This window comes from Galeopterus variegatus, unplaced genomic scaffold (genome assembly GCF_000696425.1).
Source record: "Galeopterus variegatus unplaced genomic scaffold, G_variegatus-3.0.2 Scaffold1427, whole genome shotgun sequence".
Taxonomy (NCBI): domain Eukaryota; kingdom Metazoa; phylum Chordata; class Mammalia; order Dermoptera; family Cynocephalidae; genus Galeopterus; species Galeopterus variegatus.
Window position 1 is genome coordinate 329,361 of NW_007727538.1, and position 65,382 is coordinate 394,742.

Genomic DNA, 65,382 nt, shown 5'->3' on the forward strand with positions numbered 1-65,382 from the left:
CACACACGCCATGTAGAAAACAAGCTCCTGGTGTGCACACCGGTGTGACCTACCAGCTAGGAGTCCTAGACTCCTTTACTAACACTGCCTTCTTTATCAACCAAAAGGCAAGGATCAGTGGTCATTGCCACCACTGGAAAATCAGAGAACCTTTCCTGAAACAAACAGGCAGCTGCTGGGAAAATCCCAGAACTCCCAGCCACCGGCTGGCCTGCTTCAGGCCGTGGGCACCCACAGGTGGGCCCAGCTCGCTCCCACAGCATGAATGCTGAGCCCTAGCTGCTGCTGTGGCCTCTTGTTCCACCCTTGGAAATGGGGGGTTGCCTAGGCCACCCAGGACACTCAGCCCCTGGCTGGCTTGACAGAATCTGTTACCACACCCATCACTGAACCCAAGTCCAGCTGCCTGTGACCAAGCAGAAACAATCTGCTCGAAAGTCAAATGTTGGGGAAAGGGGCGGCAGCTTTGTCCAGGACAGCCAGCCACCTGGGGAGGTGGTTTAGCCTCCGGTTTCTCTGCTGATTGTCCTGGACAAAGCTGCTTCCCCTTTTCACAGCATTTGACTTTTGAGCCACTTGTTTCTCTCTGGTGGTGGGCAGCTGGACTTGGGCTCAGTAATGACAGTAGGAAACGTGGCTTGTCCTTCCATGAGCTTCAGCTGATCTTGAGTTTTCCATTGCTGTAGAGCAAATTGCCGTGAACTTAAAGCAGCACCCATCTGTCAGCTCAGTTCTGTAGATCAGAGACCCGCACAGGGCAGGGCTGGCTCTCTGCTCAGCATCTCAAAGTCTGAAATCGAGCTGTTGGCTGAACTGAGTCCCCACATGAAGCTTGCGTCCCCTCCAGACTAATTCCAGCTGTTGGCAGGATCCAGATCCTTGCGGCTGTGACACTGAGGTCCCTTCCAGGCCAGCTGTTAGCTGGGGACCACTCTCAGCCCCTTGAGGCCCCACGCATTCCTTGCCGAGCGGTCCTCTCCATCTCTGAAGCCAGCAGTGGACAATGTCTCACATGCCAAATTCCTCTCGCTTCACACCTCTCCGACTTCTTTTCTCTGATTGACTGGAGAAAAGCTCTGCTTTTAGTGGGCTTACCTGACCTGGTTGAGCCCACCTGGAGTCATCTTCCTTCCACCATATAATGTAATGTAGTCACGGGGCAATTGATGTTATAGTCACAGGTTCTGCCCATACTCAAGGGGGTTATGCAGGGTGTGTACATGGTGACGGGGGTAGAAATCTGGGGCTCTCTTAGGACCCTGCCCACCACTGGACTCAGCCACCCCTGGGAAGCTAGAGTTATGAAAGGGGCCTCTCCCACCCACTGTTTTCCAGGGGACGCCCTGCTGGACAGCGGCATCAGAATCTCCTCTGTCTTCGCCTCCCCAGCCCTCCGCTGCGTGCAGACAGCCAAACACATCCTGGAAGGTTGGTGGGAACTTCGGTGTGCTTCTCAAGCTGCCTTGGCCACGTGGCTGTTCTCCAAGGGGAGAAGGCAGGGAAGTGGAGGGGGACCAGATGATCAACAGTGAATGGCCCCATCAGAGCCATAAGGCTGTTACGAGTCAGCCTTCCGAGAACTGCTAGCAAGCACGCTGATTTGGGGAACTGATTTTATTTCCAGCATTTGAGTTGAATGACATTTTCTCCATTTCAAATAAAACCAAAAGGGCTTCCCCCCTCCCGACTCAAAAAGAGATGGCCTTACTTTATAGGTCTTCTTTTAGTCAAGATATAACATGCTTGGGAAGGGTGAGTTGTGAGGAACGTTCTGGAATGTTCCACCCCTCGCCTATTGCCCAGTCCGGTGCAAGTGTTATAGGATGGTGCTTTGTCAGACTAGCATTCTCCGTGATTGGCCACATCCTCATTTGGCAAGCTCTCAGCCATGACCAGAGGATGAGGCATGTGGGACTGGTTTAGCTGTAGGGTTGTGTCAGGTGACGAGGTTGAGCTCCCAGTTTGGGCCTGCTGCCCATGGTGCCTCCCCAGCTCCTGGGAGACTCTGTCCCTTCCTGATGGACAGAAGGAGGTTCTCACTCCCCTGATACCTTCCAACTGCCCAGCACTTTTGGTCTCAGACATAGCATGGCCATGCTTAATCATAGAACAATATTTGCCAAGAAAAAAAAAAATCACATTTTTGAAAGGTTTTATTTAGATTCGTGTGCAGGAATCTAAGACCTAGGAGGAGACTTATTTTATTTATGTAAAGCCAACATGGACATTGAGGATGATAAATGCTTGTATTCCATTGAATCCAGAACTCAAATTGGAGGAAAAAATTAAGATAAGAGTGGAACCTGGAATCTTTGAATGGACAAAATGGGAGAACAGCAAAACCACCCCGACCCTCATGACCTTGGAAGAGCTGAAAGAGGCAAACTTCAATGTCGACACTGATTACAGGTGTGTCACTCTCAAGTTTTCTGCTGCTGGAGTTTTTCTAGATCTTGTCAAAGAAAAAATTGTGTAACACTTGTTAAAAATGGTAAAGAAAACTTCATTCAAGAGGGACCTCTGCAATGGAGTTTTGAGATTGGGCTCAACTTTGAATACAAGGAAAAGTGGGGATTTAATACAAGGAGCAGGGTGGGGTCAGTGTATGGGGATTGTGAATACTGTCACCTATCTCATATAGTTTCATTCAATACAGGGACATCTATTCAGTATATCTGACAAATTGTCATCTAATCCCTGAGTTTTGTAGCTGTAAATTCTTATTTCCAGTAAATGATTCCTATTTATAGTAACCCAAAGCAATCTTCTGGTAACTTTCACCTTTGATTCCTACTTCTGCCCTTTGCAGCAATAAATTCATTCTTCTGTGTGACATCCTTTCAAGAATTTGAAGATAACCTTTATGCTCAGCTCCATCCTGCATCATTTTATTTTTCCAGTCTGAGTATCATCTCGTTCCTCAACCATTCTATCTATACCTAGGGCCCCTATCTTTCACTATCTTACTCAATTTTCTCTGTATACCAATATCGAGGGTGATCAGATATCTCGGGGTGGGGGAGAGGGGATTCTTGCTAAAACTGACTCTGCAAGGAAAAATACAGAAGCCAAAGGCTGGGTTAGTCAGGAAGAGGGTTTGGAGGAGCCTGACTAGAGTCAAGGAGAGAGTCTGTCACATTCCTGCCACATCTGACTTTGCCACCACAGAACCTTGCCACTATTTGGTAAGAATGCATGCTGGGGACTGAGCGTCAGCCCTCTACCAGTTTTGAGCCCAAAACTGGAACCTCCCTGTTGCACATGAGCCCTGCCTTGAGGCAGAGCTGTCGTGGAAGAGCACTCCCCCTCCCCAGCTGACCACAGCCACAGATTCTCACCCCACCCAACAGGCCAGGGCGGCAGCCACCCTTCTCCTCCTTCCAGGCCTGTGTTTCCCCTCTCCTCGCTTGTGCTGGCCGAGAGCTACGATGAATACGTGGACAGGTGTGCAGTGAGCATGGGACAGATCGTCAGCACCAGCCCACAGGACAGTAAGTGCTGCTGTCCTTGGTGCAAACGGTCCCTGGGTTTGGGGTCTTACCTCTGAGATGGAAATTGGCCAATTTTCTGAACCTATTAGTGCCCAGCCTCCCCCACCCTCATTCTCCTGCCAACGGAGTGTTGTATCTACCCCGGGGCACAGACACACACTCCACCACTGCCCAGGCCCCAGGCCCCTCGATTCCGGGGCTGAGTGCCGATGGGACCCAGGGCAGCAGGGTTAACACGAATCACGCATGTCCAAATGACTCAGGTCGGCTTCCTAGGGAGAAAAGGAGACTAAGGACCGAGCAACCTAGGTAGTCATTGGGCCTGGCCACAGGCCACCTTCCTCTAACTCTGCCAGCTTTGCTCTGTCCTGGATGAAGCCCAGACAGAGGTGTTGGCTTCCATACCTTCCCCTGAGCTGGCTGGGGCACGTTATGTCACTTGAGGGACACTCACCCAGCCTGTGGACTCCAGATGCCTTATCTACAGCAGGCAAATCAGATCAGAAATCTGGGAACCCCCAGTCAAATAAGAGGCATTCTCTGTGGCTGCTTTGACCTTTGGTGTTCTCTCTTTCCACAGCAGGTACCATCCTGATCGTGAGCCACGGCTCGGCACTGGACTCCTGCACACGGCCGCTACTTGGGCTACCGCCCCGGGACTGCGGGGACTTTGCCCAGCTGGTGAGAAAGGTACATGCCCACTCTGGTCTCTTTGGGCCACAGCATCAAGCACCCCAAAGATGCAGGATCAACTCACTGTCTTCTCAGAGTGAAAGCAAGTGTCTGGCCAGCCCAGGGCTGCAGGGACCCACAACCCCCCAGGAGTGTGCTCACCTGCTCTTGTGCAAGGGGCGAGTTCAGGCCGGGGCTGATGGGAGAGGTTTGTCATCTTCATCATTAAGGAGACTTTGGTTGTTGACTGTGACTCAGGGTAAACAAAAGGCAGGGTTTTTGAAAAGTCAGCTCGCATCATAAGTCTGTGCCACTCCGGTCATAAGACAAATGGACCAGAAGAAGCAAGTGACATGGGTGAGGAGAGAACAGACAACTGCTGGCTGACTTCAGGCTTCCTCTAGGGACCTGGCGGGGTGGGGACTGATGGATGGAAAGGACCTCCGACCCTCTTGCCTTTGCAGTCACCTGGCCGTGGAAGAAACCTGAGCTGGTGCAGCTGCCAGCCCAGGTGCTGGGCCAGGGCATGCAAATACCTGATGAAAACAGATGGTAAATGGGTGCTTTGGAGACCTTGTCGACCCTCACCCAGCAAAGCAGGGTGAGGCCAGTTGCTGGATGAATGGAGACGGGCACACGCAGGAGCTCACATGGCCCCTTCCCCTCCCGGAGGCTCTGCTCAGGGCTGCGCTTGCCCACAGTCCTTATCTTTTTTATCAAATTCATCAATGAGTTGACCAGTGTCCACAGCTGGCCTGAGGTAGTCTAGACAATACCCATGATAACAGGAGCGTCCTTGACCTGTGTCCTTCACACAAAATTGCCACCAGACCATGCTGGCCACAGCTTATTTGCCACAGTTATGGGCAGGAGGGGGTCCCTGAGCCCCCTGAGGGGACTGGGGGCTGCAGAGGAGCCAGACCCTCAGGTTCAGCCCAGCTATTGCCAGCAATGCACCTGCACAAAGTGCTCGGCTTTCTGAGCCCACTTCCTGCCAGAGAAAGTGCGTGCCTTCCTCCCACGGGGTGAGAGTCAATGACTTGAGCACATGGAAGCTCTCCCAGCTGCAGGATATAATCCTTCAGCAGCATCTCAGCATCAGACACCTGAACATCTCTTTTCTTGTCCCATTTTCTTCCAGACTTGGGTAGAAATATGCATCCCCTCCAAAGTGTCTCCCACCTGGGCTTTCCCAATCACAGCCCACACATTCCCAAGCCATCTGGTTGACCACAGTCCAGATACAATGGCTTGGGTCCCCAGGCCATACACAGAGACATCCACATAGCTTTTCCTGGGCAATTCTTCCAGCAGTCCCCTCACTGCCTGCTCCCTAAATGTCACTCTTGTTCCTGCAAACATCACTGTGTCTCCTGCCCATGCACCCTGTCCTGTTTCTGCACCTCTTCCCACAGCCCTTTACCCACATGCAAAGCCCCCCAACCCCAGGCTCTCCTGGGGCCCGTGTAATCCACAAGGGTGGTAGCTCTGCACCTGCCAGATGCTGACTTAAACTTGCATGTTGATGCTGTTCCAAGATCCCATAAGTCCCCAGCCACTCCAGGGACCCTTCCCCCACCCCCAGATGCCAGCCTTGAATTTGCAAACTACTGGGACTTTCTTATGCTGACCATTTGGCATCCACTCCATCCCCATCCCAGAATAAGCTGGACTTGTTCGTGCATATTAGAAATTCATCAAGGGGCTCTGCTGAAAGAGGGTCCTCAAACCTGGAGCAGCTGAAAAAGGAATGTTCACAACCTTCCCCTTGCCCACCCCCCAACACCCACCTCCCACAGTCCTACAAGCAGAAGGAGAGAATCATGCCTGAGTCAACACCAGCCTCCACTTGGATGCAACCTGCACGATGGAAATTTTGCAAATTTCATCTGACCAAGGAATTCCTAGATATTTTTAAAAGGGGAGGAAAAAAGGAAAAGCAAAATGTGTAAACAAACAAAAAAAAGCCTTAAAACAAAGCTCTATTCCAACACATTCACTTTATAGAGAAAGGAATTGAGGGCTGAGGTCTCACTTATTACTTTTCATTGGGTCTGAAAACTCAGTGCCTCTGTCTGTTAGTGGTCCTGAGTGCTGAGTGCGAGAGCCTAAGCCACTCTTTCGGCGGTAGACCGGGGTTCTCACCCTCAGCTCTGTGGACATCTGGGCCGGGTAATTCTTTGTGGTGGGACTGTCCTGTGTGTTGCAGGATGTTTAGTGGCACCCCTGGCCTTTACCAGATGGCTGTCAGTAGCACCTCTATTCCCCGTTGTGACAAACAGAAATGTGTCCAGACATCACCTAATGTCCCATGATTGAGGGGAGACATTGTCTGCAGTTGACAACCTCTGTGGTAGATGTCGGTGTGGTTTCCAAGGCAGCTACACCAGCTTGGGGACATCATGGCATAGAAATGCCTCTCGGTTGGCTTTAGAACTAGTCTAAAATTGATTGACTTGTTATAAAATATTAATAGGTGATTTAAAACTCTGTTCTAGATCCCATCTCTGGGTATGTGCTTCTGTGAAGAAAATAAAGAGGAAGGGAAGTGGGAGCTGGCAAACCCGCCCGTGAAGACGCTGACTCACGGGTCAAACTCGGCGTTTAACTGGAGGAACTGGATCCCAGGCAGCTAAGAGCCACCTCTGCATTTTTCATAACTTCATAAGGAAGAGTGAAAACTGTTTGCAAAGGCTGTAAGATACTCTTAGTTACAAGGTATCTTAGTCTCTCCTCACCTGATTCATAGAAGCACAAAACACACTTTTATATCCCAGTATATTTGCCACCTGCTTTTACCTTTGAACTCCCATCTGCTGCTCCGTTACCCTGCAGGCGGGGCTGTGAGAGCGCAGGCAGATGGCTGGCTGAGGACGCCACCTCTCAGGCCATGTGCTAAGTGTCTGCAGCACGGGGCCTGGGGGACATGACACCTGGGACTCTCGTCTCCAGGAAGTAAAGGCTCAGCACCCGCACACAGAAGGAAGACATACACTTCATTCTACGTGTTCTCATAGTCAAGGTCCCACTCATGTTTCCTTTCTGTTTCTGTCACCCTTCAGCTATGTCCACACAGGCTAAGACAGGTGCAATATGCAGTAAGACGGTGCAAGAAAACATCTACTAGATCAAAACCAGGGACCTGCTCCTGGGTGTCAGCACCCCAGGTTAACAGTTTCCTTTTGCTGCTGTGACCAGTTCCCACTAACTTAGTGATAAATGCGAACAACACAAAATTTTTAACAGACACACACACACACTTATTCTCTTACAGTTCTGGAAGTTAGAATTTCTAAAACAGTCAGCAAGTTGTGTTCCTTCTGGAAGCTCCAGGGGAGCATCCTTGTCCTGCATTTCCCATCCTCTAGAGGTGCCTGCGTCCCTTGTCTCGTGGCCCTGCTCCATCTTCAAGGCCAGCAGTGCAGCATCCTCCAGTCTCTCTCTCTGTCCTCTGCTTTTACTGTCACGTCACCTCCCGCCTCTAACCCTCCTGCCTCCTCTTACAAGGTCCCTTGTGATGACATCAGGCCCACCCAATAATCCAGAACCATTTCTCATCTCAAGATCCTTACCCTAACCACACCAGCAATGTCGCTTGTGCCGTGTAAAGTCACACATTCACGAGTCCCAGGGATTAGGACATAGACAACTTTGGGGCCATTCTTCAGCCTACCAAACCCGTGTCCTTCCAAGCACATCAGGGCCACTTATACATGGGCCCAGGCATAAGGATTTGGGATACACCCCTGGTGCAGGTCTGTTTTGGATTTTCCTTTTCTTGCTTCTGATTGAGTGGAGGGGGAAAGGTGACTTTGCAAATAGGAGGAGTGGGATCCCCTGACTTAACAGGGAAGCAGGAGAAGGTCTACCAGCAAACTGAAGTCTGCCCTGTGATGGTGTTTACCCAGTGGTGGGCTGGCCGGTTAGCTGAGTTGGTTAAAACTGAGTGTTATAATACCAAGGTGCAGGGTTTGGATCCCCATACTGGGCAGCCGCCAAAAAAATAAAAGCTATTAAAACAACAACAACAAAAAAAACCACATGGTGGCTCTGACCTTTAAGAAGTTGACCCAGCAGTAGATGGGGGGTCTCCCCAGTGGCATCCTTCCCCCAGGTCACACCTGTTCCCAGGACCCATGCACACGGTGCCTTAAACTGCAGGCAAAACCCCACCTGGCACGGTAGAGATGGACCAGCCTTTCTTCTTTTCCTCCCCCAATCCAGTTCAGATGTTACTTCACTGTGCAGTTTGGGGCTGTGGCCTTTTATAGGACAAATGCAGAGACGGGTGGGAAGTGCCGACCATGACGTCCCCTGTCACCACCTGGCAAACTGGGGAACAAAAAGCAGAGGGAGGTCTTGTAGCAGTAAGGCCAGTGAGCTCGGGCTGCGGGAGCCTCGGTGGAGCCCTGGAGCCAGCCCCGACCCCCGACTGTGGGCTCTGCCGTTTCAGTCGCACTGTCTCCTGAGAGAAGACAGGTGTGTTTGTCCCTCGTTTTATCTTACAAGCGATGTACTGTTTCTGTGCCTGAACGGGAGGGAGTGTGGAGCAGACACAGTAGTGAGTGAGGGTGCAGCCTACCAGCAGGCCCGTGCCCACGCCACCCTGGGTCTCTTGGAAGTTCCCCGGGAAGGCCGCCTGGGGCACCAACAGGGACGATGGGCTTGCTGGGGCAGCGGCGCCTCCCATGAGGACCACATCCTGCTCCGAGCATGGGCGGCTTTCCTTCCTCTTCAGCGTGGGTATGGTTGGGCGGAAGCCTTCCCCTGCCTTCTCCCCTGGGTGTCCCTGAACCACACTTACCGCTCACGACAATGAACAAAAATGTTGCAGGTCAATGGAGGGAGTGCAGACGGCGGTCACCCATCCGGTTGCAGTCTCCAGTGCCTCTCTAGACTCCCTCCTCAGGGTAATGCCAGGGCAGGTGATACCCTCCCCTCATGTCTTGCTGGAATGAGATGGGTTTGGATCTCATATCTCAAGGTCGACTGTGCAAAGAAACACCATTTTCTTTATATTCTGTAATTCTGGTTGTGACTAGACCTCACTCAGCTGCGACCGTTCATAACAAAGACTGAGTCCTGGGGACACCAGCTGCACTGGAGAAGTGCAGAGATGGAAATGTCTTGTGGGGGTTACCATTATTTGGTGTAAGTTTGCAACTGTATGAGCTAATAAGAAACCCAAAAAAAGAAAGACAAAAAAAAAAAACATACTCCTTAGCTCATCCTTCTTTCTCCTCCTTTCCTTCCCCTGTGCCCTTTGGTGTTTACAAGCCTAATCTGACCTCTGCTGACACCATCTGGAAATGGACATCCTGTTCTATGGACGTCCCAACCCCTTGCTCCACCCTCACTGTCTTTTTGACTTCACCACATGCTTGAAAAACAGGTAGGGAGGAGCCGCCTCAGGCTGGCCAGCAAAGGCATTAACGAGCCTGGGCCAGCACCTGGTCTCAAGGCTGCAGCCTGTGATGGTGGGGAGCTTGGGGACAGGTCTGGGGCCACTAGCCAGGCCACCGACCTGGCAAACACTCTGCTGCACTCATCCAAAAGGAAAGAGCCACCATAATTTTCCACCGAAGCAAGTCTTATTTAGAATCAAATTTGAGATATTTTAGACATGATTCATGTTGCTGCATGTTATAGACTGAATTTTGTCCTCTTTCCCAAATATTCAACGAGCAGACAGTCTTGCAGAGATCAGGAAAACAGCAGTATCAGTAGGCAGCCAAAAAAGCCCAAAATGCTAGGGAGGAATTTAGGGGCTGATTGCCCACAGGACCTGGTGAGACACACTGTTATGGGTTAAACGTGTCCCCTAAAACTCATAAGTCGAAGCTCTGGCCCCCAGTCCCTCAGAATGTGACCATATTTGGAGACAGGGTCTTTAAAGGTATAATTAAGGTAAAATGGGGTGATTAGTATGGACCTCAATCCATTTTGGCTATTGTCCTTATAAGAACAGGGGATCAGGACATGGACACACAGAGGGACAACCATGTGAGGACACAGGGAGAAGGTGCCATCTACAAGACAAGGAGATACCCCAAGTGTCGTCTACAAGTTCAGAACCATGAAACAATAAATGCCTGTGGTTGACGCCCCAGTCTGTGTACTTTTTTACAACAGCCCCAGGGAACTAGTACAGAACATAAAAAAGACGGCTATAAACATCAAAAATTCTATACTTCAGAGAGGCTGGATATGAAACAGGTTGTGCCATTCAGTGCCAGGCATGTTATATAATTCACCATCGGCTCAACCTGCTAAAGGTGCCCAGATCCAGTCTTTGTGAGGAGAAAAGGCAGTGACATGGGGAACCCAAATGCTCCCACCCCCAGCCTCAGGGAGGACGGAGATCCTAAACATCTGCTGCCAAGGGTACCCAGCGCCTCTTCTCAGCCCCGGGTGTTTCCGGGAGTCCCCGGAGAGCCTCCAGAAGCAGCCCGTCCTCGCAGGCACCAGGCTTCCCCCACAGCCCACGGCCCGCTCAGCCCCCTCTACTCAAGAGGCCTTGGGGGCTTTGCTGAGCTGCGCAGCGAGAGGAAGCCCAGGCCCTGCCATGGTGTCACTGCCCTGTGCTCCCAGAGCCTCCAGTCCTCACTAGCAGAGCCATGCCAAGGTCTCTGCACATGGAGCCCCACTGTGGCACCCATACTCATGGCTCGTGAAGTCCTGCAAATAGGCCTGACTGCTCCCTCCCACTCCTTCAGGCCTCGAATCAGCCCGAGGAACCATGGAGTATGGATGTAGGTGGGGGGTATCAGAGGCCATCCCACCCCACCCATGGTCAAAGCACCCTCTCCCTCCAGCTCAAGCATCAAAAGCCAGTTGGCAGCATTTGCAGGTGCCAGGGCCACCTATCTGGAGCCCCAGAAAAATCCTCTGAAGCACTAGCACTGCAAGAAGAGAATTCAGCAGAGCCAAGCACAAGTTTAAAATTCAGACATCAATAGCTGTCAGTTATAGGAACATCTTTGGGAGAGACAACGACAGAAAATATCCCATTTCCAGGCAATGACAACAAAACAAAATGCCTGGCTGCACACTCACAAGAACCGAAGAAAACCTTCAGATAGCACTGAGGGACGCTCAAGAAGACTGCGTAGCCTGGAAGGCACTCCATGTCCTCGCATAGAAAGACTCAGCATCATAAAGATGCAAGCCCCTAAATTAATCCACGAAATGATCACAATCTAAACAAAATCATGAAAAGGATTTTTCAGGGAGGTTTGAGCTGTAATCCCAAAAGCCATAATCCCCAAGGCCGTAATCCAGAATGCTGAAATCCTTAAAGATCAAAACTCCTAAGGACTGGGCCAGCCCGGTGGCGCACTGGAGAGTGCGCTGCATGGCGGCGCTCCTGCCAGGGTTCGGATCCCATGTGGAGACCGGTTCCCGCTCACTGGCTGAGCGTGGTGCGGGCGCAACACCGAGGGTTGCGATCCCGTTACTGGTCAGTAAAAAAGACAAAAAGGAAAAAGAAAACAAAACTCCAAAGGACTAAAATCATGAAAATTACAATCCCAAAAGATCAAAATCCCAAACATATAATTCTGGAAAAGTTAATTTAAAAAAATTCTTTAGAAGGTTGTTACTTGTGTGCACCCAGTTTTATAACTGCGGTTGTCTGAATGCCTTGACGGACAACCTGTCTTTTGCTGAGATCAGTCAAAAACCGCAGTGGGTCAGCACCACACGGGCGGCCACCCAAAAAGCGGAAATCTCAAGAGGTTTTTACCTTTCACAGATGCAGATGTACAAGAAGGATGTCTTTTCTTCAATGGGGAAGTTTTGAAGTTTTTTTTTTATATACACCATGCTTAAACACAAAGTCAATGTTGTGAAAATGCACTTCCATCTAATTAAATTTGCAAAAAATACATAGAATGAGTTAGAACTCTCAGAAAGTCCTTATATGATTTATACTTCCAGTGTTGGAAATGAGGCAAAGATTAAAAATATCACATAGCGAATTGTTAAAAAATAATGCTGATAATGTAAAATACTGGGAAAAAACTAAAAAGAAAAAAACTAAGAAGAAAAGCTTACATATGAAAAGGTACATTACAGGGACAGACTGCAGCTACTGCTCAGAGGCAGCCCCTGAGAGCTGCTGACTTTCACTGTATCTTGAAGTCTTGGGTTGCCATGAGTAGCTGCTGTTTAATTTCAGGGCCTGGCTCTCCTCGGAGAGTTTGTTCACGTTTGTTTTCTACCTGGTGCTGCTCTTTTTGAAATTCTTCTGCGATTTGATATGCGAGGGGTCTTTAAAAAGTTCATGGAAAGATTCGAATTACCTTTCGGTTTCCTTTTTCCACACATTCTGTGAATTACCCACACACACCGACAAGAGTAATCCCTACTACGTTTCCCGTCTCCACGCCACACCGCTGGGCGGCGACAATGCATATCCTGCCGACACCCAGAAACGCACTAACCCCTCCCCAGAGTTCGGCTCTGAGGGTTTCAACATTCGAAATTTTGATCTTTTGGGATTTAAGACATTAGGGATTTTATACTTTAAGGATTTTGATCTTTCAGGATTTCAACATTTGAGATTATGGCTTTTGGGACTCTGCCTTTCGGGATTATGAGCCACACTATTTGGGTGGAGAAATGAGTGGATTCTGAAATGAATATCTAGGAATAATTAGGAAAACCCAGGAAGAGTCACAGGAGAAAGGGGGAACTAACCCCAATAGATATTAAGCATATTATAAAGCTATAACTTTTTAAAATGGGGTAGTAGTGGTTGATTTTAGACAGGGAGATCAAGGTATACATGGGAAGACCAGGAATAGTGCCTTAGACGTATGGTGCTTACGTATGGAGAAGTGGGCGATCGAATCAGTGGGAAAGTCAGATGACTAAAGAAACGATGCTGAGATATCTGGGCCACGATCAGGGGAAACGAGGATTGGATCATCCCTCACTCCTTATACCACCCCCCAAAAAAGGGACTTAAACATGAAAAATGAAATTATGAAACTGCTAGAAGACACCATGTGAGAATTTCAAAAAATTTCTCAGCAGAGGAAGGCCTTTCTAAGCATGACACAAAATCCAAAACTATAAAAGGAAAACTAAATTCAACTAACAAAAATTTTGTCTGCTTTTCAAAAAAGTTCCATAAACAAAGTTAAAAAGTAAAAGATAAGCTGGAAAAGCTGTGTGCCACTCCTGCACCCAGCTCCAGCCCACCCCATCCTGACACCTACCCACCTTACTGGCCCCCTGAGCTCCCAGCATGGGCACCGTCTGCACGACTCAGGAGCCGCTAACCGTGTCTGCCTCGTTCTGCTGTCTGCGTTTCCTTGTCTGTTTAGACCTTGCTTCTTCCTATGGGCAGCAGGAGTGACTATGTGCCAGACTTCAAAGCCACCCCCAGGACCGTGACTGGGCACTGGAGGGCTAATGAACTGGACTGGGTAACTTGTACTCCTGCTGAAGAGACATGCGTTTATAGAGATGAATGTCAGGAAAAAGTCTGTCTATATCTGGAGCAGAGCAGTCTATGGGTGCTGTAGAGGGCAGTTCTGTGAATAGGGGTGGAGGAAGGCCGGGTGTGGACTGGCCTTTGGACATGTACGTGAGCCTGGGCAGGGGGGCCCACTGAGGCGTAACCAAGACCAGCACATGCCCTGGTGGCTCTAGTAGCCCTGTGAGCTGGGCCATTCCATCATAGCTGTGTTGTGACTATAGCCAAGCCTTGTTTCTAGTCTTTTAGTCTCTCTGGCTGAGCACCCACTCAAGTTCTAGAACATTTAAATGTGCCATGAACACCAAAAAGTGAACACTGTTGAACACAAGTCCTTTGACCAGGGTGTGCATGACCAGCATAGTATCATACTTCAACAGAGGGATCTTCTCCTCAACCCCACTCCACACACTCCTCCCCACACCCTCCAAGTGCCGGCAGACAGAGGATGCACACAAATTCATGGAATCACAGGAAATTATTTTCAGTAGCAAAAGAGACATTAATTTTTCAGCACATATGAACATCAGCAACAGCATTTAATTCAAGGAAATTAAATTGGGATCCAGGAGCTCTGGGTGGGAGCCCCAGCTCCGGCCTTGATTCATTGTGACCCTGGACACAGTCTCTGTGTGCCTCAGGTTCACAGCTGTGCAATGGTCATCTCCATTCTGAATTGTCTCTGTGGAGCATCTGTTGGGAACAACATTATGACCAGGTTCCCACCATGAGGGAAGCAGATTTTGAAGTGGCATCAGAGTCCAGGGCGACAATTGCATGGGCTCCAGGGCTGGTTATTCTACCCTCAACAACCCCTTGGGCATCAACCACCCCATCCTCTCCGACCCCTTTTCCACACACCTGCCTTCATCCAGTGCTTTACTGTTATTTTTGATCACAGTCTCTGTTCCATAAGTCGTAGTCATGTAAAAAGCAAACAATCCCCTGAGTATAAGTGCTTACCATTTTATCTCAGTAGTTGTGTTTATTGTGGTGATAAAACTAACAAAGCCGTTATAACACACTTTATGGTATTAATATATCCTGAAATTTGTCAAAGCTCATAACTTCATGGCATTCATGAAAAAAAAATTATATTGCAAAAGGCAATAAAATCCTATCATTTAGTGTAATCTGTTTTATATACTCTTAAAAACCCAAATTCTAGAAAATTGTTTTCAAGTAAATCTATTTTATTCAGCAGGTGTGCTCTGGATCGCAAGTGTATAAAATAAATTTGAGTGGATTTAATCATACAGCACCACCAGTAACTACCATATAAGGGCTTCCTACATGGAGGTGTTGTAATGACTACATTACCTGCATTATCTCATGCAATCCTCAAAGCAGCTTCTGAGATTTACAAAGAAGAAATGATATGACATGAAGCAATCACAAAGCTAGCCAGCTATAAATCTGGTGCCTGAACCTGGCAACTGGAATGTGCCAGCCTTTGGTCTTGGACACTTTTACACTGAGCCATGCAAACCAGCAGTTCCAAAAGCATAACCCCTAGACCAGCTGCATCTGTACACCCTGGGAACTTGCTACAAATGCACACTCTCAGGCCCCATCTCAACAATCAGAAGCTCTGGAGGTGGAGCTCAGCCATCTGTTTTTGAACAAGCTCTCCAGGTGATTCTGGGGCAGCTCAAGGTTGAGAACTGATGCTTTAAGGGAACTTGGCTTTGTAAAGGAATGCCATTGCAATGCCAGTACAAAGTTCAACAACCAGTTCAATGGCCTTGAAGCTGGTTATCAGGTGTTCGCAAAGGTTGCTCACAGGCAAGACCCCCATATTGAGATAGGAGGTGTTCAGTCCCTCTGGGATTGGGTTTCAGGCCACTCCCCTTGGTCTCAAACCACTCCTCTGGGATTCAAGTCCTGCCTCTGAGTCCTAAGCTATTGCTTTAGTCCATCTCTGTTGCTCTAACAGAATACCTGAGACTGGGTAATTTATAAAGAACAGAGGTTTATTTGGCTTATGATTCTGAAACAGCTGCATCTGGCACTAGCCTCAGGCTGCTTCTACTCATGGTGGAAAGCGGCAGGCAGCAGCGGGTACAAGCAGATCACATGGCAAGAGGAAGTGAGAGAGTGAGAGAAGAGGTGTCGGGGCCCTTTTAAACAACCAGCTCTTGCGGAAACTAATAGAGCGAGAACTCACTCACTACCCCCTCCCCCAGGGAGAGCATTAATCCATTCATGAGGGATCCACTCCCATGACTCCAACAGATCCTGACACTGCCACATTGGGGATCAGATTTTCCCATGAGTTTTGTGGGAACAACATATCCAAACTCTACCAGCTATGGTGGCCTGTAGGACCTATTTTTGGTACTAGCACATGGAGATTGAGACCACAAGAGGCAGACTTGTATAATCTCCGTGGCTGAGCATGCTCAGTAAAAAGGAGTTTATCCCTTGAATGACCTTCCACTGGAGGTACTAGAGAGCACCTAGAATATTCTAAGGAATTTGACCAATGAGCATGCTCTAAAAGAGACCAACTGAGCTTGGATGAGGCTATGTTACATAAGCTTGTACATAACTGGGAACCACTCCCTTAGTTGGATATTCATTAGGTAGCATGAATATGTATGTAATAGCCACGTTATAAAAGTTGAATCCAGAAGAAGTTACGGCTACTGCTCTCTCTGGAGCCAGCGCACTTTGCCTGTGAGGTGTGTATATCTTTCTTTTTGTATTAAACTTACTTTCAGCAAGTGGCTGCTCACTCTCTTGAGCCAGCTTGTACTAGGTACTAAATTTTATGTGTTTTGTTCTTTCTTTTGTATTAAACTTGTTGCGGCCTATGCTCAGTCTCTGGAGCTAGGCTGCACTCTCTCTGTGAAGTCTAGATCTCTTATCTGTTACATTAAACCTGTTCTCACTTTCTACTAAGACTCTGCCCTCGAATTCTTTCCTGTGGTGGAGTTAAGAACCCGGTAGAAAATGGGACGGACTGAGGCTGGCCATTAGGTCCCTAGACCCTCTCCTCTGGCACCAATATGACAAGAAGATGATGTCATGACTTTACAACTATGTATATATTTGTTATTTGTATGTGTGTATTTTTTCATCCTACAATTTGGTGAAGCAATAGCAGGGTCATTACCCCACAGAAATCCCTATTGCAGCCTGAGGCTCTGCAGAGCAGGCCTGGTCTTCACTTTCCTCCCAGGACCCTCCACACACTCCCGTCATGGCTCCCGAGAGTTACGGGTTTTGCGCAGGAGCTCAGCAGGAGCTCTGAGCAGCAAGTTCTCACTACAAAAGCTCAGCCGTGGGAGGAAGCCCCGTCATGCCCCCACAGGGAAAGTGGGGGTGCTGCGAGCAGTGCCCCGTGCCCCCCACCCCCGCTCACAGGGAAGCTGCAGAGACCATTGCCAGCTTTCGCATGACTGCCCCGGGAAGGTGTTTGAGATCTTGGAAGCAGGCCCCGAGGGGACTGCACGTGTTGAGGAAGGGGCCGTCTCCTCAGGCTTTCCTCTGCCACCCCCAGGGGTGCTGTACAGTGGAAGCAAGGCTGCCTGGGGATCCTGAGAAAACCACCTCACTCCTTTTGTTTGTTTGTTTTCTTTTTTTTCCCTCATGTTGTTTATTTGTCTTCCCACCTCACTTCTTTTTGTTTAGCTCCCATCGTTGGGCTCTGGATGACCCACATATGCAGATGACCTCCATGCTGGTGGAGATGGGTGTTGGTCACCACGCAGGCAGTAGAGTCGCTACTGCTCAAATTGTCCTTGGTGACGGCAAAGGATGAGTTTTGGGTAGAGGGCGTGGGCACCCACAGAAGGGCACCTGACCATCACCTGGCTGCTGCAGGGCCCTAGCAAGCAGGCACTGGGGAAATGGAGAAATTAAAGACGATGCACATACAGCCAGGAAGAAGTGAGGAGAGTCTGCAGCCTTCCCAGGCAGATCTGAATGAGTCTCTCATCTCCTCTGGTCTCAGGGCAGACGTGCTAAGGGCCAAGAATGGGGTCTGATGGTAAAGGGGGCGGAGTTGAGGCGCCAGTTAAATGCTCAGCCCTGCTAGGTCTCTCACAAGGAAGGGCACCCATGGAGAAGAAGATACACAGTGGAGACATTGGGGCAGAAATGGATAAGAGGCTGAAAACTTGGAGCTGCAAATTCTCCTGAACCCCTGTGGTCTACAGAGGTGGTGGCATGCCCCTCCCCCTTCACTTCCTTACTCCCCCTCCCCCTCCCCTTTCCCTCCCCTCTCCTAAGGAAACCAAACTTCCTCTGTTACAAAAGCCTTTCTTCGCTGACTGCATCTGGGGAGGTTGTCTCTTGATCTGATGCTGATTCTCTTCAGGACCCACCCCACTGCCTCTCATTGCCTTCAGTCTTAGGGTACAACGAAGCCAGGGTCTCGAAGAGCCACAGGGCCCCCAGGAGGAGGTGGCACATGTGGAGAGCTGCAGGTCCACTCCAGCATGCATCAGCGCACCCCTGGGTACCTGAGAGCAAGTGTTGGGTAGATTCTAAGAGCAGCAGCCCAGAGGGATGGAGTCGGGCTGGGCTAGGCTGGAATTCTGACATGGGTGTCCCCTCCTGGGATCCAGGATTTACTATGTGGGTGCAAACCCTGTGTGGTAATTATCTTCCAGGTTGGCTAATTGAAGCCTGAGCAAGGATAGTTCAGAATTAATGAGGCCGAAATGCTTGAATTCCCTGGCACGCTGCAGAGGACACAGGTCAAAGGCCCAGAGAAACAGAAAAGTAGAAGCGGATCGACGAGAATTATTTGCAATGGACGCAGCCACTCCCTGATGCACCGCTCCCCGAGGACAGTGAGAAGTGCGCCAGAGCGTCCTGAGAGCCTGGAGGGGCTGTCTCCGCAGGCGGGAGGCAAAAGTGGGACAGCGCTGGGACTGAGTTCCCCATCTCAGCAGGGATGATGGATTCCCAGCATGGTGCTGACATTAAACCATAGGGACAAGATGTGTCTAAAAGCCTCAGGAAGCAAGGGATGGCAGGCAACAGAGTATTTTGGCAACAGGTATCCGTGGTGATAGCCACTTGGTCACAGGGTCTCCAGTCATGAAAGAGATGCCTACTAAGTGCTGCTTGACATATTAGATGGGAAAACCCCAGGTCCGCTAAGAACAAACCTGGCTCGCGGCTGCTTTCCAAGTCCCAGAAGTGGGGCAGTTTGCTACTTCCAGTCCACCCCGGCCTATGTTGTTCCACACTTAGGGCCCTGCAGTGTCCCGTCTGGAGAGGTCCTCTGTCTCCTGCTGGGATCCTTACTGCACCTTTGCTCAGTGCGGGTGACGGTCATCACAGATATAAGTGTAGAGATTACTATAGCAGGAAGTCCTCCCTACCAGAAGATAAGTAGTACGAAGTTACATAAAGCCCACCCAGCTGGAACAGAAACCAAAATCCAAAGGAAACTGGAAAACAGGGTTTAGTTGAACTCCTATCTTGAAAATTAAGGTTTATTAATGAAGGCGAAAGCTTAGTTTTATACCTTGCATTTAACAAAAAGTAAATGAAGCAAAATTGCTCGAATTCTGCAATAAGAAACTATGCTCAAATTCTTAGAATAAGAAAGAATAAACCAGTGTTAATGGTGATAGTAGAGTTATAATTTTTCTGACAAAGTTTTACGAGAGCCTAATGTGGCATCTTTGACTTCACGTTTGACTTACACGGTGTGTTCATCAGGAGGGTCATTTTCACAAAGTATTTATGGCCTTTAATTCTACCAAGAGCTCTTCATCATCTTTTGAATTAAATTGTTCTGTTCTGAAGGCCAAGTTGTGGCTCATTTGTTGACTTTCTCATACCCTATCATTTAGTCTAATTTTTCCAGAACCTTCTTTGTTGGTAGCTTCGTGTATGATTTGAGCAGTCCTCCAAGATAACTTTAATCGATTCCATGAAATCCTGCAACTTTTGCGAGATTCAGAATTTCCCTTCGTCATCTGTTGATGTCATGCTTGTATCTTAACATGGAAAATTTGACAATCAGAAAGGCTGATTGCCAAGAATGTGGACGAGATGGTCAGAAGAGAAGGATGCTAGCCCCAGCAGGAGCGGTGCTGTGTGAGGACTCCGTCTATAGCTGGCCAGTTCATCAGCAAGTGCTTTCAAGGCTGTCTGGCCACTTCTGCTTCACCAGTGATCTACAATGTGGTTTTTGGGTAGTAAGTACTTAGAGGGCTCCCGCTCTAACCCCACCCTGCACACGGTGCCAGCCTCGCAGTTGGCTTTCAGGACACATTTGTTGAATGAATGAACTGCAAATTATGGTAGATGGCATGAAGAAAAACAAAAGAGCCATAGGAGATGGGATCCCAAGGAGGGACCTCACAGAGTCTGTGGTCAAGGAAGGCCTTTGTGAAGATGGGAAATGGCAGGAAGTAGCTGGATGGATGAGCATGTGGGGCAGGTAGTCAGGGGTCAAGGTTCAGGCTGAGGGTTCAGCATGTGCGAGGCTGAAGCATAATGAGGGGAACAGAGGAAGGCGCAGGATCCGGTCTGCGGGTGCCGCACAGCGCTTGTCTCTGCAAGTGCACAGCAGAGGCAGCAGGCGGGGAGCGTGGGGACCAACACGTTGCCTTCTCCCCTCCCCACCCCAGGACCTGCTGATGCTTACAGACCACTAGAAAAGAGACTGTGCAGGAGAGTGGTGGGCCAGATCCTGCAGGGCCGCGGGCCTGCTTGAGGGTCTCTAGAACCACGTGTTGCAGGCCACTTTCAGGCACAGAAACAGAAGTGTCACTGCTCACCTTCATGCCTTTCTTTCCCCAGCCCTTTCCTCCCTCCTTCCTTTTCCTGCCTCCCAGCCATTCACAATACCTCTACTACAGGCCGCCCCTCCTCCCATATCCCAGAACCACAACCACAACCCCACAAAGCAATGTGGGGTGTGGACCTGGCAGGAGGGCCCTCTGAAGCACGGATCCCACAGCTGGAAGGGGAGGACTTACCCAGAGCCAGGGCCATCTCTCAGGCTTGGCAGGGACAAGAGTGGACAGAGCAGAGGAGCTTCTCCAAGGCAGAGGTCCCCAACCCCTCATCAGGAAGGCCATTAGGCAGTGAGGTGCCAAGGTCCCCAAGGCAGGCTCCAGCAGAGGGAGAGTGCCAAGGAGGCTGAGGACAAGGCGCTGGCGGAACAGCCCAGGCAGCTGGAAACTGCTGACATGGGAATCACATGCACCTTGAGACCAAGACGAGTGTCCTAATAATTGAGTTTATGATAAAGACATGTGGCAAACAAAACTTTTCTCTACATACAGTGGTACGCTGTAGGGTCTGTACTTGATCAGCTCCTGCCAGGCCCCACCTCCCACAGGTAACCACCAGCTCTGGGGAAATTACCCAATGCCAATGCCATTGGAGGGTGAGCAAAGAGCGGGCAGATGTGGGAGGAGAGCCGGCACGTGGGGGGACAGGACAGAAAGGGCGTGTTTACATTGTCACAGTTGTGGCCTGTGGCAGTGGCAGCTCTGCAGAATGACTGAAACACCAACAGAAAACTGTGACCTGTCTGGTCTGAAAAGCCAGAGGACTGGGCTCCCGGTGGCCACAGCTGCTAGACAGAGAACGGAGAAACCAGGGGCAGAAAAGGGCAAAAGGGGGGGGCTTCAGATTCTGAGGATAAAGTCTGCCCAAATTAGATTTATCAAAATTTCAAATGTCTTCTCATTAAGGACTCTGTCAAGAAAACAAATAGGCAGCCCACAGACTGGAAGAAAACCAGTGTATGATGAAGGACGGAATAGATAAAGAACTTCTACAGTTCAGAGCACAAAAGACAATCCATTGAAAACTGGAGAAATACATGAACAGACATTTCACAAAGGATGATTTGCAAATATCTGAGAACGTGAATCAATGCCCAATGCCATTAATATCAGTTAAAAAGGACATTATAGGGACAGTTGATGCAATTTGAGTATGCAGTATCGATTAGGAAAATTATATTAAATTATATCAATGTGAACTTTATTAGTTTTGATCTGTGTGTGTGTGTGTGTGTGTGTGTGTGTGTGTGTGTGTGTGTGTGTGTGTGTGTGTGTGTGTGTGGCTGGTGGTGGGAACCAAATTAATTTTGATAATTATACAGTGGTTATGTAAGAGAATGTCCTTATTCTTACAAAACATACACTGAAATACATAGGCATCTCTTCCATTCAGATGATTGTAAGAAAAAAGTATATGTATATTATATACAGTCGTCCCTTGGTATCCACACAACCCCCATGGATAGCAAAATCTGACGATGCTCAAGTCTCCGATATAAAATGACTCAATATTTGCGTATAGCCTACACACAATCTCCCGTATACTTTAAATCATCTCTAGATTATGTATACTACCTAATACAATGTAAATGCTATGCAAATAGCTGTTATACTGTATTTTTATTTGTATTATTTATTAATGATGTATTGCTATTTTTTATTGTTGGGGATATTTTTGATCTGCAGTTGGTTGAATCTGTGGATACAGAGGACCAACTGTGTGTGTATTTTATATATGTTTGTATATGTATGTATATGCCCTCTCTATATGTATGAGGGGTCTTCAAAAAGTACATGGAAAGATTTGTATGATCTTTTAATTCCATTTTCCGCAAACTTTTTAAGCACCCTCATACTATTCTGTCCCTCAGAGAGTGATAAAGCGAACAGGGAGATGCAAATAGTTGCTGAGTCTGGGGAAGGAGAACACAGGAGTTTCGTTCTCTGTTCCTGCAACTTGTCTTTGCTTGAAATTACATAAAAATAAGTTACAAAACTGAAAACATGTAATGATGTTTTCAAGGACGAATGGGGTCATGTCAAAAGGACAGAAGCCGTGGGAAGAAGCCACCTCTGGCCAAAGTGGTGTGGGTTTGAGTGTGGTGAGGAATGAGGGGTGTGGTGGACTGGACCACAGGGGCTCAGTGAAAATCCACGAGGCCAGGATGACCACTCAGAACAGAGACATCTAGAACAAAGGAATGAGTGACCATCCGAAGCATCTATTAGACTAACACCTCACTTATAAACTTGGTGATTCAGGGGGAAGAAGTAAGCATCTATCCTGTCTTTCTAAGAGGAATTGTATTTCATGAGAATAAAATAAATCCATACTTTACAACTGAATAAGTGTAGGAGCAATGGTAGAGTTAGAAAAACACCATTTCTCACACCATAATTGTAGAGGGCTGGATGACGGCCCCAAAGATATCAGGCCCTGATTGCTGCCAGGGCTTAACTGCTACCAGTGGATCAACCAGATAAACGCTTTCTTCCGCCATCATGAAACCAGAGGTGTTCAGCACCACAAATGGTGACTTCTAGCTAAAACCATGAATCTGCCAAACCTTTAGCTGTTAGAAATGTGCAGGAGATAGAAGCAGCAGTCAAGAGAACCCAGACAAATCCAGAAGGTGAGAAATTCCTCCGGGCAGCCTGCTCAGCTTTTTCAAGTCAGTGATGTAAAAGGGACTGCACAGAATAAATGTGGGTGAAGAGCGGAGGGGAGGGCTAGGAAGCCCCCCGGCCTCAGGCTTCAGAGCCTGCACTTGTCCAGGGCCCTCCCACGGGGCCTTTTCAATCAGACACATGTCCTCTCATATCGAGTGGCATTAAATAGTCACAGCATTTTTAGAATCTCTTTCAAGGAGCACTGATTAAATTGAATTAGGGATAGATTTAGTGGTTTGGGTTTGGTAGAATATTCATATATGCTACTGGTTTGCAGTAACTTCCATGTGCCGTTTAGTTTCTGCTAGCTGTTCTTAAGAATAGCTTCCAAAATCAGGTAGGAACAGCTCCTACCATACATTTGCTAACTTACCCAGCACTGTGAAATATAGGTGCAGGGTCAAAGGTCAAATCCCAATACAAACCATCCCGCAGAAGGATCCAGCACCATCATATGTGGGAATGGAAAAGGAACGAGGTTTGAAGCAGAGTCAGAAGTGAGCCTCACATGTGGGATTATAAGACAGGATTCTCACTGGTGCCTAATCAAAACAGAGTATCTCTGCTCAGGGGTGTAATGATGCAGCATTTAGTTTTTTGATGGGAATCACAGGCAATTACCTGTTTGTAATATATAATCCTGTAGCAGTTTTGTGGACACTGATATGTTTGCATGTGAAAATACATGTTTATGCCTCTCAACTATCAATAACTAATAAACTACACTGAAGGAACACTGTAATTATCTTGCTAATATCCCTAGAGAAAATATTACAAAATTATTGTTATAAGAAAAGGCAATCAAAGAGTATGCTGGCAAAAAATGTAGGAAAAGAAACATTAGAGAGTCATATTCAGCAATGAATTAATGACAATACGTGATAGCTTCTATATTTTGTGCTGTTTGTCATCTTTTCAGTTCACCATTTTATTGAAATTTATTCTTATTCTTAATATTTGCTTTTGCATAATTTTATATCATAATGCTGTATGCTTCTTCTTAAAGAGGCCCCAATATTGTATTCCTTTTTTTTTTTCCTTTTTGTCTTTTTCCGTGTCCGGCAACGGATCGCAACCCTCAGTGTCGCCCCCATACCGGACCAGGACCAGCAACGGGGTCGCAACCCTTGGTGTGAGCGGGAACCGGTCTGTATGTGGGATCCGAACCCTCGGTGGGAGCGCCGCTGCGCTTCCCAAGCAGCGCACTGTAGCAGCGCGCCACCGGGCCGGCCCTCCAATATTGTGTTCTTAATGTTTTGTCCTCAAAGAGGCTCGTGTTTAAGAACATAACCACCAGATGCTATGCATGACCTTGGATCAGGCAGACCAACCCTCAAGGTCATTCGGGGTGAACTGAAGACACTTGCCATCCATCTGTAGCGCAGGGGAAGAGGAGGACGGCAAGGTGCAGCAGCGTGAGGTGAAAAATGGGGGCTCCTCCCAGAGGTCGTGGCTTTACCCCCAGGAACAACAGGGGCTGCACTGGTGCCAGGAGACAAAGGGGGTCCACGTGAGCCAATACTCAAGAAGTTGAACATGGCCTAGGCTTGCCTCCAGCCTATGAAGAAACCAGAGACATGTGCAGAAGTCTTGCAGAAGCCAAGCCAGAGTCTTGCCGGTGGGTGGCCCTGCCCCTCAGCCAACTGCAGGGACCCCCGTCAGGGAGCCCCAAGATCCCCCCTGAGAAGGTGAAGGTGTGGAACAATGTGGGCCCCAGCCTCCAGCAGCAGCTGGTGGTTCCTACCTGAGCCTGCAGTGTGTAAGGACACTTCAAAAAGTTCGTAGAAAAGTAGAATTAAAAGACAACACAACTCTTTCCATGAACACTTTGAAGTACGTTTGTATTTATTATATTGCGTTTTGTGAGAGTTGCACACATAATCCCTTTCTAGGTGTTTCCCTAGCTTTCTCAAGAGAAATTTGAGAGAGAAGTTTTATTATATACAGTCATCCCTCATATTCCCAGGGGATTGGTTCCAGGACCCGCCCACCACGCAGGGTACCCAAATCTGAGGAGACTCTGGTCCCCAATCAGCCCCTCGGGCCCCACCAATGTGGCAGGCTGACTGTGACTGTCCTTCTGGCTTGGCTGGAATTCTATTCCCATGAGCCGTCTTCTGCAGTCACAGCTTTCTTGTTCCCAGGAGAAAACTCTACAACCTGATAACCTGTGGTTTAAAGAACTTGAAGCAGAGGCTATTTCAGAAACAGGATCGTGAACAGATTTATTTGCGATCGTAAACCTTAAGAACATAACCACCAGATGCTATGCATGACCTTGGATCAGGCAGACCAACCCTCAAGGTCATTCGGGGTGAACTGAAGACACTTGCCATCCATCTGTAACGCAGGGGAAGAGGAGGACGGCAAGGTGCAGCAGCGTGAGGTGAAAAATGGGGGCTCCTCCCAGAGGTCGTGGCTTTACCCCCAGGAACAACAGGGGCTGCACTGGTGCCAGGAGACAAAGGGGGTCCACGTGAGCCAATACTCAAGAAGTTGAACATGGCCTAGGCTTGCCTCCAGCCTATGAAGAAACCAGAGATGTGCAGAAGTCTTGCAGAAGCCAAGCCAGAGTCTTGCCGGTGGGTGGCCCTGCCCCTCAGCCAACTGCAGGGACCCCCGTCAGGGAGCCCCAAGATCCCCCCTGAGAAGGTGAAGGTGTGGAACAATGCGGGCCCCAGCCTCCAGCAGCAGCTGGTGGTTCCTACCTGAGCCTGCAGTGTGTAAGGATACTTCAAAAAGTTCGTAGAAAAGTAGAATTAAAAGACAACACAACTCTTTCCATGAACACTTTGAAGTACGTTTGTATTTATTATATTGCCTTTTGTGAGAGTTGCACACATAATCCCTTTCTAGGTGTTTCCCTAGCTTTCTCAAGAGAAATTTGAGAGAGAAGTTTTATTATATACAGTCATCCCTCATATTCCCAGGGGATTGGTTCCAGGACCCGCCCACCACGCAGGGTACCCAAATCTGAGGAGACTCTGGTCCCCAATCAGCCCCTCGGGCCCCACCAATGTGGCAGGCTGACTGTGACTGTCCTTCTGGCTTGGCTGGAATTCTATTCCCATGAGCCGTCTTCTGCAGTCACAGCTTTCTTGTTCCCAGGAGAAAACTCTACAACCTGATAACCTGTGGTTTAAAGAACTTGAAGCAGAGGCTATTTCAGAAACAGGATCGTGAACAGATTTATTTGCGATCGTAAACCGACACGAGGAACGACTGGGAGAGAGATGAATGACCGATTCGCGTGAGCTGCCCGCCGGCAGAGCGCCCACGACACGGCCTCCCCGCCTCGCCCCTCGCTCCGCGTTACTCCGGCCCATCCGATTGTCTGGTCTCTTCTTCCTCAAAACTAACATTTCCTGAGAAGAAAAGAGAAACATAAGCGTGTTTCATATTTACTTTAAAACATAAGCATATTTTATATTTGAAACATAAGAATATTTCATATTTCTACTTTAAAATTCTTTGTTCACTAACAGAAATTTTGCAACAAAAAATATTACAATTGCCAAGCACTTAGGCAAAAACACACTGTCATTTTATACAGATTTTTACAGTTTTTCCTTTGGTACCAGTAATAAAATAAGCAAAAGACACACTCAAAGTAAATGCTAAGAAAGGAATATTCATGTAATATGAATAATTATCTTATGCCTGCATGCACTGTCCAAAGCAACCATCTTTGTGGATAAAACATGTAACTGTTTGGTTCTTATATTAATTAAAAGAAAAGCAGGAATTTGTCACATTCTTATAAGGTGCTATATTTAAATGTTTCATGAAATTTAGAATCACTACTTATTGTTAAGTAAACTCTATGACTCTCGCTGTTGGCCATGTTAAAGAAGAAATCAGTAGGGTAAAATCTCAGATGTAATGTGGGAATCATAATAAATAGATCTTGAATTTTTATTATTTTGATAAAGTGTTTTGCCTACCGAGCCCAGTTTTTTTTAGTTCATTTTTCATTTAAGGCACTATGGACATTTTAAACTGAGTATGACTTTGTTGTGGGGCCGCCCTGTGCGTTGGAGCATTTAGCAGCACCCTTGGCCTCTACCCAGGAAGATGCCAGTAGCACCTCCCTTACTGGCCCCCAAGTCTCCAGACATTGCCAAATGTCCCCTGGGGGCCGAAACCACTGAGTTCGGGTGGCGTCCTTTTGTCCAGGGCTGATCCACAAGTCACTGTCTCAGACGCCAGCTCGTAGTGGGCGCTACCAGCTCGCCCAGTCTCTCCCAGCCCAGTTCCAGGGATTCCTCACCCTCCTCTCTGCCCCTTCCTTTCTCTCCCCCACCAGCTTCTGGGTGGGGAAAATCCCACCTCCTGAGTGACCCCAGCCTCCTGCCTTGCCCAGCCCCAGGGCTCTACCCCCCATCAGCCCCAGAGGAGTGCAAAGGGCAAACCTGATGAGGCACTCCCTGCAGGTCCCTTGGTGCCCCGACCCCACCACACTCAGGGCCATGTGATGTCAAGAAAGGGCCAAGGGAAGGTACTGGCCCCCCATGCCCCACCCTCTCCTGGCCATCAGACTCTGCTCTCTGCCAGGAATTTCCTTCCTGGTCTCACCTATCCCTTGCCACCTCTCGGCCCACTCAACTCACCTGGAGCTACCCCCTCCTGGAAGTGTTTCCTGGTCTTGCCCTGGGTGAGCCATCCCCTCTCCTGTTAGCGCGGCCTGCCCGGCTCTGGAGAATGAGTGCCCTCTCTCTCCATCCCACACCCCTGCCAAGCCCAGCGTCTACACCTGGCAGTCCCAGCAGTTGCTGAGGACCCATCTCTGTGGAGCACCGCCAGGCACAGTTCTAAATCAGCCACTCAGTCCTCACACAACCCCGTGGGCATTGTACCTGTGAGGGACCACTGCTCTGCACCTCACGCAAATGGGAGAAGCAGGGCAGATGAGCCGGCACGCAGCTGCTAACCCGCAGAGCTGGGCTTCCACCTGACCCCACCTCAGTCACAACTCCACACAGCCAGACACTGCTTCTATGGTTCGTCATCATAGTACTTAGGTACTGCTGGCCCATGACTGCTAATCAAAGTCTAATCATGTGTGTCTAAAGCACTGAAATAGAAAACAATTTTACATGATCTAATTATTCCAGATATTATTTTCAAACGAATGGGAAATATATTTCCTCTTAACTGACAACAGAAACAAACTAAACTGAATGGGGCCCCAGGCCCAGCAACCTCAGCCCGGAGCCAGGCAGGAGCAGGTGGCTGCCTGTGCCCAGGCTGCTCCCAGACCGCCCTTTCCCATACAAACAAGTATCCACTTTGAATCAGACATAAGAAACTGGGCTACGAGAAGAGAATCCTCTCTGAGCTTCCCGGTAGTGTGCACAAGCACTTGGGAAAAGATTTTTAGAGACTTCAGAAACCTAAGCCTAAGTCAGACTTGGAGTCAAATCCCTGCCCTATGACCTGGCCGAGGTGGAAGCTTCTAGATTAATTGCACATCCAAGCCCCCTTAAAAAGAGCTAGCTGCCAGCACGGTTAACCCTTAGCCATGCGCCTGTGGCTCAGCTGCGGAAACAGCAGTGATAAAGAGAGCCACGTTCCACAGTTCTAATGGACTCCCTGCATCCTACCAGGCCCTCCCCTGCCGCCCTTGGGCTTGCAGCAGCACCTCGGCAGAGCTCACAGTGGCATTTCTGAAACCTCCCCTTAGTCCCTGGGGCCTGGCCCAAGGATGTCCTTGTGGCAGTAAGGAGAATCCCACCGCCAATCCCATGTATGGGGCCCGGGCTTCACTCTCGCTATCCATGCTCTGTAAGGGACCTGTCCTCACCCAGGGCCATGTCATAGCGGAACTCGTCCCAGCGGTCCTCCTGGATGGCGTCTGCATCTTCATCTCCAGGTCTCATCAAATCTGTGTCTTCCTCGGAAACGTCCATCAGAGTCTGAACATCCTCCACGGGCTCTCCCACACCTGAAACACAAAAGGACAAAGACACTGTGGGCGGCAGAATGAGGGAGACTGAAGACCTGCACGGTGGGCAGCCATCCCTGGGCTGTCAGCACCCCTTTCCTCCTCCTGACAGCCGCACCTCGCTTTTTCTCTAGGGAACCTTCACACATACTTTAAGTCCACCCAGCTCCAGCCCAGGCCCTGCTGCATAAAATGGTTCAGGGTGGGCAGCCATCCCTGGGCTGTCAGCACCCCTTTCCTCCTCCTGACAGCCGCACCTCGCTTTTTCTCTAGGGGACCCTCACACATACTTTAAGTCCACCCAGCTCCAGCCCAGGCCCTGCTGCATAAAATGGTTCAGGGATGGGTGCAGTTGGTCTGATAACTCTAATTCCTAGGCGTTTTTGATGACAAATGTGAGAAAGAGAAACCCCCTGTCCTCTGGGGGTTTTGAGTTGAGTGGATGACAATTTGGTAAAGCTGATGACCCTTAGTCTCCATAGGGAAGAGAATGCCGGCCCCGTATCTGTTTCCCAGGGTGTGGACATGGGATGTCCACAGCTGCGACCACCAGGGGGCGCTCCATACCCTCAGCACCTGGTGCCTCTTCCTGGACTGCCTCCTCCATACGTGGCGGCTCCTCACGGAGGGTCGGTGTCCACAGGGCCAATTCTGTGATTTTGATAGCTTTCCATTTTGGAATGACAGCTGCTAACATCTCCTCCTCCTCTTCCTCTTCTCGTTCCTATTTCAAGAGGAAATCTGTAAATTTACCAACATTTGTGTAATCTTGGTCTGGAATATTAAAAGTGAGAGAAGAAAGAACTGGTTTTGAATTATGTTTGAGCCTTTTTATAACACTATTCAATTGCCACCTATCCGTAGTGCACCTGAGGGCAGTAAGGGATCTGAAAGAGCTGGATGAGAGGTGACCGCAGAGCAGGGCCACACCTGCGCTTTCCAGTGGGGGCCACAAAAGGCCTTCAGACTCAGCACAGCCCGGCTGTCCCCAACAGTTACAGAGTGGACAAGCCAAATGGGCTTTCCAGTTGCTCAGCCAGACTTTCTAGCTCTAAGATTATTTATACAAACAATAAAAGTAGTATCGGTACAAGAAAAGGCCTAAGAAGTTCCTAAGATGTTCATGTAATGACATCGAGGTGCATGAACATGAATGCTCTACTCTTGAGTCAAGGATTATGGTGAAAAATAAAACCCAATGAAAGCAGAATGAGAGTTCATTATTTCTAAACGTGGAACATTTCATAATAATGTATAATTCCTACACTGGTGAGCAGCCAATGTATGTTGATTCTGCCAAGTACACTGGTCTACTTCTTGGGTCCAGGACCACCCTCTGAGAGCCCCCCAGGAGCAGGTTTTCTGCCAGGCTTGATGGACATCCCTCCTGCTGCTGGGAGTGCCGACAGCTGATTGCTCAGAACTGGGCCCCTCTGTCCCAAGGAACTTCCCCCACCAAGGGGCACTGCATAGCTCCAGGTTTCACATCCCATCCGTCCGTGGGCAGCCTACACCCACTGCCTGGTCCACTCAGGGGTCAAAGGCCCTTGCCTCTGTTCAGGAAACTTTGAAGGGCCATCCTAGTTTCAGACCTCCCCATGGGGTCACATCACAGTACAACTTCCACTTCTGCCCAGTCTTGTTTCCCTCACTGCCTTACAGCAACTGATCCCAAGGGACTCCCCAGTAAACCTCACGTGTATATCTCAGGGTCTTGGGGTCTGTTTCCTCCAAGCTATGGGTTGAATTCTGTCCTCCACCCCTCTAAAAAAGGATGTTGGAGTTTTAAGCTCCACTACCTCCGAATGTGACCTTATTTGGAAATAGGGTCTTTACCATATCTCAGGGTCTTGGGGTCTGTTTCCTCCATGCTATGGGTTGAATTCTGTCCTCCACCCCTCTAAAAAAAATGTTGGAGTTTTAAGCTCCACTACCTCCGAATGTGACCTTATTTGGAAATAGGGTCTTTACAAAGATAATCAAGTTAAAATGAAGCCATCAGGGAGGGCCCTAATCAAATATGACTGGTGTCTTTATAAAAAATAAAAAGAAATTTGGACACAGAGACAGACAGGCATGGAGGGAAGAGATGTGAAGACAGGGAGAAGACGGCCGTCTGCAAACCAAGGAGAGAGGCTTGAGGCAGATCCTCCCACACAGCCTCGGATGGAACCAGACCTGCTGACACCTTGATTTTGGACTTCTGGCCACCAGAACTGTGAGACAGTAAATAGCTATTGTTTAAGCCCCTACTTTGTGGTACTTACTACAGCAGCCCAAGGAAACGAATACACTGAGGAACCCAGCCTAAGGCATATTATTTCATGTAAAAGAAAAAAGAATTAATATTATTCAGAAAGGACCACTCAAACGCAGGGATCTCTTATTGTCTTTTTTTGTAAAGTAGTTAACAATAAAGTGGAATAAAACTTAAAAGAACATCACCTTTCTCCCCAAGAGGGCCACACAGGAAATGTTGACAAATCTGCATTGAACGAGCCCCAGGTGGCCCAAAGGTGGTGCCTGGAGCAGCAGGTCCAAACACTGCAGCCCACAGAGGAGATGCAGCTTACACGGTGGCCCAGAGCCCACGAAACACATGCAAACATGAAACAAGGTCCACGTTTGTCTCTACTACCAAAATTCACTTGAGATTTTCTATTCTATTCCATTTCATTTTTTGAAATGTTGCTCACAATCTACTAAATTGACTTTAGGGCGTGTTAGCACGCACTATGAAAAACATTGCTCTAGCACAGGGGTCAGCAAACTTTTCTGTCAACTGTTTAAGGCTTGGCTGGCCACATATGTGTGCCAACTACTAATTCTGCCACTGTAGTATGAAAACAGCATAGACAACACTTAAATGAATCAGCGTGGCTGTGTTCCAATAAAACTTTATTTACAAAACCAAGCGGTGAAACCCTCTTACATTGCTGGTGGGACTGTAAGATGATGCAGCTACCATAGAAAACATTTGGCAGCTCCTTAAAAAGTTAAATCCAAAATAATTGAAAACAGAGACTAAAACAGATGCTTGCACACCAATGTGCATTGAAGCATTACTCATAACAGCTAAAGGTGGAAGCTACCCAAGTGTCCATCAACAGATAAACAGATAAGCAAAATGTAGCACGTCCATACATTGGATTATCATTCAGCCATTAAAAGGCAATTTCAACACATGCTACAACACTGATGAACTTTGAAGACATTATGCGAAGTGAAAGAAAACAGACACAAAAGACAAAAGGACAAACAGAACATCACATAACGACATCGAGGTGCATGAACATGAACACTCTAGTCTCAAGTCAAGGAATTGCTGGACTTAGTATTCCAAATGTTCGGGAATAGAACAGATACAAGATTTGGGGTTTACATCAATGTTTTCTACCTTAGATGTTACTGAGGTTCTTTCTCATCATCCTGAAATACTGACTTCTACTAACGTTTGCTGGGAGAGTCTAAAACTGCAAAACACTTTGGGCTTTGTTTTTATCACTACCCAAATTAAAATAACTGCTCAGTCACTAGTAAGCCTTTTATAAAGGCTAGATTTATTACCAGTGGTGTCAGTATAATCAATTTTGCCAAAAGGTTCCTTTGAGAGACATATGAGAGGTGTCCAGTCCCACGGAGAAGCCCAGCAAAGGCAATAAACATGTCACCATCACAACAGAACAATAAAGCCAATAGCTTTTCAAAATTCTGACTGTGTGTGCAGGTGGTTACACACACAAAGAAAAATGCACTTAGTTGTAGAACCGCATGGTCTGAGAGTCCATTGGCTGTGGGAAGTTAAGGGGGAAAGATTCAAAGATTCCTTTCGATTTTAGAATCTGAGAGACTGTAGGAAGAGAAATGAGAAAGTCGGGTTTAAGAAAGTATCTGGAGAGCACTGAATAGAAAATCTGGTATTGAGGTTAGCCTTAGGATTCAAGGCCAGAGCCTGCAGGAGGTGGAGGATGAAGCGTTCAGTACAGATACGGTGGACAGGTGGCTGCCGAGCAGGTGCTGGGCAGCCCTCATTGAACTTCATCTCATTCCATCTTCACAACTTTCCCAGAGTATGGCTTCTATCTCTGGTGACCAAGGGCAGCTTTCCTGCATCCTCTCACAGCTGACCCAAAGGTGGTGGAGAAGGGTCGCATTAAAGTAGCCCCTCAGGATAATGTGAGAGGACTGGCAAGAGCGACAGCAACAACAAGCAAATCAAGGAGAGAGAGGCCTCGGCCGAGGCTGAGTGAGAATGCGTTTGGTGGCAGACCCAGACACTGGGGTTCTCTGGCTTTCTTCAGAAAAGAAAATGTGTAGGTGTGGGAAGGCTGGCCTACGATTCATTTTTAACTTGTTAGGAAAACGTACCTAAGGAACTTCAGAGACCAAAAAGAAAATAAAAGTACCATCTGACACTTTTTTGCCAGGCCAAGGTCCTCATTAAAGTTCAAAACTCCTTATGAAGAGGATGACATCAGGTAAATAAGTGAGTTGAAAGCCTCAAAACCAGTACCAAGACCAGGAAATTTTACTAAATTGCCAATTATCTATAGGCATGAGTCAGACATTAATGATGACGGGAATACAAAGACAGACATCCCTCTCCCCAACACACACACACACACGTACAAGGTACTTCAAAAAGTTTGTGGAAAAATAGAATTGAAAGATAATATGGATCTTTCCATGAACTTTTTGAAGTACCTTCATATCTGGGGTAGCTGGCTAATTTTAATATTAATGAGAAAATATTGATTTAGTATTAATACTAATGTTAAATATTGAAAAGAAAAAGAAAATTATTAACCAATGAGGCTTTAAGAGGTGCAAATCACACACCTGACATGCTGACAGTCATTGGACAAATTGTGATGACACCAGTTGTAGATTTCACTTGTCATTTCTAGGACCTAATAGTGTCCAGAACTCTCTGACTCAGGATTAGCTTGTCCCTGTTGATAAAAACTAGGTCTAGACTTCCACAATAAGTGTGAAACGATATTGTTTACTTCTAGCAATTTAGTTGTATACTAATGCATGCAAATAAAGGAGGAAGAGGAAAATGTGAAAGTTCCCAAGAGTTGTCATCACGTTTTAGGCAAATCACCTCTAATCTTGTAGGATCTATATTGTGGAGCAGCTCCTTTGCTGCGAACATAGAAAATGATGTATGTTCTGCAACTCTGCAACTTACCATGTCCGTTAAGCGATATTCACCATGCTGCTCACATCCAATGTCAAACACGTACTTTCCAGGGCCAACAGGCTATAAGCAAAGGGAAGTCAAAAGGCACTTCACTCTTAAACGTCAACACCCAACAGAAAACACAAAATGCGTCATAAATGTTGTCAGCATATAACCCACCCAAAAACCATATAATTGGGTAAAGTCCCATACAGATTAGAGAATGCTTTTATGAAGTAATGGCTAATGGAATTGCAAAGTATATGTCCTGTTTTGCTTAGTTTTTCAAAGTTTAGCCACATTTTACTTCTTTATAGAAGTGATGTTTTGGTACAAAAAAAAACTTTAATATGTCAACACCCACAGGTAAACTAGCTAGAAATAGAACCACTACTAACATTTTGATGTATTCTTTGCAAATTTTGTTTCTAGTACATAGGGGGGATTATAATATAAAAATTTGATCATAATTGCAAATACTAACTTATACTCTATTTTTACTTAGAAATACGGCATGAACTATATCCCATATTTACAGATATTCTTCCAAAACACCAGTAATCAACCTGATACTAAACGTCAACACCCAACAGAAAACACAAAATGCGTCATAAATATTGTCAGCATATAACCGACCCAAAAACCATATAATTGGGTAAAGTCCCATACAGATTAGAGAATGCTTTTATGAAGTAATGGCTAATGGAATTGCAAAGTATATGTCCTGTTTTGCTTAGTTTTTCAAAGTTTAGCCACATTTTACTTCTTTATAGAAGTGATGTTTTGGTACAAAAAAAAACTTTAATATGTCAACACCCACAGGTAAACTAGCTAGAAATAGAACCACTACTAACATTTTAATGTATTCTTTGCAAATTTTGTTTCTAGTACATAGGGGGGGTTATAATATAAAAATTTGATCATAATTGCAAATACTAACTTATACTCTATTTTTACTTAGAAATACAGCATGAACTATATCCCATATTTACAGATATTCTTCCAAAACACCAGTAATCAACCTGATACTTTATTTCATCCCTGAATTATAATCTATTTTAATCATTGGCTACTGTTGATATTTGGTATGCTGATATTTTCCTTTGACAAAGAATGTTATAGAAAACATATTCTGAGTTAAAACTTTATGAAACCCTGATATCTTCATCTTCCTTAGGGTAAATTATCAGAATTTCTGGACAAAAGCCTATATGTTTTTTTAACTATAATGAAGCTCTAATAATCTTCATTCCCACATCACTAGTTACGAATCCCCATATTGTCAAACACTTGTTTTCTGGGCACTAACATCTTGTTATACTTTCACATGTTTTTTTATATTTAAAAAATGGGATCTCGCCATTTAACTTACATATTTTATTAGTGAGGTTAAACTCTTTTTCAAGATTTTCGGCCATTTAAATCACATTGATGTAAGTTGACAAATGTTGCAAATTTCCTACCCCCATTATCATTAATCTGTTAAATGTTCTTTATAGTGTTTTCTAATCTTTAAGAGCTAAATCTTTTTAAAAGCTAAATTTAAAAGCTAAATCTATTGGTTTTTCCTTTATGTTTCTGTTTAGAAAGTTTTCTTTCCTCATTTCAAAGTTAATAAATATTCGCCTATATTATTTTCTATATGTGATTTTCTTGGTTACATTTAAATCTTTATTTCTTCTAGAAAGTACCTTCATCTACATGCTGAAGGACAAACTCTAATTTTATTTTTCTCCCAAATGGTTATCAAGCTGTCCCAGCACCATTTCTTGGCTCTTTACCATTATTTCTTTATTAATTTGAAATGACAACCGTATCAAGTGTTACATTATTTTACCACATGGATCTGTCTCTAGACTTTCTAATCTCCTTCATTGGTCTATGTATCTCTATACCAGTATCACACTGTTTTAACTATTGAAGCTTTGTAGTATGTTTTGACAACTTGTCAACAAGGACTTGAACAGGCAATTTTGAGGAAGAAACGCAAACAACAACAACAAAAGTGTGACAAGGTGCTCGACCTCACTAGTAATCAGGGAAATACGCATTAAAACAATGAGACAACAGTGTTTGTTTACCCATCAGGTTTAAAAAAAAAAAAAGTTAAAGACTAACAATACCCAGTGTTGGTGAGAATAGGTGATAAAGTGACTCTCATATTCTGTTGGCAAGAGTATAAATTGGCACAGCTTTTTAGGACAACTGGCAGTGCAGGTCATGATTTAAAATGTCAATTCTTATAGGTTCAGTAAGTCCAGCGATTCCATTATCTAACCTACATAAATACTCCCAAGTGTGCAAAATGATAAAAGATGTATCTTTGTGTATATTTTTGTGTCCTGATATAGGGCAACCCTACCTATGCAGTTAAAACCCCCAAACTATAATTCTGTATGTATAAGCGTGTATGTACATGAGGCACAGAAATGGTGCAGAAGGACAAGATGTATCTTTGTGTATATTTTTGTGTCCTGATATAGGGCAACCCTACCTATGCAGTTAAAACCCCAAAACTATAATTCTGTATGTATAAGCGTGTATGTACATGAGGCACAGAAATGGTGCAGAAGGCACATGCTCGAGGGAGAAGCAGGGAGAGGAGGGAGGGCTGGAAAGCAGGGAGGGCAGGGTGCCAGTGTCTGAATGTTTTGCAATCAGAACGTACTCATGTGTTATTTAAAGTTGCTTTAAATAACTTTAAAGTTGCATACTGACTAGCAGAACAAAACCCCCATTTTTACTCTTATTTTCCAGACTGGTCTGGGTTGTTCAAGCTTATTGATCCTTCCAGATTAATCTTTGTCAAGATCTCTTCGCCCCTACATACCTCCCACCCCAAAAACACCCATGGGAATTTTGCTGGGAATTACATAAACAATGCAGAGATTTGAGGAGAATGTACTGTTTTGAAAAATAATAAAAGTAAAATCTGCAGTTAGGGCATAAATTATAAAAGGTTCCTTAAAAAGCTGGTGGAAAATCGAATTAAAAGATGATACCTCCTTGTTTGCATAGTGGTGAGGAAAAAAGATAATACAAATCCTTCCATGAACTTTTTGAAGACCCCTCATATATAAATGAAAACAGAGTTTTAAGAGAGTCTGAGGAGGTGTTGCTAAGCCAGTTAAATGTTCCCCATGTCCACTTCTAACACCGTTCATTTGCTCAACAGATTCCCGCTGTGGGGAAGGTTTCTGCTCAGCTCCCGACCAGAGCTACCATGAAAGCAAGAGTCCTCCGAACGGAAATGATCCATGTGAGTGCTGGGAAATGGGAACTGGGAACTGGAGCCTCCAGACCTGGGCTGCGGAGGGAACACCAGCACTGCCCTCCCAGGAAACAGATTCCAAACACTCCACGTAGAAGTGCAAGAAACAAATATTTTGTGTCCGATTTGCCAATGAGAAGGAACAGGTACAATGGGAAGTTCAGATGCCCCCTCATGTTACAGCAATGCAACAGACCACTGCTGAAAGACGATGGCATCTCTACTGAGATGCAGAGAAACAGGTACAGAGAGGCTCAGGGAGAGGCACAGCTGTCCTGTTCCCCACATTTGAAGGGGATGGGAGGGTCTCCCTGAGTTTTTAGTACTTTCCATTCACACATTTTCATAGGCTGGGGGAGGGGGGTTGATAAGAGTCTGGATGTTGTCACCCAAAATGCATGTGGAAATCTGCTCCCCAATGTGCAGTGTTGGGAGCTTTTTGAGTCATGGGGCAGATCCCTCATGTATGGATTAATGCTCTCCCTAAAGGCTGGAGGGGTAATGAGTGAATTCTCACTCTATTAGTTCCCAGGACAGCTGGTTGTTTAAAAGACCCTGGCACCTCCCCTCTCTCTTTCTCTTGCTTCCTCTTGCCATGTGATCTGCTTGTACCCGCTGCTGCCTGCCGCTTTCCACCATGAGTCTAAGCAGCCTGAGGCCAGTGCCAGATGCAGCTGTCCCAGAATCATAAGCCAAATAAACCTCTGTTCTTTATAAATTACCCAGTCTCAGGTATTCTGTTATAGCAACACAAAATGGATTAATACAGGGTTTTTGCATATTTCATTGACAAATGTCACTTCCCATTGACTTACGTTTTTGTTCAAGAATTTGCCCTGGTACCTGTGGTTCAGGTGAATGAGCTCAGCTGCACCCTCCTGCTGTCCGTTCACCCAGGTCCCGACGTACTTACTGCCCGTCTCTGCATAGAAATAGGTGCCTTGCCCATGCCTGGTTAAGACAAGGGGCACATTGCATTTTGTTCCAGCAAAGAGGAAAACCTTCCAGGTTTATACACAAACATTGAAACTGGGGGTGGCTTAGATTGATGCAGGCTCACAAACAACTTGGCTTCTATATATGTGTCCATTCAAAAGATGTCTCCTGCTCAGCGTGCCCCATGCATGAGACATTAACAGATGCATAGACGACAGGCATCACCTGCTGGACAGAGGCAGGCTTCCAGTGCATCAGCTGGTTTCCCTAGGAAGAGGCACAGCTACTAGGAGCTGTTGCTCAGTCCCCTAGCTGATTCTTCTGTGCCCTCCACACCTTGGGGCCCTTTGGCAAAGGACTCTAGTGTCCCGCCCCCTCTGAGGGGAAGACATCAGTCATGATGTGAGTGTGCACCTGCTTAGTAACACATCATCCAGCAGCTTGCCTTAAAGCCATGGAAAGATTTGAACTACCTGTCAGACTTGGTAAGTGGGCTTTTGTCACAATTCTGTTTCTCAGCAAGAGTGAGCAATCTAAAGACATCATCATGTTCTTATTACCTTTGGTGAGCAAACCACTCTCCAGTGTAGGTGTCATTGTTGATGTAGTAGTACACACCATGGCCATGCCTCTGGTTATCCACCCACTCCCCTAGAAGGAATGACACAGAAAGAAGCCTGGGTGAGCAGAAGGGAGCGATGCCCTTTACCTTGTCTTCAGACTATCAGCAATGGCAGAGGTGGGTTTGCCATGAAGCAAAAGGAGCTACAGCTTCAGGGCCCCATGCTCACGTGCCTCCTTCCGAGGCCACAGGAAGGACTCTGACAACATGTGTGATCCTGCTTCCTCTTGCACTGCATGGCATGCAGTGGTGAGCCATTTTGGCTGGCCAAGAGAGGGCTGAGGCAGGGTTTCACTGGCTTCAGGCAGGATGAGGTATATGCAGGTGGCCACCATCACCTGCATGTACTGACAAACGGATTTTCCAGGTTGGCCAGGGGCTCAGTGAGGATTTAAACCAAGGTTTATCTGATCCCATTACCAGTGATCCTAACCCCACACCCCATTTACATTGTCAGTGCTTAGTGATCCAGCAACAACTTCAGGGCTTGATAGTCTATGCTCAGCCACTTGCCAGCCTTTCACTCTATTTCCCACCTAGCACTGTGGCTACAATGCACCACCCCAGACAGCTTCCCATGGCTGCCCACTAGCTGGATGCTGCACCTTGGCTGGCCCAGATCTCTGCCTGGAGTCTTCCCTCACCTGGGTGTCCTTGCCTACCCACTGCCAGGCAAGTTTGTGCTCATTTCTCATAGACTTGATGGGAAATACTGAAACTGGTCAAGACATCATAAAATTCATAAAACATCTCTACAATAAGGGCAACAGCAAACTAGTGTCATCAATTAAAGTGATCTACAACCTGGAACCCAGGCAGAAGCCCCAGGCAACCTGGCCCCTGCCCAAACACAAGGCAGGAGTCTGCCACAAACACCCCTTCCACACAGGTGGTCCACCACAGCTATTGCCACTGCAAGATGGCTCACTACCACAACAGCAGCCAGGACCGCCCTACAGGCAGTCTGCTATATACTCAACCACAGTGACACAAGTAGAGTCACCAGCAGAGCCTGCAAAAAGAGGAGAAAGTCTTTCTCCTCTAAGTCCACTCCAGAGAAACAGATGAAGCAACTGCTATACCAGATGACTAGACATCAACACAAAGATACTAGAAATACAAATAAATAGGAAAATATGACACCACCAAAGGAATACAGTAATTCTCAAGTACCAGACCCCATAAAGCAGGAAACCCTTGAAATGACTGAAAAGGAATTCCAAGCAACAATCTTAAGAAAACTCAAAGAGATAAGAGAAGACAACACAATTAAATGAGAAAAAATATCCAGGATATGAAGGAGGAAATGTACAAAGAGATTAATACTTTTAAAAAGAATGTAGCAGATCTCCTGGAATTGAAGGATTCATTCAGTGAAATAAAAAACACAGCCAAGAGCTTAAACATCAGGTTAGAGACAGCAGAAGAAAGAACTTCAGATCTTGAAGATGATCTTTTCAAAATAACGTAGGCAGAAAAAAAAAAAGAAATTTTAAAAATGAAGAAAATCTGGGCCGGCCCGGTGGTGTACTGCTACAGTGCACCACTTGGGAGTGTGGCGGCGCTCCCGCTGAGGGTTTGGATCCCACATACAGACCGGTTCCTGCTCGCTGGCTGAGCGAGGTGCGGGTGCAGCACCGAGGTTTGCGATCCCGTTGCCGGTCCCGGTCCGGTACGGGCGCGACACTGAGGGTTGCGATCCGTTGCCGGACACGAAAAAAGACAAAAAGCAAAAAAAAAAAAAAAAAGAAATTTTAAAAATGAAGAAAATTGCCGGTCCCGGTCCAGTACGGGTGCGACACTGAGGGTTGCGATCCGTTGCCGGACACGAAAAAAGACAAAAAGCAAAAAAAAAAAAAAAGAAGAAGAAAATCTAAGAGAGCTAGCAGACAACCTTAAGTTCATGAACATCCAAATCATGAGTGTTCCAAAAGGTGAAGAGAAAAGAAAATGCATTGAAAACCTATTCAATGAAATAATAATAGAAAACTTCCCTGGTATAGGGAGAGACACAGACTTTCAGATTCAGAAAACTCAAAGATCCCCAAACAGATTTCACCCAAAAAGATCCTCTCTGAGACACATTGTAGTCAAACTGGCAAATAGCAAAGACAAAGAGAGAATTCTAAAAGCAGCAAGAGAAAAGCATCAAATCACTTATAAGAGAGCCCCCATCAGACTAACAGCAGGCTTTTCAACCGAACTCTACAGGCCAAGAGAAAATGGGATGATATATTCAAAATACTAAAAGAAAAAAATTGCCAGCCAAGAATACTATACCCAGCAAGGCTATCCTTCAAAAATGAGGGAGAAATAGTATATTTTCCAGACAAACAAAACTGAAAGAGTTCACCACCACATGACCAGTGCTGCAAGAAACTCTCAAGGGAGTCCTGCAACTGGAATCTGAAAAACAATAATCACTATCATGAATACACAAGAAAGAACAAAACCCACTAGTAAAACAAAAATGTGAAAGAGAAAGAAACTAAATCTTACCACCTCAAAAACCCAACAAATGTTGAAGACAAATAATAAAAGGGGAAGAAAGGAAAAAAATATATTTATAACATCTAAACAGAAAGTGATAAAATGCCAGGAGTAAGACAATACCTTTCAATAACACCCTGAATGTAAATGGATTAAACTCCCCACTCAAAAGACATAGATTGACTGGATTAAAAGGCTAGACCCAACTATATGCTGTCTTAAAGAGACTCACCTCACTTGTAAAGATACACACAAACTAATAATGAAGGGATGGAAAAAGATATACCATGCAAATGGAAACCAAAAACGAGCAGAAGCAGCTATTTTTATAATGGATAAAAGAGACTTTCATCCAACAATTACAACTATTTCATCCAACAATTACAGAATATACATTCTTCTCATCAGTACATGGAACATACTCCAGAATAGACTACATGTTAGGTCACAAGTCAAGTCTCAGCAAATTTTAAAAAATCAAAATTATCTCAAGTATATTTTCAGACCACAACAGATTAAAACTGGAAATCAGTAACAAGTAAAACTCTGGAAACTTTACAAATACATGGAAATTAAACAATAGGCTCTTGAATGACCTATGGATCCAAGAAGAAGCTAAACAGGAATTCAAACAATTTCTTGAAACTAATGAAAATAAAGACACATCATACCAAAACCTCTGGGATACTGCAAAAGCAGTTTTAAGAGGGAAGTTTCTTACAATAAATGCTTACATCAAAAGAATAGAAAGACTTCAAATAAACAACCTAACGTTATGCCTGAAAGAACTAGAAAAACAAGAACAATCCAATCCCAAAAGTAGTAGAAAGAAAGAAATAAGATCAGAGCAGAACTAAATGAAACAGAGTTCCAAAAACTGATACAAAAGATGGATGAAATAAAAAGTTGTGTTTTTGAGACGATAAACAAAATGGACAAGCTATTAGCTAGGTTAACCAAAAAAAAAAAAAAAAAAAAAAAAAAAAAAAAAAAAAAAAAGAAGAGAAAAGACACAAATAACAAAATCAGAAATGGAAAAGGAGACATTACAACCAATACCACAGAAATACAACGAATCATTAGAGACCATTAGAAACAACTATACATCCATACATTTGAAAACGTGGAGGACATGAATAAATTTCTGGACATTTACAAACTACCAAGACTGAACCAATAAGAAACAGAAAACCTGAACAGACCAATAACAAGCAATGAGATTGAAACAGTAATCAGCAGTCTCCCAACAAAGAAATGCCCTGGACTGGATGGCTTTACTCTGAATTCTACCAAACCTTTAAAGAGGAATTAATACCAATTCTCTTCAAACTGTTCCAAAAACTTAAAACATAGGCCATTCTCCTGAACTCATTCTATGAGGTCAGCATCACTCTGATACTAAAATCAGACAAAGATACAACAAAATGAAAGCAACAGGCCAATATCTCTGACCAACATAGATGCAAACATCCTCAACAAAATATTAGCAATCATAATACAGCAACACATCTAAAAAATTATATACTGTGATCAAGTGGGATTCACCTCAGGGAAGTAAGGGTGGTGCAACACATGCAAGTAAATAAATGTGATATACCACATCAACAAAATCAAGGACAAAATTTATATGATTATCTCAATAGATACAGTAAAAGCATCTGACAAAATTCAATATCCCTTCATGATAAAGGCTCTCAGCAAATTAGGTATAGAAGAAAGTATCTCAAAACAATGAAAGCCATATATGACAAACCTACCACCAATATCATCCTGAATGAAAAACTTTCAGTTTTTCCCTTAAGAACAGGAACAAGACAAAGATGCCTACTCTCGCCACTGCTACTTAACATAATATTAGAAGTACTAGCCAGAGCAATCAGGCATGAGAAAGAATTAAAGGGCATCCAGATTGGAAAAGATGAAGTCATATTCTCCCTGTTTGCAGATGACATGATCCTATGTATATAAAAGCCTAAAGACTCTACAAAACAAACAAACAAACAAACAAAAAAACCTCTCAGAGTTGATAAATGATTTCAATAAAGTTGCAAGATACAAAATCAACGCATAAAAATCAGTAGCATTTTAATACTCCCATAATGAACTAGCAGAAAAAGAAATAAAGAAAGCTAGCCCATTTACAATAGTCACCAAAAAAAAAAAATACCTAGGAATAAATTTAACCAAGGAGGTAAGAGATCTCTACAAGGAGAACTACATATCACTGTTGAAAGAAATTAAAGAGGGCACAGAAAGATGTAAATACATTCCATGCTCTTGCATTGGAAGAATTAATATTGCGAAAATGTCCATACTATCTGAAGTGATCTACTGATTCAATGCAATCCCCACCAAAATACCAATAACATTGCTCACGGAAATAGAAAAAACAATCCTAACATTCATATGGAACAACAAAAGACAGAACAAAAGAATAGGCAAAGCAATCCTGAGCAAAAAAAATAAAGCCAGAGACACTATACTACCTGACTTCAAATTATACTACAAAGCTATAATAACCAAAACAACATGGTACTGGCATAAAAACAGACACACTGCCTTACACAAAACCATTCTGGCCCCTCGTGATGACAGTCAGCTAAAATAGGCTGCTATGAATTTTCAGCCATGCATTAACTTACTCTGTGATTGGAAGAATATTGACTTACTGAGCTAAAATTAATATCGTAACTTTTGATCTTCATTTCTATTGCTGCCCTAGTGAAATAAGACTCTTATTTAAGCTTTAGTCAGAGAAGAAACTTGCACCCTTTAAGATACAAAACCATCTGGAGAAACAAAAAATCCCAAATGTTTCCAAATGAGTTTTATATGTTGGTGTGGTATATTATGAAATATATTTGGTCTTTATTCAAGGTTCCAGGCACAGAGCTACTAAAACCCTTGAAATTTCCTGAGTGATAGGAGTGTCTTTTGTTATGCAGAATGAGTCTCTTTTGATCACACCTGAGTTTCTGCTAACAAGGTGACTTAGGGCAGGGCCCCTAGATATCCTCAAGAGGAGGATGGTCACCAGAGGTTAGGGTTAGGGTTAGAGTTAGGTTAGAGGGTTGAAACTTTCAGCCCCACCCACCAACCTCCCAGAAGGAAAGGGAAGTGAAGGGGGATGGGGGGTGGAGATTTAAGTCTATAAAACTCTTGAACAGGAGATTTGCTGTGTTTATGGGTTAGTAAATGCATCACGTGCCAGGAGGGCAGTGCACCCCAACTCCTGTGCTCCAGAACCTTCTGGACCTTGCCCTATGTACTTCTTTATCTGGATATTCATCTGTAGTCTTTATAATATCTTTTATAATAAACTGGTAAACATAAGTGAAGTGTTTCCCTGAGTTCTGTGAGCCATTACAGCAAATGATCAAACCTGAGGAGGGAGTTGTAGGAACCCCTGATTTGCAGCCAAGTCAGACAGAAGTGTGAGTAACCTGGGACCCAGCACTTGTGATTGACATCTGAAGTGGGGGCAGTCTTGTGGGACTGAGCCCTCAACCTGTTGGGTGTTAAATCAAACAAAAAATTTTGGCCTGAGAAAGCCTCCATACTTCCATACCTGAGCTCTTGCTCACAAACCACAATCTAACTCAGTACTTAAGTAAATTGAAAACCTGACTTAGAAGTGTGCTTCTGTGATGGTAGCTGAATCTCAGCCAGTCGCAGGCAGTCAGCTTCTGTATTCCTTTTCCTGTACCTTTCCTACCCTTTCTGTCTGTAAATCTCACCTGACCATGCGGCTTCTGCAGAGTTCCCCTGAATCTGTTTCAACTCCAGGGACGGCCCAATTCAAGAAATGTTCTTTTATATATTTTTTTCTTTTCTTGCTCAATTAAACTTTGCTAAATTTAATTTGCCTAAATTTATTCTTCTAACAGGGGTCAGCACTAACTCTGGGTAGTAAGTGTCAGAATTGAGTCGAATCATTGGAAACCCAGGTAGTATCCACAGGCCAGTGGATTGCTTGGTACGGAAAATCTACACATTTGGTGTCAGAGACGGGAGAAGAGAAAAAGTTTTCCCTGTAGTTAACCTTCATATTCAAAATTCTTTAAGTCCCTTATTCTGAGTGTCTTTTCTTACATATATGCTGTTCAAATTGTATCAACATCTACACTAAAATCAAAAGTGATAACAATGAGATTAGGCTCATAAGAATTTGAAAATTATTAAATCAAGCCCCAAATTAAATTCTTTAAAGTCGATTCAAAAAGTAGATGGTGCTTCTTCTGGAGCAAGACTTCTAAGATTTATGAAACAAAACAAAACAAATTCCATCTCTAACAGGGACGGCATTCATACTCTCCATCCTGGTCTCAGAATCAGACAGAATCCCCTTTCCGTAATTCTTTGACATCTACTACTACCGGTTCTCATTTTATCTAGGAGTAAGGCAAGTAACCACAGCTTGCACTTTAACAATATGTCATCCTCGTTAGGAAGTGACAGTAATACGTGGTACATAATGGTCCTAGCCATGGACGCTCACTGAGCTCTTGCCATGAATCGGGCATGGCTCTAAGTGTTTCATGTGAATTAATCCATTTACTCTTCATACTGCAGATGAGAAAGCTGAGGCAAGGAGAGATGAAGTCGCCCATGCAAAGCCACACTTATTGTCACAAGAGTTCAGGGTTGGGGGTCACAGATCTTTTTGGAAATCTAACAAAAACTAGATAACTTCTTCCCAGGGGGGAATAATGCCTATAACACAGATGTTGCATACAGTTTCCGAAGGTTCACAACCCACTCCCTATCTGTCTCTCTTCCCAGGTTTGGGATTAGGCTAACATTGTAGTCACGCCAGGTGACCATGGTACATGGGGCAGCAGTGAGGTTCTTGGAAATAAGGGAACAAGAACCTTCCTGAAACATAACATTGTTATGGAAGGAATGCAGCAGAGATAGGAAAATCAGCTTCATAAAGCAGAATGCTTCCAGACCAAAAGCCCTCACTGAAGGAACCACCAGGTCTAAAGAAACAATGTGTCCATCAGGAGAGGGGGTGGTCAGAAACGGAAAACAGCAAAGACAACTTCAGGGACATGAATCTACACAGCATCTGAAGCCATGGGTCCAAATAATGCCCCGAGATCCATGCTCACCTGGCAGCATCTCTTACATTTGCTCCCAGTAACTGCACAGGCTCACAGGAGGGGATGTGCTGGTCACAGGGACAGTCATATTTCCCACTACAGACTAATTGATTAGTTAGTTAATTAATGACAAGGCTTTCTGATTTCTGTGTCAACCCTGTGAACACAGGAACACACTCTGTGTTTGTTCAATGACTGACTAATCTTGAGAATTTTAAGCTTTCTTGTATCCACAAACAAGTTCAGTCACAAAAAAAAAAAAGAAAAAGAAAAGAAAAACTTCTGCAGCACAGAAATCTGCTTGTGATAACATTTTACCTTCAAATCTCGATCCATCTGGATATATAAAAGTGCCTTGACCATGCTTTTTATTTTTAACATATTCTCCGATGTATCGAGCACCATTTTTAAATTTGTAGATCCCCTGAAACACATTGATTATTTAATTCATATCATTCCTAAATTTAACATTTGCTGATAGAGTATTAAACAGAGAAAGCCACCCAGTCAAGTCATTGATTCTGACCTGGCCATGTCTTTTACCGAATTCATAGGTCCCTTCATATGTGTCCCCATTGGGTAGTCTCGCTTTCCCGTGTCCATGCCGTTCACCTGCCTCATTCCGATCCCCCTCGTATTCCTGGGCAAAAGAAATTGAGATAATTTAACCTGGGTTTCCCAGAATATCATGTTGTATACCTTAAATAAAATATATAAAAAATTAAAATAAAAAAAACATGGAATTGGATCTGTCTAGTCTTATTACAACACAAGTACAGACACACTACATAGAGGATTTCAGAAACAAACATCTGTGCAATTATTGTCCTCTTCTAATATGGTTTGGCCCAGAAATTCTTTCCTAGAATATAAGGTAAAGATTTGTGACCTTACAGATTTGTTTCTTGGTTAGTCTAAATCAAAATGTACAAAAGGCCCCTCCTTCTGTAAAAGAGGTCTCCCAATATGCTCAATACTGAGCAGCTGGGGTGGCTGAATTAGAGAGAAATCCTTTAAAATGATCCCAAACATGATCTGAACCTGAAAAATACAGACACTTAAAGCATTACAAATCAGTAGGGCCATATGAAGAGAGAAACTAGAAAGCTTGCTGGGCAGATATTGTAGGTTGGGTCCACCCAGAAGCAGACCCTGAACAAGTGATTTTTTTTTTTTTTTTCAAGAAGTACTCTCCTGGGAGAAACCAGTAAAGGGGGTAGGAAGTAGATATGAAAGAGGAGACAGCTAAGCAAGGCTGCAATTTGAAGTGACATCCCAGAATCGGCCTAATTATACTGGGAACTCTGGAGCATAATTACACTGCAGAGTTTGTTCTGCTTTTTACATCAGTTTACTGGCTTTCCCGGGGAGCATGTAAATCCCAGGCACTTCAGGCTCTCCATACTGGCCAGGTGATTCTAGTGCATAGAGATGCTAGTCTTGAGCAGCAAATCAGGCAGAAGCTGAGAGGCGGGGGCCCAGAGCTAGCAAAAAGGTCTGAGCAGGCACCGACAGCATCACAACAGAGGTGCTAGATTTTTCAGTTAATTCTGAAACTATCTCAACTTTGTACTGTGCACATACACAGCAGCAAAGTTTCCCAATCTGTCACCCAACCATGGTCACCCTCTCACTTAGGAAGGTGCTGCTCTCTGGGAAGTACAAATATGCCCACAAAGAGCCCAAGCCACACCCCTGGGCGTGCATCCCTTACCTCTGCTCTGATGCCTAAACCAGGGAATAATCCCAACGACCTGGGTCAGTTCAGTGGAGACTGAAAAAAGCTCGTGTGAGTACAGGCCTATACAGTAATATCTTCAGGACCCCTCTGAGCCCAGGGCCTCCTCAGCATTTCTTGGAGGCTGCCAAGAAGTAGCTTTCCCCTATTCATCTTACTCCTGGGGGAGCAAAGCTCAGTTACAGAAATGACCTATTCAAGTACAGTGTGGCAGCTTGGGATGATCCGATCATCCAAGCAGAATGCCTCTTTGGGGGTTAACACATAAGAGGACAAAAGGTCCAAAGCCTTCCATCTGGAAATCTTCGCCTTTAATGGAGGGAGGGGAGTGGGGGGAGGGCTAGGAGGGATGAGGGAACCAGACGTCACAACGTTTCACCTTTCACCGTCAACTTCCCGGACGCAGCGCCCGGGGTGGCCGGCGTGGTCCTAGTCCCTGGGCCTCCGGGGGCCGTGGCTCAGTTCTCCGGTCTCAACGCCTCCCCACTCTGCGCACCCGACCTCCCGAGGTTCTCCCGCCCACGCGCTCTCCGGGAAGCCCCGCCTGACTCGGATCTCACCCCGATATCATTCTCTCCCTCCTCCTCCAACTCCTCGGAGCCCAGTTCCGACATGATCTCGTCCCAGCGTCGATCCCCGCTGCAGCGTCTCTAGCAGGTGGGTACCAGCCGCCCTCACCGCCGCGTCCGACGTCGCCATGGAGACGCGGCCAGCAGGCCTCCCTCCCAGCAGGAAAGGAGGCGCGGGGAGGAGCCACTGGTAGTCTTCGCGCACTGTCATAGCAACGGGAAGGGCGTCTCAACCAATCGCCTCCCGGGCAGGGGGGAGGAGAGGGGCGGGCCGGGGCGGGTTCCGCACCGCGCTGCCCTCCGGCTCTCTAACCTGGAGAGAGGTCGCGGCGCCTGGGATCGCTGCAGCCGGCTGCTTGGGAACGCCGCAGCGAGGACCACCCTGGAACGGGGCCCTCCGGAGGAAGGGCGCGGAAGCGCGTCCGGCTGACTCTCGAGAGGGTTTCACCCCTGCCGGGAGCTGGCGCTGCCCCTCCAACCCGCCCGCGGCTTCTCGGGTCCCTCGGGGTGCTGCCCGCTCCCTGTCACCCTTCTGGCTCTTCTGACCTTCGGTGCCCGCGGTCCACCGACATGTGTCCGCTGAGGTCTGTCCTCTTGTCTGTAGACATCTCCCCCACTCTCGAGGAGGCGGCTCTGGCCTCCGCAGGCGCGCGTCCACTCTGTCGTCCCGCAGGGCCTGACACCGCCGCCCCGACGCGGGTCCCAGCCCCCCGGGGCCTCCGACTGTCTCGGGTGTCCCGTTCGGAGCTCCGCCCCCTCCCGTCCCGGCACCCCCGCGCTCACACACACCAGCACCGTCCCACGCGCGCACACTCGTCCACGCGCACACACGTCCACGCGTACACTCGTCCACGCACACTCGTCCACGTGCACATGCACGCTTGTCCGTAGGCACACATATACGCTCTCACGCACACACACGCACACTCGTCCACGCGCACTCGCCCACGCACACACCCACGCTCGTCCACGCACACTCGCCCACGCGCACACTCGCCCACCACGCTAGTCCACGGGCACACTCGTCCACACGCACTGTCACTCGCATACGGGACCCTCCTGGCTTCCCCCAGTCACCTCACACGCCGCTCCACCTGCCCAAGGCCCCTGCTGATCTCCTTCCCATTTCCTCTGTCACCACCTCAGACCCAGCCGTTCTATTCCCCCACTAAACCCTGGCAGCAGCCTCTGAACCGGCCTCTCTGCCTAGGTCTCTGGCCCTCTCAGCCACTTCTCACTCCTTGTCCTACTCAGGAACCCGAATACAGACCGGTCCCACTGGGCACTACCGTCTTCTCGGCCTCCTGCCCACCGTCCCCCTCTGTACTTGCTAGAGCTGCAGACAAGCCAGACCACAGGCACTGCCCCAAACACATCCTCATGTCCCACCTCTGTGCCCTCCTGAGCCATCCCCTCTCCCTGGAATGCCCTCCTTCCCCCGCCGCCGCCTATCAAAAATCACGTCCATTCTTCAAAGACTGGCTAAGAAAAAGCTCCAAATTCATGATGAGAGCTCCCTTGGAGAGGGAGAGGGGAATGGAGTTTGGAGAAAAAGGAAAGGACTTCCACTCCATTTATCAGCTATCTATTTTAAAGGTTTAAGTATGACAAAACGTATAATTTAATTATAAGTGGTGAGTTTTAAAAAATATTTGACAAGTAAAAATTTTATATATTTAAGGTGTACAGCATGATGATTTGTTATAGGTATTCACTGTGTACTGATTACCATGAATTAATAAATACATCCGTCACCAGCCATAGTTACCCTTTGTGCATGTGTATGTGTGTGTGTGTGTGTGGTGACACTTAGAATCTCTCAGCAAATTTCAAGTAAACAATACAGTATTATTAACTATAGTCACCAGACTGTTACAGTAGATTGCCAGAACTTATTCATCTTATAACTGCAAGTTTGTACCCTCCAGCCAACATCTCCCCGTTTTCCTCACACTCCAGCCCCTGGCAACCACCATTCTACTCTCTGCTTCTATACGGTGACTTGTTTAGATTTCACAATGCCATGGTTTGAATGTGTCCCCCTGAAAATTAAGGTGCTGCCAATGTGACAATATTAAGAAGTGGGCCCTTAAGAGGTGATTAGGCTGTGAGGCTCCTACCTCAGGAATGGGTCCAGGACCTTATGAGAGGCTACAGGCAGTGCTTGGCTCTCCACTCTTCTTCCGTGTGAGGACACAGCATTTGTCCCCCTTTGCCCTTCCACTTTTGCCATGTGAGGACACAGCACAAAGGCCCTCACCACATGCCAGTGCCTTGATCTTGGACTTCTCAGACTCCAGAACCGTGAGAAAATAAGTTTCTGTTCTTTATGAATTGCCCAGTCTGTGGTATTTTGTTACAGCAGCACAAATGTACTGACACACACATGTAAGTAAGATTATACAGTACTCAACTTTCTGTGTCTGCCTTGTTTCACTTAGTATCATGTCCTCAGGTTCATCCATCATTGTCATAAATGACTGGATTTCCTTCTTTTGCGGGGCGGGGGAAGTGGATTGGTTTGGGGTTTGTTTTGTTTTGGGTGGCTGGCCAGTACAGGGATCGAACCCTGGGCCTTAATGTTATCATCACTGTGATCTAACCACCTGTGTAACTGGCCGGCCCTATTTCCTTCTTTTTATATGGCTGAATAATATTCATACATACATTTATTTATTTATCAAGTCTTCTTTATCCATTTGTCCACCAATGAACACTTAGATTGTTTCCGTCTCTTGGCCTTTGTGAATAGTGCAGATATCTCCTTGAGATACTGATTTCATTTCCTTTGGATATATGAGTATACTCAGAAATGGGATTTCTGGGTCATATGGTAGTTCTTTTTTAATTTTTTGAGGAACATCCATACTGTTTCCTGTGCTGAGTTTATTTTATTCATATATATTAACCATATTTCTCTGTATTTTAATTTTTTGCTCTATACATTTGACACCCCTCCCTGCAGCTTCCATCGAACTTGCAAGCTGGATGTGCTCACTAGGTCGGTTAACTCACACGGTATCTTAAACCATCGTCATCACATGCACCAAATTCTGTCTCATGCAATAGTCATCTGTGTGGCTCTCTGTTTTCTGGACACTCAGGAGCTATGCCACCCTCATTTTTGTTTCCCCCACAGCATTTAGAACTAAGAGTTTTGCACATAGATTGGTTTGGCTCAACCAAGCCAACAAAACCCAGTCCCTATGGGCGTTTAGATCCCAGTGAGATGGAAATATGGTAGGGGTCTTTCTACCTTTATCAACTGTACCTAAAATTCTCTATTTTTGTATGTAGAAATAAATGAAAACTACCCAAATGGGAACAAGTTAGGCTATTTATTCAGAGCTTGCTATGACAGAGGAGTCAGCCACGATCACTTGCATTTTAGGAGAGACTCAAAGGCAGGTAGAGGAATGGAAAGCTTTCTAGTGGAAAAAAGGGAAGGCTCCAGGTGTGCCCTTGCTGGAGGATGCTGGCCAGGAGAAGCTGGACGAGGCAGAGTAGAAATGGGGCACCCTATGTGATTGGTTAGGGATGCACACTTGCCTCTCTCTGGTTGGCCCTAAGTAGGAAATGGGGACAAAAGTTAGGAAAGCGGCCAGTTCATCACTCATGGAGATTTTGACTATTACAAGGTCACTGTTTGGCTTCCTGGATTTTTTGTAGAGGTAGTAATCTGACTCCTGCAAGTCTGACTTACATAGAGCAGGTTTGCTGCCTAGGCTGTCACTGCAGACAATGGGCTAGTTTCCTGGGCAGCTTGCTACAGGTTGAGCATCAGAGTTCTGACTCTGAACTCTGTGCATGGTCCGGCCACTGACCACTTGTTTATTCAGTCTTTCAGGTATTCTTGCAAATAACTCATGTGTTCTTACAGATAACTCTGTTTCAACTTAAATCTAAATATGCTTTCTGTTGATTTCAAAATGTAATACCTTCAACAATAATGGTAACCCAATCAGTTTATTCCTTTAATCTGATATCTAGGTATTCCAAAAAATTGATCTAACTGGGGGCAAACCAGGCTTTAAAGTCACCATTGCTTGGTGAAAACATTACTTACCTAGAGCCAGAATGCCCAAGTTCTAATTCTGGGTTCCTACTGCTTTTTAGCTTTGGTGACCTCGGGCAACTCACCTGCCCTCTTAGACTTGGTTTTCTATTCTGTAAACTGGGAAGAATAATCCCTTAAAATCTCAAAGGGCTGCTGTGGGGATCAAAAATGATATTCTATTCATGTATTGTTATTTATTATAATAGTTACATAATGTTAACAATGAAGATATTACAAAGAAACCACATATCATCAATAGAAAGTTCCTTTCCCACCCACCCCAGTGTGTTATTTGTTGTTGCTATAGGAACTGGGAGGAGTGGCTAAGTAAACAGGATTTGGTCTTGCTGGCAGCATCACAGATGCCAAACCCACATGGTAAATACCCATAGGGCTGGCCGGTTAGAGGAGTTGGTTACAGTACAGTATTACAACACCAAGGCCAAGTGTCTAAATCACCAGACCGGCCAGCCACCAAAAAAAAAAAAAAAAAAAAAAAAAAGAGAGAGAGAGTTGAAGACCCATAGATCTTCTAGAGCACACATTCCCTGCCGCTCTCTCCCTCAGAAACAATGCCAAAGTACAGTTGCAATGTTAACCAAATCCTCGGCCCAAGTACATCACTTACTGATTAAATAAGCAAGTTACAAGCAAATTAACACACAAAACTCTAAAATTATATTGTCTTTTTGTTGCAAAGATAAAGTTGTAAACATCAAAATTTCACAGCTTTTCTCGTGGGGCAAGTGGGGAGTTTGAGATAACAGATAATTGCGTTGGCAGTTTCTACATTTACTACAATTGAGCATGCCTTATTTTTATAATAAAATGTCAAAAGTATTTTAAATGTTAGAAATCTGGAATGGTAATATAATTAAGTATATGCAAATAAACGTTACTTTTTGCATATAAAAATAAATGTCAGAATTTCTATTTTAATGTTTGCTCTAACAATGACAGTAACTAATGTTTACTGAGTTCTGATGCTGTGCTGGCAGTGTTTTAGGAGTTTTATATGAGTTATCTTATTAAATCCTTGCTATCATTTCCCCATTGTACAGCTAAGGAAAGGGAGTCACAGAGAGGTAGGATCACTGCTCAAGATCATACAGCTACTGGTATTCAAACCAAGCCACCTGACTCAAGAGCCATTGCTGATAATCACTGTACTGCCTCCCAGATCCTGATTTCAAGGAATAACTATGGTTTTCTGGGAGTGACCTTAAGCCATCTACCAAGCAGAGAAACACTGGCTCAATAAGCCTTCGATTGAAAACACCAGAAAGTGGCTTAAGGAAACCACATGGTTAAGCAGACCCTGTTCTGGATCCCGTCATTAGCAGCTGGGCGCCTAGGCATAGTGCAATTGAATGAAGGTTTACAGTTTGATTTATGTCCCATATGAATTAGTCAGCCTCCCCCCAAAATCTTTCAGTCCATCTACGGTAACTTCACTACACTGTGGGTTTAGCAATTATCCAAAGAATTGACACCAAAAGCAAGACCTGCCTTCCAGCCCCTTGCAGCACCGACTGTACCAGATTCCAAATTCCAACCTCCAGAAAGAAACTGTTCCCCAGCTCAGGTCAGGCCAAGAGCCTCAGCCGCCCAGAGGCAGTTGGGCCACTGGGCACCTCACCCTCTGCACCCCTGTGGAGTCCCAGGAAAACTCAATCAAGCCAATCTGTGTCCTTAATAGCCCCAGACTCCCTGACCCGTAACTTCCCCCACCCCAGTGACCCAGAAGTGCTTGGTGATCACCGAAGCAGGCTCTCAAACTCTGAAGACCCTCAGAATGCTCGCTCAGCCCGTCCTCCTCCTCCAGAGGAAAGAAAGGCAGAAAGGTGAGAACATCGTCAGGTTTCCCTTCACTAGGAAAGGGGAGGAAATCCTCCTCCACCTCTTATAAACCCTGTCAGGGAGGACCTCCCATCATAAGGGGATTCCCATCATCCACTGGCAGGATTCTCCCTCATCTACCAGGAAGGGGCTTCCCATCATCCACCAGGGGGCCCCTCCCATCATCCACCGGTGGGGAGGGTTCCCTTCCCATCATCCACTGGGAGGGGATCTCCCATCATCCACCAGGGGCCCCTTCCCATCATTCCCTGCAGAAAGTTGGTGCTGAGGTGGCAGGGCCTCCAGCTCAGTTGGTTAGAACCCGGTGACTCTAACCGTGAGTGGTCACACTTCTCTGCACTTCATTACCTGGTAAGAAATTTTCTTCTTGTCTTTCTTAAATGTGATTGGACTAGACCCATCTCTCTACACCTACCCACCCCTCCAAAAAAAAAAAAAGAGTGAAGGGAGAGAAGCCAGTCCCTGGCTGATCAAGGTCAGTCTCTGTAGAGGGGCTGGTGAGGGTGCCTTCTGCTTCCAGGGTGGGATTGCCCAGGCAAGGGGAAACTGTCATTGAAACCATCCGGGGGATCCGCTTCTGTATCCTCCACAATCTTTCAGGCCCACCTCCCAGCTGGATGCCCGGTCAGCCCCGCAATTGCCGTGTGATAGAGTTTGGATGTGTTGTCCCCTGCAAAACTCATGTGGAAATCTGAAATCTGAACCCTAATGTGGCAGTGTTGGGAGCTGAGCCATGGGGGCAGATCCCTCATGAATGGATTAATGCTCTCCCTGGGGAGTGGAGGGGGGGACCCTGAGTGAGATCTCTCTCTATTAGTTCCTGTGAGAGCTGGTTGTTGATAGGACCCTGGCACCTCCCATCTCTCTCTTGCTTCCTCTCGCCATGTGATCTGTTTGTACCCTCCGCTGCCTGCCACTTTCTGCCAGGAGTAGAAGCAGCCTGAGGCCTGCACTAGATGCAGCTGTCCCAGAATCGTGAGCCACATAGACCTCTGTTCTTTATAAACTACCCAGTTTCAGCTATTCTGTTAGAGCAACACAAAATGGACTAAAACACTGTGGCAACTGTCAGTCCCTGAGCATGTCCCTTGTGGGCTATCCAGGACAACGTGGAGAAAAGGACTTAAGAACTGAGGGGGATCAGAAAAATGCAAAGAGATTTTTTTTTTTTAATTGGTAGCTTTCAACATAGTGAAAGGAACTTTCAACATAGTGAAAGCAGGTCCATCTTAGCCATGAAGTATGTGGTTGTTTACTAAAACAATTGTACTCTTGCAAATTTAACAATTTTATGTAGATGCATATATTAAAACATAGATATATAGCTATAAGTATATAGATGGATAGAAAAAACTTCTCTCCATATATAGAATTGAAAACTTCTTTTGAGAGAACGGTTTTTATATTATCACACATCGGCATTTAGTGGATAGGAGTCAAACCCAGGGTTGGAGTGCTAGCTCTGTTTATTTCTTTCTGTTTACTTCTTTCTGAAGTCAGTTTACTCATCTGTAAAATGGAGATAATGTCTAAATGAGATATTTATAATGAGCATCGTACAGTGCCTAGTACACAGTAAAGCACTTAGTAAATGGTAGCTATTATTATTGATCATACTGGTACTCTTATTGTAGGCTCAGCACCTTTTGTCTAGCAATAGGTCTTTGGGTGATAAACTCCAGTTTATCTTAATCATTTTCAATTGTGTTTCCTTCTTGAGGAAGATCAAACTGCCAAAGATGATTCAGCCAGGTAATTGTGGGAATCAGAAGTTAATCTGTGATGAACAGATTACTTTTAATGCTCATATTTGTTAGCACTAGTGTACGTAAGAGTGGGAAGAGACTTAAGTGTCTAGAAATATATAGACATGTGGATTCTTAAGTGCAAGTAAGTATTTCAGCTGTTTGGGGATTATTGCTTGTGAAACTGCCAAACAACAAGAAGGAAAGAAATAACCAGATACACACACATGCACGTGCATTGACACACATACATGCACAACTACCTGAGGTATGCAGTTTAATGGAAAGATATTGAAACGCAATTGCCAAGAGAGAAATATAAATTATTTTACACCCTGGAAATGGGATTATTTGATAATGCATTGCAACCAGTGAGGCAAACACTTTAGTGGAAGTCAACCAGGGTGGAGACAAGAGATGTCAGAAAATTGGGAAGACTCGAATTTCACGTTGGGCAACAACTCAAGGACATACCACATAGCAGAATGCTTGGCACATACTAAGTGCTCAGTCAATGCAGGTTTATCAATTGACCGTTAGCTATTATTTTGCAGTAGAGCTCTACTTTGTACAGCACTTAGAAGAGAGAAAATAATAAAGTATATCAATTTTCTATTCTTTTTATACTTCTCATTTATGATCTTTATTATTATTATTATTATTATTATTATTATTAACTCAGACTCCATTTACCAGGGGCTCTCCCAGCATATCAGTTACTTAGCTGCATCCGAGTATCAGCTGGGTCATATTCTAGGGGGTATGAGGAAATGAGAAAGAAATTACAGACCCATTTGGGGCAAGTTCTACATTAATCCGCACTGTTAAAAAATTACCAAAATTTAAAAAAATTACCAAAATTATGATGCCTTGGCTATATGTTAGTCCTTCATTCTAAAATGTATATCACTCTTCCCAACTGGTGGGCATTTAAGGTTGGTTCTACTTTTGACACCGTATATAGATCGCCTCACTTTGGCCCACAGTGGTGGTGGGAGATCCTGTGTCTCCTGGGGCTGCACCTTCCAGGGCAGGATCAGGTTCTCTGAGAAAGGTCAGGGAAGGGGGTGGCAAACTGGGCAACATCCATTCTTTACCCAGAATAAGGCTCACCCTGCCCAATTTACAGGGAGGTTATGAGGATCTGATAAGATAGTGAGGATGAAAATGCTCTGCAAGTGCCAGATGATATAGAAATGTAATGTGTATATTCAGCTCAGGTTTTTAAATCTTTAGTTATATAATATTTGATGCATACAAAAGAATGCATGTTCACATATGCCAGTAATGTAGCAAAGTAATGCAATGAGCACCTGTGAGCCCACTGCCCAAAATAAACAAATGAGTGAATGAAGGAATAAAATTACTATGAAAGTCTGAATACAGCAAAGATCTTTGTTCACATTTCAAATCCAGTTCTGTAGAATTCAACTTCATAGAATTGAAGGATTACTGGGCCAGTGAGGGAGAAACATTAAGACTCTAAATACACATTACTGCATTGCCTCCCAGAGTGGCCGGGCCCATCCCTACTCTCAGCAGAACAGACTGTGTGACTCACTGCTTCCTCGCTTGTTGTAAGTTATTTTTCTTTGCCAATCTGGTGGGCAAAGCAGCATCTCATACTGGCTTTAGTTTGTGTTCCCTTGATTATTTGTGAGGATAAGCATTTTTCCCCAAGTGCTTATTCTCCACCTACGGTAATTATTATTAATTATTTAGATCATTTTTCTACAGGCTACCCTCATATACGTGCATATATTGTTCCCTCTTTCTGAAATGCAATGCCTATGTTTCTTTCCCTGGCAAACAGTTCTTCAACTTTAATATCTTGCCCACATGTAACCATTCCAGGGATGCCTTTCCAAAATGCTTCCAGCCACTTCTTACCGTCCCTCTGGTCATTTTTCTGCTGTATTCCCTACACGATTTTGACTGTGTGTTTCCAGGTCAGCCTCCCTAAGTAACTCCTGCAGCCTCCACCCCACAGTTTAGCGTAGAGCCTGACACACAGCAGATTCTCAAATTATGAAAAATTACTGAATGTCTTTGAAAATTGTGGATATCCAGTAAAGTATAATGGAGAGAGTAAATGTGACCAATAATCTCACTTGCTAGAGATGGCCACTACTGACATGTTGGTGTGAATCCTTTCCAGGCTTTTTACATAAATGCATATATATTTTTACTTAATTAGAATCATTCCATTTATTGTTTACCATTATCACCTACCATTATATGATGAACATGTCAGAATTTCTTCAAAAGGCTCTCTCTCTGCTCCACCATTTCACAATGTTATACTCTGAGTCATTGAAGTCACCACCAAGACTGTCACCAGATATGTTCCCTGGACTTTGGACATCCCAGCCTCAGAAATTACGAACTTCTGGGTTTTGGAGGGTGTGGCAGGGGACCAGGAAAGTTCATGTAATTACTAGAGGTCAGGGACTCCAACTCAGTTATCTCTTCTGTGTTCTGAAGAGCCAAGCCAGTACCCTCTGACCTCTCCCATCCATGAGCACTCTTCTGACACCTCCAGAAGGTGCTTATCTTCTCAACTGGGATTGCAAATGTGTCTTCTGACAAGTCCGAGGATATGTCTTCCGAAAAATCTGAGTATATGTTTTCTGACAAAGCTCCATCTTTGGCTGTGAGGCATTGTTCAATGATGGCATTTTCAATTCTCAGATCCTCATTTCCATACAGAGGGTCTCTGGCCATGGAAGGATCTAGGCTGAGTACTGTGCCATGGCATGGGAGTCTTCTGACTTCATGCAGCTCCTGCAGGTTCCCCAGTCCAGTGTCCTCTACCAGTTCCAGGAAGCTCCTGTGAACGGGGGGAGTTTGACTTCAGCTTTGGGGGTAATATTCTGGTACTTTAGGACCTCTACTCTGTGTAGCTCACCCTGGATTTCAGCAGAAACCACACTCTTCAGAAACACTCGCTGGCTGTGAGTGATGCAAGTGGCTCCATTTGGGAAGTATAGTCTCTGGAAAATGGGAAATGGACCTGCCCACTTTGCATAGCCACAGTGACACCAGAAACCAAGTTACAATACCAACTTCTCCCAAAGTCCATGCCCTGATAGTATACAGGATGAGAAAATGCCACCTTCTCTTTCCTCGGGAAATCTGCCCATGCTTAAACAGAAAGGGCCTGATTGTGCCTGTTTTGTTCTCTGCAAGGACCACACTCATTACTTTAATTCTCAGTGGGAATTTGCTTTTTTCCATACTGTATATTTGTCTCATTGTCATGGTTTTAAAGGGCCTACTTCCTAAGCCTGTAATGTCAGTAACATGTATGTCCAAACTGGAGGGGATGGCACCGTGGATTTCACCTGGGACACTGAATATGCGATCTTCCAAGAACGGAGTTAGTTTGAAAAGAAGCACAGCTGATGAGTTCATATTTAACTCGTATTCATTTATTTATAATTTTTTTTATTGTTCATATCTGTGGGGTACCATATTGAGTATCAATACCTGTGTGCAATATGTGATGATCAAATCAAGATAATTAGTATATTCAGCATTACACAATGTAATCGCTTTTTTGAGAGGCAAAAATAAAATAACCTAGTAGCAGGATTAAAAAAAAATTACTTCAAAAGTATTTTAAAAGACTGAGAGCTGGCTGGTTAACTCAATTGGTTAGAATATCATGCTGATAACACCAAAGTGTAGGGTTAGATCCCAGGACTGGCAAGCAAATAAAACAAAATAAAATAAAAGACTGAATAGTATTTCACCTTAAGGATATACCAGAATTATTTTGACTCAATAAGTGTTGGATAAAAGAATGAATAAAAACGTTTAATACAAGTTTGAAGAAGGTAGGGTACGTTATTTAAGGAGATTATACTCCATTTTGTTTCTAAGAAAACAATGTTTCAGATGTCTTTTTTCCATTTCTTATTTTGTTCATACTTCTTGGGTGACTACCAAAAGTACTTACTTGGCTCTGGTTACTGTCGCTTTCCTCTTCTTGTGGCTCCAGCGGAATGCTTGTTTAAATCATTTTTCTCTTCTCACATAGTCCATGCTCAATGATATAGTTTCTAGAACAAGGCTCTAAGCAGCTGTGGACCAAATATAGTTGTCAAAAGACCTGAACAAATCTTTTTCTTTTCCCTCTACAGAAAAGGAAAGCCAGGAAGGTTTTAAACTGCGCTGGTAGTTTTAGGTTTCCGAGGACTGTCTTTGTGCCATCTGAGCACTGAGATCCTAACACTAACGAGAGACCAGGCTGGGATCTACTTGGGCCATGTTGGGCCCCTGGCAACCATGTCTGGGTAGTACCCAACAGCTTAGTTCTCTTTATCTATGACATTGAGGGCAGGTTCTTTGTGCAGGAACTCTAAAGGAGTTTCCTCATTGAACAAGAATGAAAATGTAAAAATATGCACTTATTAAACAAGTTAAGCAAAAATTATTGCATTTAGAATGTGACCGCCAGTGTATTTTTTTAATTACTTAGTTCCCTTGCTATGTGCAAAATATTGACTCAAGAAAATTACAATATCATAAAAATGCATAATTTTTATTTTCTAAAAGAAGGGTTTTTTGGTTTTTTTTTTTTTTTTTCAAAAGATGACTGGTAAGGGGATCTTAACCCTTGACTCAGTGTTGTCAGCACCACGCTCTCCCAAGTGAGCCACGGGCCAGCCCTCTAAAAGAAGTTTTTAAATTTTGTTTTTTAAAAAATTAAAAACAGCATTTGTAACATGTTAAAGATTTGGGAGATTTTTAAGTTATGTGATTTGCAGAGCTCTGTAGGTTGTTTTATACCACTAGATTGTGAGTTCCCTGAGAATGGGGACCCGTTATATTCATCTTTGTAACAGGGACAGTGTCTTACAGATCAAAGCAGTCAGTGACCCTACATTAGATGAGAAGGAGCTGAGGCACAAAGAGGTTAAAGAATGTTTCCAACATGACACCTGTAATAAGTGCTGCTGTTGGTATAGTGGTGGCTGCGAGCAGTAAGAGGACTATGTCATGTACCTGGAAGATGAATATGGACAATGGCATCCCAGACATGGTGCAATGTTAATACTCCTCAGTTTAAAAGGGCATTTTGGTGTTCTCTTACAAATGTTTCTTTATTTGCCATCAGAAGGATAGCTGTGAAGTAATCCATAGGAAATTTGTGGGCATATTTGATTTTAATATCTCTGTTAACTTTATGCTAGGTAACCAAACTTGAACAAGATTTATATTAAAAATGGTGGTGGGGGGATCACACTCCATTTTTAGAAATCTCAAATTAACAAAATAAGCTGATGAAAGGGACTTTGTAATTCCCTCCTTCTCCCAGCTTCTGATATATGTCCTAAACTCATTACATATTCATACTATTTGCTGTGCTTTCCAATAATTAAAGTAGCCACAAGCATCTATACACTAATTCACAGTTCCTAAAGTGTGGAGGACACCAACATTAATAAAGCAAATGTATTTCACAGGGCCTAACTTATAGCTTATTGGGGCTGCAGCCCTGTAGTTTTAGCAGGGCCACAGCCCTATAGTTTTAGGAATCGCCTAACTTTTTAGAATTGCACATAGAAATGCTAAGCTTGGGAAAAACAAAAACTATCCCAGGACTAAAGTCTCTGTTGTAGATAAAAAATTGTAACACAGCAAAAATGCTGGCTCTAAGGGCAGTCATCCTTGGTGCAGCTAAACCTAATGATGGGAAAGTATGTGAGCTAAAGGCTTCAAGGTTGATGGTTGGGGGATGTTCCTCATCTCGTCTTCAGCTGTTTCTTTGAGTTTCTTAGGGAACTAAGTATTGCCATGACAATGATCTCATTGCTCTTTTTGTAACCACTTGTGTTCGTTTTCTGTAACCTTCTCGCCTGGACAAAAAAGAGAAAACCTTGTTCGGGGTTACTCCTAGGAATTCTTCTCTCTTGAAAGAATTCCTCCTGGGATTAACCCCTTCTGGGCTTCTCACTGCTCTGGAGAAATGGGCTTTGAGTAATCCTTTGAATCTCCATTACCCTGGGAGAGGTGACACTAAAGCACCTTTATGACTATTCTTCCGACAACAAATGCTCATTGAGCTTCTCCTATGTGCCAGACACAATCCTAGGTAATGAGGAGTCACTGATTACAAAACAGGTAAAAAATGTAGACCTTCATATGCCTACATTATAATGCCTTACACCATTCATTCTTACATCAACCCCACAGAGTTACAGTAGGAAAACCAGAGGTTTGGAGAATAGAGTGACTTTCCCAGGGTCCCAAAATAGTAAGTTTGGAGTCAAGATTTGAAGCTGCATCTTCAGATTCCCAATCCCAAATTAAGTCATTTTTGCTGGGCCATTATACACTGTGGAGTCATAAGTGATATTCAAAAAGATGATCCTAAGTGACATTAAAGAAAAAATATATTCAGTATTTGCATTTGTTATTGAGTTACACAAGTTTATTTTTAGAAAGGATTCCAATTATGAGGGTTAAAACTAATGGTTGCAACCAAGGAGATAAAACAATAAGTGACCTGGAAAGGAGCAGTTGCCTGGGGAGCCCAGGGCCAAGCCTTCTGATGATCACAGTGAGCGCCAAGGTGATTAGTGTAGGCTGTGAGGGGACCAGCTTCCTCAACTGTCACCCACTGGTGAGTAGGGATGATTCAGCTGACTGAGCAAAGAGACTCACCACCCAAAGCCATCCTTTCCCAGACTCCATGTTGGGTGGGAATAGATGGGCAACGCTGGTAAGAACTCTAAGATTTAGTAAAGAGAATATGAGTAATTGCATTCTCCCACCAGGCTATTAGCATATTACTTAGAATAAAAGTACCTTTTCTTCATAAATCATCAAATACAGGCCTAGAGGGAACTTTAAAGTATAGCCTCTTGAACCAAACCACGTATTTTGCCATACCATGACTGGACTGAACAGTATTGAGTCTTTTTGAAAACCTAGTATTTTCCAACTTGCTTGTCCCATTTATCTGCACTACTTCCGTTGCAGGAATGACTCAGTTGATGGGTCAGTTTTCTATTTTTATGTTCCTGACCTCATACTATCTATAGACTTAAAATGAAAAAGAATTCACAACACATAAGCTCAGGTAACGAGTTAGCCCCAGAGTGGAGCTTGACTGCAGAGGGACACGTCCCTGAAAGAAATGTAAGTCCCTGAGTTTGATTCATCCATTTATGTAAGCCCCACTTCAGTTACGATCCAAGTGTTCCCCAAAGACACTCGAGTACTCTCTCAGTGACTGCTTTCCTTACCACACATACAGAAGAAAAACAAAGATTCTCTGCTAGGAAACATTGCCAAAAGGGATTAGAAGCAAGACAATTTGCCCAATCTATTTTATACAGGTAGTTTAATGAGAGCCACCCTTGTAAATGGGTGGTTGCCTCCTTATTTCAGGACACTTGCAAATCTCCTCTTCCCAAAATATGTCCCTAATTCAGGTATCATAGTGTCTAAAATTCTACCACTAAAAAGCCATTACCCAAATTAAGCACAGTCTTTTGTATATTTTTTACATTAATGTTTCTTTTTATTTTATTTAAAAATACAAGCCTGTAGTTTTCAAATCAAATGGTACTAAAAGGCATATAACAACAAACCGCTAGGCCTGGCTTAGTCCCTTCAGCTCCTCTACTTCATTTCTCAATCATTTTCTACTCATTTGCCCTTTTCTTCTGGCAGTTCCCAATATGTTTGTAAATAATCTGCATATACTACAGTTTTTAATGTTCAATATTGGACATATTCCATGGACCCCTTGTTTAGGAAATGAGATCTTGCTCTCTTACATCTCCTTCCACTTCCCAACCCAGGGGGACCAACAGATACAAGTATATTCCATTTAGGATGACTCCGTAAATGTTGTTCGTGGCCACTGCCTGTGTCTTTCTCATCAAGGAGGAGAGCACCTTGGGGGAATCACAGCTTTCATACATGAGTCAACTAGGGAGCAAACCGAGAGTACTGCAACTGGAGGTGTTACGTGGGGCTGGGCACATGGTTAGTCTCTTCTCTGGGCTCCTATAGGACCAGGAAGGGCTGCTCCTCCTCATTCAATTGTGTTTGCTGGATTGGGCTACAGCTCCTCAGTGTATAAACTGTTGTCAGGCCTACCACAGTGAGTGGAATACAGAGCAGGTTTAATAATGGGAGACTTTTCATTCTATTTGTTATCAACAACATTAGTAATTGAATATAAAAAATCATCTTTGTTCACCAGTTGGTGCACAATACTGCTAGAGTTCTTGCTTTTTGATTAGTGGACATAAAATGGGTTCTTCTCCATTTTAACTAAACAGGTTCTGATTTTCCCTTTCCTTATCTCTAATAATATTTAATGCTTTTATACTTTCTGGGCATGAGGTGCTTTATCAAGCTCTGAAGCCCAGCATTCTCAAAACTCTCTTCAGAGAGACCTCAGGGCCTGCCACTAGCCTTGCCTTGGTCCTCCCTGGGGAATGTCTGCTCCTCACCTCAGTGGCATACGCACCATGCTTTTGGTGAAAAATAGTGAAGAAAGCCTATGGGGCTTATGGAATAGCATCAAGCAAACCAAGAAAGGCATTATTGGAGTCCCAGAAGGGGCAGAGAAAGAGAAAGTGACAGAAAGCTAATTTAAAGAAATAATGACAGAAAATTTCCCAAATCTAGACAGGGAAATAAACATCCAGATTCATGAGTCCCAAAGAACTCCAGAGAGACTAAATATAAAGAGATTTACATCAAAACACATTATAATAAAATTCTCAAAAGTCAGAGACAAAGAGAGAAT

At 45.1% G+C, this 65,382-nt stretch overlaps 3 protein-coding genes across 6 annotated transcripts in view; 1 reads left to right on the plus strand and 2 right to left on the minus strand.

Moving 5' to 3' along the window:
- The window catches only part of UBASH3A (ubiquitin associated and SH3 domain containing A), a 44,531-nt gene extending 37,703 nt beyond the window's left edge, over window positions 1–6,828 (plus strand). Inside the window, exons 10-14 of the mRNA XM_008576909.1 lie at window positions 1,336–1,428; window positions 2,265–2,409; window positions 3,385–3,491; window positions 4,072–4,181; window positions 6,662–6,828. Of these exons, the coding sequence (XP_008575131.1) occupies window positions 1,336–1,428; window positions 2,265–2,409; window positions 3,385–3,491; window positions 4,072–4,181; window positions 6,662–6,799 (593 nt within the window). The 3' untranslated portion in view covers window positions 6,800–6,828. The remainder of the gene's footprint in view (window positions 1–1,335; window positions 1,429–2,264; window positions 2,410–3,384; window positions 3,492–4,071; window positions 4,182–6,661) is intronic.
- Window positions 6,829–24,908: 18,080 nt separating this feature from the next.
- Window positions 24,909–49,083, minus strand: RSPH1 (radial spoke head 1 homolog (Chlamydomonas)). 4 transcript variants are annotated; one of them, XR_550791.1, is made up of 10 exons: window positions 48,936–49,082; window positions 47,164–47,277; window positions 46,956–47,061; window positions 38,981–39,071; window positions 38,300–38,435; window positions 34,223–34,294; window positions 29,596–29,752; window positions 28,888–29,028; window positions 26,292–26,449; window positions 24,909–25,327 (listed from the first exon to the last, which is right to left on the minus strand). XR_550791.1 is itself a non-coding variant. In XM_008576911.1 (9 exons), exons 1-9 carry the CDS (start codon window positions 48,987–48,989, stop codon window positions 26,397–26,399), a joined length of 915 nt encoding a protein of 304 aa, XP_008575133.1. In that variant the 5' UTR covers window positions 48,990–49,083; the 3' UTR covers window positions 26,248–26,396. The 4 variants fall into 4 exon arrangements, 3 of the variants coding, with proteins under 3 accessions (XP_008575133.1, XP_008575132.1, XP_008575134.1); XM_008576911.1 differs by lacking the exon at window positions 24,909–25,327 and having other exon boundaries at window positions 26,248–26,449; window positions 29,605–29,752; window positions 48,936–49,083; XM_008576910.1 differs by lacking the exon at window positions 24,909–25,327 and having other exon boundaries at window positions 26,248–26,449.
- A 90-nt stretch (window positions 49,084–49,173) lies between these two features.
- LOC103593836 (protein THEMIS3-like) lies at window positions 49,174–60,020 on the minus strand. The gene is given in 6 exon segments (XM_008576917.1): window positions 49,174–49,667; window positions 57,581–57,651; window positions 59,242–59,390; window positions 59,435–59,544; window positions 59,547–59,699; window positions 59,702–60,020. Coding segments are annotated over 6 exon segments (1,296 nt in total).
- Window positions 60,021–65,382: the final 5,362 nt, after the last annotated feature.

What these genes read in the sequence shown, in the direction of transcription:
- RSPH1 (XM_008576910.1), bottom strand. Translation starts at nt 48,989, where the DNA reads ATGTCGGAACTGGGCTCCGAGGAGTTGGAGGAGGAGGGAGAGAATGAT. An exon ending in GCAAATTCTTGAACAAAAAC is followed by an intron (nt 34,295 to 38,299) that starts GTAAGTCAATGG and finishes CTTTGCTTATAG; the next exon opens with CCTGTTGGCCCTGGAAAGTA. An exon ending in AATATCGCTTAACGGACATG is followed by an intron (nt 29,753 to 34,222) that starts GTAAGTTGCAGA and finishes CTCTTGAAATAG; the next exon opens with GAACGAGAAGAGGAAGAGGA.